Genomic DNA, 72,089 nt, shown 5'->3' with positions numbered 1-72,089 from the left:
CCCCTAGCATTTTTGAGTTTTTCAGGTCATATGACCAATTTTGTCTTGGTTACAGAACATTATGTATGAACTTTATGGACAGCTTATATATATTTTGATTTTCGGGTCTTATTCTGGTTGATTTGGATGATTCATATGTACACTTTTTATGATGTGTCTTTTTATAAATGTTGCAAATGTCTATCTAACACATAGTTTGCCAATGAGTCAGTTAATGTGTTTAGATTTCTTGAAATATGTTGATATTGAATTGAATCAAATCGTCTTTCCAAGACCTTTACTCTTAGGAACATGCGATAAATAGCTGGGTTACGGACAGAATATATACCATTGAGTTGTAGTATTACGAGCTGTGAGTCTAGCCTGACAATTAGTCGGCGTATGCCTCGTGTAATGGCATCAGAGAGTAGTTCTATCAACGCGCTATACTCAGCGATGTTATTCGTTGATTGCCCAATACATACACCTCTGAAACTTACTAACTCGCCACTCGGATCAAAAATGGCCCATGCTACGGAGGATAGGTTCCGCGAACTACGACTCGCTCCGTCGGCATACCCAACACATGTCTCCATAAGGTTTGACATCTGCAACGAATGAAAAAGGGGAATCACTCAACCAGAACAAGAACTTTGGCGAAAACAAAATACAACAAAAGCATGCAGGTTACTATTTAAGCATAGTAACGCTTGAGGTACATCCCGTTCCGTGGCTGTGCCAGTGGAATTCCGTCGTAATCTATTAACTCGTAGGCTCCTTTTGCTAACACTTTTTTAACAATATAGGGGCCCATCCATAAGGAATTGAATTTACCTGCTCCTAATTTATCGGATTCTTGGTCATAAAGCAAGACCAAATCACCTTCTGAGAAGACACGGGGTTTGACATTTTTGTCGAACTGAGCCTTGACTCGTTTCTTATGGGCTTCGTTAGCCAGAGTGGCATCACGACGGGTTTCATCCAATTGGATTAATTCCAAGAAACGAGCCTCTTCTTCCGAAGTTCCGGGGAGGAGATCAATTGCGAGTTTAAGCGACGAAATTTCGCACTGGATCGGTAAGACTGCTTCTAGACCGTACACCAATTGGAAAGGTGTGAAACCGGTCGCGTTTCTTACCGAGGTTCGGTAGGCCCACAAGGCTGCATACAGGATTAGGTGCCATCTTCTCTTATGAACTCCGATCATCCTCTGCAACATACGCTTCAGGACCTTGTTGATTGCTTCAACTTGTCCGTTGGCTTGTGGATAATATGGAGTAGAGCTGTCGTGAGATAGCCCTAGTTTGGCAGCTAATTCGACCATCATGTGATTGCGGAAGTGCGATCTATGATCTGTAACTATAGCCTGGGGTACACCGAACCTGGCGACTACATGATTGAAAAAGAAAAGGGCAGCTATTTCACCAGTATTGTCCAATGTAGGCATCGCCTCGGCCCATTTGGTAAAATAGTCAACTGCGACTATAATATACCCATGCCCCCCGGTCGAGGTGGGGTTACATTGCATGAAATCGACGCCCCATTTGGCGAAAGGCCCAACCACAACTATTGGTTGCATTGGTGCGGGTGGTCTTCTGGTTTTGCTATCAAAGATTTGGCAGGAATGACAACTTCGGACTGCGATTATGCAATCTTTGAACATTGTTGGCCAGAAATATCCTGCTCTTAATATCTTTTGGGCTGTAGCGAAACTTGATTGATGCCCCCCACACGCGCCTCAATGACACTCATTCAGGGCTTTTTTGGCTTCTTCATGGGTGAGACACCTCCTCAGAACGGTATCGATACCACGTCGGTAAAGAGTATCACCGACGATCATGTAGTCTTTTGCTTGGTATCGTATACGTTTCTGTTCGGAGTGAGAGGTGTCTGGCCGAAACTTTTGGGTTTGGAGATAGATAATTATATCTCCATACCATTCATTGCTTGCAGATATCAGAAATAAAGTCTCGTCCACTATTGACTCTTTGGAAGTTTCGTCGTTGGACGATGATGGGAGATCGCATAATAATTCTGCGAATACCAGAGCTTTCTTTGACTTGGATTTAACAAATTCCAGATCAAACTCTTGAAGGATCGCTATCCATTTGGAATATTTTCCCCCCAGCAACTGTCGCGACAGTATATAAGTCATGGGGTTGCAATCTGACAGAATGGTAGTTTTCCTAAAGAGGATATAATGTCGAAATCTCTGTACTGCTTGAACAGCAGCGAGCGCTAGCTTTTCAACGTAAGAATATTTACTTTCTGTGTCATTTAAGTTTTTACTTAAATAATAGACAGGATGTTCAACTCCATCGACTTCTTGTACTAAAACCATCGCAATGGTTGTATCTGCCGCAGCTAGATACAGGTTAAAATCCCTAAGATAATCTGGGGCGTACATTAATGATGCTTTTACTAGAGACTCTTTCAAAGCGTCAAAGGAAGCTTGCGCAACCTGGTCCCAATCGAAGGGTACATCCTTTTTCAAAAGACGTGTATAACCTTTAGCAAGTTCTGCGTAATTTGGAATGAACCTCCTCAGAAATTTTGCTTTCCCTTGGAGTTTCTGAATCTGAAGCAAATTCGAAGGTGGAGGCAAATTAATGATTGCCTGAACCTTACAGGGGTCGAGACGAATCCCATCTTTAGAGACTACAAAGCCAAGTAAACGACCAGAACTGACGCAAAACACACATTTGTGAGGGTTGAGTCTTATCTTGTAGTGTCGGCAACGTAGAAATATCGCTCTTAAATGCTGCGGATGATCAGTCCGCTTTCGCGAATGAGCCGGAAGATCGTCGAGATATGGTTGAACAATGCTCTTGATGTCATGGAAGGCGTAATTCATAGCCCTATGAAAAGTTGCCCCTACGTTCTTCAAGCCAAAGGGTAATTTTCGATAAGCGAACGTGCCCCACGGACATATAAAAGCAGTCTTTGACTGGTCCTGTGGGCGGATATTTATTTGATTATACCCGGAAAATCCATCCATAAAGGAAAAGATTTCACATCCGGCGCATTCATCAATTATCTGGTCGATGAAGGGTGTAGGGTAGTTGTCCTTCGGACAAGCTTGGTTTACATCCCTATAATCGACGCACACCCTTATCGTCCCTTGTTTTTTCATAACAGGGACAATATTCGATACCCAATCAGTTAGAGGAACCGGGTAGATGAATCCAGCATGGAGAAGTTTCTCAACTTTTGCTTTAATGGCAGCGGCTTTCTTAGGGTGCACCTGTCGAAGCCGTTGTCTTACTGGTTTGACATCAGGATACATTTTAATTTCATGTTCAACGATACTCGAGTCGATGCCTGGCATTTCATCATATGACCAAGCAAAGACATCTCTAAATTCGCGAAAGAGAGCGTTATATATTTTCAGTTCTGAAGGGGAACAACCTTTGCCAACATGAATATTCTCTACAACATCAGGTTTTGTCGAGATATTTATGGCTATAGTCTCTTCGATATTTGATAAGTTTCGCTCGGAATCCACCGTGTTTACAGTATTTGTTAGGAATTCAAAGACTGAAGGGTGGTAAAGATCTTTCTGAGTATCTTCTTCGTATTCTGGAAGAAGGGAACGATGGTGGTGATCATTCCATGGTGCCCCCTCAATCATCATTGATTGTAGGATTCCTTCGTCAGTCCCATGTACTCTCGACCAAGGATCTAATGGGGTACCATATTCTCTAGATCTATCTACCCAAACGCTCGACGAGCGTTGATTTGGGTTCGCCTCCCATGCATGAAAAATTGATTGCTACAATATTTCAATGGGGCTTGGTGGCAAAACCATTGCATGATCCATAGCGACTGTGCCTTCCGTGACTTTCAAGGTGGATACCATATTGCATGTTGCTACAAATGGTACATATCCTATAAAAATAGGAGGTGGTAGCGCGAAAGTTCCCATCATAGTCGGGTCTTTCAACAGACCTACTCCAATGTCTTGGATCGAGCGGTCGCTGCCATGGATCATGGGAACGCTTCCTGTAACTTGTGAACCATTAGGGAGGAAGTTTTGTTGATCGACGACCGTAATCCCTCCTTCAAAGGGGAATGCGATCTTCCTAAAATAAGTCGACACAACAGCTTGCATGGCATAAATCCATGGCCTTCCCAGTAGGATGTTATAATCAAGATTTCCATCGATGACTTCAACATCTATTTCTACTGTTTTTCCCCCTAGTTCAACCTTCAGGTTACTAAGGATACTGTAAGGGGTATATATCCTTCCGTCGAATGCTTTTAATGTTGTCGATGATCGCGACAAGGTTGGAGATCCTAAAGTTTTCCAGCAACTCATTGACATAATACATGTCGATGCTCCCTCATCAATAATCGTTCTGTGAACTGTTTTGTTGAGGGCTTTGACTTGGACAAGGAAAGCTAGTTGAGCTGGTAATTGAGGATCATACCCTTTGTGATCAAAAGATACCAGATTGGAATCTTTAGGATCCACCCCACCAATTGCCGATAACAACGCATGCCTTTGGGATGGGCAATGTTGTAGTACCTCAAGAGTCGACATAGCAGATGGCGATTGCGCCAAATCTTCTACTATGTTATAATGCTGTGCCGCTCTGGCACGAGGGTTAAATGTCGACTTGTGTACTACTCCCTTTGGCGGTTTTATTGTTAATTCATGTGTGATGGGGGGTACAACTTCTGCCGAAGTTGTTGTCGAACTACTAGGTTGATCTTTACCTTTATCGTCCGACACCTGTGGATTCCCATAATCTTTGCTCCTTGTCGAAATCAACGCATCATTTTGCTGTTTCGAAATCGACAACATAAGTACTTGAGACGGGGAAGCGTTTCCACTATCAACCAGATTTTGACCTGGGTTAGGAAATCGATCACTTGACACAGTTGAGGTATGAGGACTTTTAAAAAACCTCTTTAGCTCAGCTTTGAATGGGCAATCTTTAGTGTTGTGATCTTTGTCATCGCATATTTGACATGGAAACCGTTTCCTATTCCCAGGAGGGTTTGAAGAATTTTTCTTGGGAGATGACCCACTTTGTTTATTCTTCTTCCCTTTGTTTTGATTCTTCTTGCTTCCTGGTTGATTGGTTTCTTTGCCCTTATCTGTCGATACGGCATTTACTTCCGAAGCAAGAACTTCTTCATGCGCATTTTGATTCGAATCCTTACGGGCCTTCTTTTGATGGGTCTTTTTCGGATTCGTGTTTGCCGTTCCAATCACGCCATCACCGGCATGAGAGTCACTGTTTGATTTAGGAGGAGGAGGGATTGAAAAATCTGGTCTAGGGGCGTCTGGTATTTTGTCATAGAGCGTGCCGGACTGAGTATATACTAAATCCAAGTATTGTGCACGAGCGATAACTTGCTCTTCTGTTACGACTCCTCCCTTTGCCACATCTTCCGTTATGGCCGGAAGTAACGACTTTATAAACCACTCAGCTAAAAGCTGATCAGGAACGTATGTTTTAACCATTCTTCGTCGACGTCGCCACTCATGTATATGATCTGATATATGAGTTGCGGTTGTCTGTTTGAAGTTAGTCAATATCTCTGTTCCTGTTTCATACCTTATTGGTAATTGAAAGTGGGTCAAGAATGTCGTGGCAAGGGAGCCAAAATTGTCGAACGAAGCTCTAGGCAATTCTATATACCATTTTGCCGCTGGACCTGTCAATGTCCTCTGAAAGAGGCGAAGCCTTATCGAATCGTCATTCAAAGTGTTCGACGAACACCATAGATGAAACGTCATCACATGATTCGATGGGTCTTCACCTGGATTTCCATTGAATTTAGGAATGTCGGATGGAAGTTTGTGTGGAATCACTGGCCACCAAGGGGCGTAAGCAATTGGATCATTCGTTAACCGATGTAAATCAGGCAACTCTAAAGTCGCCAAGAATGGTAATTGCTGGTTCAAGTTAGGCGAAGCGTAACCAGGATACGATGGAATCGCCTGAACAGTTGGTCTTTGCATACCAGCATAATGGAGCTGATGTTGGTATGATGAATACGGTTGATGGACTTGACCACTATAAAGTGGTTGATTTTGACCGTTTTGAATATATGGTTGTCCAGTATTTGCAAATATTTGCTGTTCAGAACCTTGGTACACTTGTTGGAATTGCGGTTGTTGGTATTGCATTATCCATGGTTGCGACACCATGGGTTGTTGTGCTACACTAACCATTGGACCAAGATGTGGGGTAGTTGTACCCAACTGTACTTGTGTTGCCCCACCAGTAGGCGATTGCGGTTGGGTCGCAAGGTCAAGGGGCTGTTGCATGAGAACCTGAGAAATCTGAGGTTGACATACAACAGGCATTGTTTGAACTTGCGACACGGTCACAATAGCCGGTGTAGTTGGGATGTTTGTCACAGGTACACACTGTCGCATAGAATATACAACTCTCGGTGGCTGGGATAGCACAGGTACCCAACTACTCGTTGCAATTCCGCCATAACTTGAATAAGGTTGAGAACTCCCGTATGGGTACCCTCCCGGAGGGGGTAATGAAAAAGCATACTGCCCCCCATACGGTAGCAACCCAGAACTCAAGGCAATTGATTGTCTTGGAGGACTGGATGACCTAATTAGATTCCCAAAAGGGTCAATTTGATGAGTTTCACCATGAGAGTTACCAGACATTACTCAGAACAAACAGGAACAGACCATACTGTCGAGACAGTCTCTTGGTGGACTCCTAGCGACTGAGAGCTAGTTGGGACAGATGGTATGCCGGCGAACATTGTTGGATTTGCAGCAGGTAATTCTGCCGTCACCGTGTCATTCAACACAGTCCCAGATGTCGACAGTTGTTGAGTCATTTTTAGTCTATCCAATTGATCACCTAGTGATTCTACAGGAACTTCCACTGGTGATGGACAAACTTCTGTTGTAGCAGGAAATAGAGTGACCCCTACTCCAAATTGAATTGGAGTGGATACTTGCGGTACTTCTATAATTTCCTCTATCGCAATCAGACCAGGTGGAAGAGGAAGACCGTCAGGTCCGTAAAAGATTTCCGGTGCCGAAGAAGGGGTTGTATCGACCGCGACGGATGTTTGAGGAACAAAACTCTCTGGACCGGTTACAGATGGAACTGGTTCAGTCATACAAGTATTTGCCCCCAGACTAGGATTAGTATTACTGTCCCTCTGTGGCGATTGAACTTCTTCTATAGAGGCAGGGGTTCCGGAAATGTTTGGAGTGACCAAAATCTCAGATGTTGTTGGAACACTTGTTCTAACTTTTAAAGGAGATTTTGAACTGGTTCGACGAGCTCGCTTTGTCCGGATTGTTTTCGATTCCGGAGTCAAAGACGGTTGACTCGCAAGCCTCCGAGAACGACGGATATTCAATTGACTTTCTTCCACGATTGTGGATTACTTGATCAACTAAAATATAAAGGGGAAAATTTGTGTTTCCGATTTGAATGAGTTTTATTAGACGCTTTTAAACATAACTTTGCTTTTTCATGTTTTAAGAGTCGAGAAAAAGCTAAAGATGACTCTAGTCGCCTTCGATGTATTAACGAGCCCGAAGTGACAAATGCTCGGTTGGACCTTTTCAGTTATAGAGTTTGAAAAGGGCCAAAAGAAACTGCTTTGGAGATCTAGGCAGAGGGTGTGCCAAACCTTTCGCGAAACCACAGAATACGTTTTACGGTACGGGTGGTCGATCTTCGTGAATGCTGTGTTCACTGCATCGCGATCAGTAGGGCGGCCGACACGGCTTCCTATGGATAAAGGATAATTGCCTATAGGGGTCTCCCATTATATACACGATGGTACGTGGGAGCACAAGTCCGTATTAGTGCCACCGACTCTCAGGAGGAATCACCCACCTTCGTAGAGATCGACAGTCACTATGTTTAACGACGCCGGAACACGTCTCTACCTAGACCTCTAGATGTTTGCATTATGTTTCAAATGCGTTGTTAGGTTCATTCAGTATATTTTAAGTTGATCTTTTTAAAGTTTGCCTTTCAAGGTTCACCACGAGATGTATATGACAAATTCCTAAATGCAGCCTAAGATGAGAAGCAAGCTTTTTCAAATCTTTTTAACTGATGAAAATCTTAACTACTGAGAGAGAAGGAAGGCAAATTCTTTTCACACAGTTCATACAGCAAAAACTAATGCACTTTCTCCTAAATCATCATGCTAACTTTTTCAAATGCAAAATGCACAATGCATGTATTTTCTTTTCCCTTTCTTAATGTGGATGGATTACAAAAAGAAAGTGGTTATATAACTTTGATTTCGATTTAAAGCGAAAGTAAACAAGTTTGTCCAAAATCAAAAGACACCTTAAGATTCACTTGTTTAATCACTGAAATACATGAAATCAAACCATACTAACGAAAGTAAAATTACCAACCAGCTATGGACAACAAACAAGCTAACTCTTTAGACCAGCAAAATGCCTAACACAGGTTCAGATCTAAGAGGCCAAAAGCATGACTAGTTTACTTTTCGTTATGGGAAATTGTAAATGAGTAAGAAATACAAAGAACAAGTACAATTTTGTTATATAACAGAGGCAGAATGAAGGCAAGTAATATTGGTTTCAAAAAAGGCACAAGACTGACACCTAGCAGCAAAACTAAGTGAAAACAGGCAAGAGAAAGGAGGAAACCCCAAATGCACTAGGCAAATTTGGGCCAAAGCAGGCTCTGCACAGCCAAACTAGCTCTCAGCGCAGGTAGCCCCTTCGGGACCTGCGTTGCAAAGCAGGTAGCCTGTGTACTACCTGCTTTGGAAAACGAGAGTTGCGTTTTCACAGTTTCCGGGTCATAATTTTCTCAAAAATGCACGGTTTTTGCTCAAATCAGAGACATTCAGTCAAGCACACTCAAAGGGATGATCAAGAAGGTGCAAAGCTATCACTAAGAGCTTACAAGGATCTTTGTAGATCAGCTCTTCAAATCATGAACTTGCTCAGAAATGAGCCAGAGTAGCTGCCCTCTACTTCGCTTTTGATATAGTCAAAAGCTTTTCGATTTGGTACTCTTTGGTTCAGGAAATGAATAGCAAAAATACTACAAACACAATCAAATGGATACGATCCCCAGCGGAGTCGCCAGTTTGTTGTAGGGAAAAGTATCCAACTCGGATGACCCTATCCCACTCTAAGGGTGACAGTTCCTTAGCAACAACTGTAAAACAAACTACTAAAGGTTTACTTCTTTATGAAAGCAAAAGAGAATGGAGAAATGCACTAACCGTTGCCTTGCGCTTAATGTCGAATCCAAACTCTTCTTTTTGGCCGCTTGCTCCTAGCTCCTTGATCTTTTGCTTGCCCAGCTACAATGAGATCCTGCAAAACAACAAAGAAGGAAACTACAAGAGGCATGCAATCATAACTGGTTCATGGATTAGTGTAAACCAAACATGCAATCATCACAATATATTATTGAAACAAGAGCACATAGAAGAACCTCAACAACTTTTATTAATGTAGAAGAAAAGGTTCTGAGAGTATTACAACCATTGAAGGCTCCAACCCAACAACACCTCCCAGCAGAAAGAATTGCTCTTCTTCACCTCTCTCAAACAATCACCCAATAACTCAATAGTGAAACCAACAACATATCATTACTTTGCACAAAATTCCAGCCTCCTGAGCTCATAGGAGAGAGCTCAATATATAAATGAATTGAGAAAGGATGAGTCAGCTTGCAACTGATGTGTAGCTGCCTTGTGTCCTCTCTCTCTTCAGTTAATCTTTAGTTGATCTTCAGTTCTTGAGTCCACTTGGAGAACCTTGCTTCCACTTGGAGAAACAGAGCCTTTGACTCATCACAAGGTGAAATACCTGAACCAAGTGTCATTTTGGAAGATTCCAAAGCAATGACTCATTGTGCCACTTGTCCCATCTCGCTCAGCGCAGGTGGCCTTTGTTCCACTTGCTTTGCAACGCAGGTACACCATGGAGCAACTGAGTTTCAGTGCAGAAACCTAGTGGAGCACCTGCTTTGATTTCAGGATTGCTTGTTTTTGAGTGTTTTCAGGTGGAGAACTGATCTGAGAGCTGTTGGTTTGCTGACCTTGTTCCTCTAGGGGTAGGAACATCATGTTTAGGGAACTTTGGATCCCTTGGATTATTGACAATTCATGCTTGTTGCTGTAAGGCACAAAATTGTCTATAACACATACCCGTCGGCATCTTTGTTTTTCCGCCCAATGGTAGGTATAGATCTTTCTGATACAGATAATCTTCCATCTGCATCTTCCACAGCGAGAAGTTTTGGCCGTTAAATTTCTCAACCCTAAACTTACCATCTTCCGCCATTGCTCCCACTCGAACCAGGAACCCTTCTTTCCTGCGAGTTTATCAGCCAAATAGACCTTCGGCTCCGATACCAGTTGTTAGAAAATTATATATTACGGAGCAATGGAACACATAAAATATTGTAGAAATATAAACACAGAAAACGCACAAAACAAGAAAGACACAGATATACGTGGTTCACCCAGTTTGGGCTACGTCCACCTCGAACAGCCAGTCCTTCCTTTCTATTATCCAGCAAAATGAAGAGATACAACCTACAGCAAAACCGTTGTAATATCCTCTGTTTTCTCTCACAGTCTCACCTCTATGTTTCTCGCTCACCGAATACACACCTATCTCACAGCCTCAAATACAATGCCCTCATATAAAGAGAGGGGTTGCCCTCTAGGGAAAAAAACGCTAAACTAAACATAAGTTCTACTGTCAGATCATCCGCCTAATGAACGGCCCCCGAAACCCCCCGCCAGGGGGGGCTCCCAAAAGTCGCTGCTGCCCCCCCCTGGACCCCCCACGGCAGCGATTATTTTACGGGCGGCGTTGCCGCCCCATTTTCAACTGGGGTCCAATATGCCGGTACTATAGAAGATAATCAGGCTCCACACCCAACATTTCATAAGTCTCAAAATAGTCCTGCATTTTCTTGGTATGTTGTAGGGCAGTGTAAGAACCAGTAGCATCAAAATATGCAATTTTCGTTTGATAATCCTGAGGCATAGCCCCTGGATTTGCAGGTAACTGTAGGGGTGGATATCTATTAGCCATATTTGTAGGGATAAATGGAACAACGGGAAGAAATGGAACGACTGGAACAGTAGTAACAACAGTGGTAATGGGAGTAGTATGTGCAGTGAATGGGGGGGCGGAAAAGATGCTTTGAGAGGTGGATCATGAACTAGGGGAAGTGGGGGTTGAATGAAATAAAACTTTGACGGGGGTTGGAACACAGCTTGGCTGAACTGTTTCAGGACTATTTTCAGCAAAATCTTGTCTTCGCTCTAGCTTCTTGAGGTTCCTTGGGATTATATTGGGATTTTAAAAAGCGGCTAGGGGATTTGGGTCTGGATTGGACCTTGTATAACGTGAATTCTTCTTGGGAGCTAGCTTCTAAATTATTTTTTGGAATTTTCTGAATAATTCCCCACTGGAGTCGCCAGTATGTTATCACTCAGGTTGTCCCTTGGCTCCTTAAGGGATACGGCCGAGGTAACCACAAACCAATCTTTGGACTGGGGGTCCCAGCCTACCTGCAGTCAGAGAGGGCTCTCTCTTTAAAATTTAGCTTTGTTTTGGGTTGATTTTAGGCTAGTTATGATGTACATGGGTTTTGTTTTGATTTTGGTGGGAAGGAGGATGTTTCAGACAGAGTTGGGATGCATAGTGGGATAAGTTTAGACCATTGGGCATGGAGTCATGGAGTAGGGCTGCTGGTGCATTTTCTTGGTCACAAGAGGAATTACAGAGCATAATAGTTTAAACAAGGAACAATATCAAAGCTAGAATAAGGATGAAATGGATGTCAGGAAATGAAAGATATCTAAGCAGCTCTCATTATGCTAACAGAGGGAAGGCGAGTGAACATTATATAGGAGCAATCAATGATTCCTAAATAATAGTCATATATGAAAGAACTAGTGTAAATATGATCAAAGAAGTATTCATATTTAGGACTAATTCAGAGGAAAACATGGAGAAATAATAGGAATTGAGAACATAGTACAAATAAGCAATATCTGAACTATTCTTTCTTCCCACAATTTAGATCATGACATACAGATGATATAACATACATAGAAACTGAAAACAAGGGAGAAAGACTTATTGTTCCATGAAGAAAGTGTTAGAATTCTGTAATCTACTCTTCAGCCATAAAATCCACAACAACATTCCAGACACAAGGTATTCCAGCAATCTCTGTTCATTAAATCTCTCGAAATACACAGGGCAAGTCCAGAAAGAAGATTATCAACCAACCAACCCCTTAAACATTGAATCAGGGTGGTTTATATAGGGAAAATATCCCAAAATATCTATTACAGTAGATCTTGAACAGATCTGCGGGAAATGAGTGCCTTTTAATCTAAGTTATCCTGAAATAAATCCATAATGATCTATCTAAGTGCTGCGCTGGGCAGCTGCCTCAAAAAATGAGTAAATATGGTCCTTTGGAGCTCTTTGCTGGCTATCCCTGCAATAACTATGTCTTGGGCCTTGCAACAACGCCCTCATATGTCTTAAATGCTTTAATCACTGATTTGAGAGCCTTGAATGGCTTCACTGCTTTCTTTGACTTTGTTTGGAGGCCATTCAATGTTCAACTGCTTTGGAAATAAAGATTTCCACTAAAAAGACTTAACTGATACTCTTTGTCACATCCTGATACACTTTGACACTGAAACTGGGCCTTTTCCTTACTCTGATATTCTTTAAACTGTCTAATTTCCCCTTTCTGCTCTTTTAATGAAAAAATAACTGCCGCAAAGACTTCCGTGGCCTTTGGGATGCTATCGACGCTGGCCGATCAAAAATAGTATTAAACTCTGAAGAAATGCCGCAAAAAGGAGGAATTGCATGCTGCTGACCGTGCTGAGGCCGAGACTAGCTTTCTGGAGCTAAACAGGGCTTTGGAGCGATCCAAAATGGCTTGAAATGCATGAATTCCCTTTAACTGGAGCCAGGCGTGGGCGCTGGAAGAAATCCTGTGTAAAATGGCCATTTTCTTTAAAACAGGCAAAAGACCCATTTACACGAAAAAATCGCAAAAATCCGGGGCGGAAGTGACACTGTTCATCAGATTAAATCACAGCGGTTGGATCCGGCGCAGGTCGACCCAACGGCTGGCGCTAACTCGGCGGTTGGCGGATCGACGGTCCCAACATGTAAAACCTCCGATGAACAAAATAGTGCGCGGACCCGAAATCTTTTAAGGCCCTCTTTATTTTATTTCGGCTTCGGCGTATCAGAGCCTTCCCTCTTCGCTGTACAAGGGGCCTTTACGGACCCAAAATATATATATGCCGTGCTTTGTAGCTTTTCGGCTTTGTTGGTCGGAGCCATATATATGGGAACGATGCGATAGAACATGAACCGTTGGATGAGCGGGCCGAAATGGCAGCTATGATTTCATTGGCATTTCAGCAATTGGCAAGACTGCAGGTATATACATATGTGCGATCGTTGAAATGGGCGATCGCCGAAACGATCTGGACCATTGATCCGGGTGGAACGATGGACGGCTATGATTTGGTCGATGTTCCGCTATCAGGGAATTTGCGATAGGGCCTGCGCTATATGAAAATGCGGGGATTTGCGATAAACTTAAGTTTTATGAAAAACTTAAGATTGAACGATAAAACATGATATATGCGTTTAAACGGGAAATTGTGATGTGGAGGGCTCCCGATAACGATATCGCTTCGGATGCGATAGTGATATCTCATCGGCGGAGGGGTCAGGGCTTATATACATGGCACAAAACTTTGTGATACGCCGATGCGAAGTCGCGATCGGCAATAAACCATTGCGGGAACACATATATGGGCCAACATTGATCGTTGTCCCCTCCCGACTGTGATATCGCATCGGAGGGGGTAAAAAGGGAGCTTTTTTATTCAGAGCAGGGTTTTAACATAAAAGGGATGCTTTGTGAAAACAGAGGAGTTTCCTTTAGAGTTTGGCATGAATTATAAGGCATCGGAGGGGGTCCGATAGCCCAAAAGGAGGAATTTTCATGCATTTGAGGGATTTTCATGGTTTTTTGCATGATTTTTTGGATTTTTATGCCTTGGAAGGAGTCCAAATACACTCAAGAGGAATTTTATGTGGTTTGAGAAGGGTTTTAAGGCCAAACAAGGGGTTTATGGCTTGAGAAGATAAAAACAAAGCAACAAGGATGGTTTTTATATATTTGAAGGGGAATCTATGCTTTGGGAAGGAGTCCCAAAGCATTTGGGAAGTTTTATGGAGTGATGAGGGGTTTTATGCATCGGAAGGAGTCGAAAATGCATGAGAAGATGGTTTAAGGAGGAAAAGGAGGGTTCTTGCTAAGTTTCAGTTAAACTTAGCAATTCCCAAGCACACTTATGGTTATTTTTCAACCAGGGGGAGGGGATAAGTATATAGGGGAGCTATTTAACATAGTTTTAGAAGGGGAAGGGGAGATAGATAGGGATTTACGTAATAGAGTTAGTAGTTAATATGAATTGTGATGAGTAAAGTGCTAAGTATGGAGATCTTAGGCTATTAAGGGGGAAAATGACTCATAGAGGAAGTATGGACATTCCTTGAGTAAAGCAGATCTTTACCAAGGCAACTGATATGAAAATGATGAGACTAAGAGATATCAAGCAGATCTTGACCTCTTTAGGGGAAGTTAGTGAGTGATTTGGGGAAGAGGAATAAGGGGGAGTTAGACATGCCTCGCTTGAGCTCCTTCAAATGGATAACTGCCTCAAACTTGTGATATTAATAGATATGACACTTGAAAATATGAAATGGATCACAAGCCATGATTCTGCAACCACAAAACCACTTACCCGACCTACTTGCCTAGCATTTTCTCTTCTTTTTGGTTTGGGTGCACTTGAACTAGCATACCCAACTTTTCATTCTTTTCTTCTTGCTGTCCTCCTATCTAAATCTACACTTATTGTATCCAGGGGCTCAGATTAAGCTGTTGAGTACCCAAGATTCTCTACCAGGGAAAATTTTAAGAACCCCCCCTAAATTTATAAATATAATAAATGGGAGAATCTCCATGGTATATAGGAAAAATGGAAGGCGATTTTATCAATAATATAATATGTATATATAATTTTTTGGCGAATCTCTCACCAGGCATGGCGAATATTTTACTCAATTATAAAATCTTGTAAGATCTTGGCGAGTCTTTCACTAAATAATAAAACTTTGTAAAGTCCTAGTGAATCTTAGCATAGGCTACATGCTGGTTTAATTCCCCCATTTAAATAGGCTACATTCCAGGTGAATACCATGGGTTAATACCATGTGCCATTTTGGTGAATACCATGGGTCAATACCATGTGCCATTTTTATTTTTGTTAATTCTAATATTAGGGTTAATAATGGTTTTTTTCATGGTATTAATAACAATCTAGTCCATGGTATTTATCCCATAGTATTTTGGCCATAGGTATCACCTAAATATAACCCATTTTTTGACTGTTCGTAAATATAAGGTGACTTATGGAGTAAATATAAAAAAATGTTTTATTTGTTTACCATACCTCTCGTTTATTTATATTTTTATTAATTTACCATACCTCTTTTACAAATATGGAATTTGGCCCATAGGATTCACTTAAATAAAACCTCTTTCTTGAGCCTTCATAAATAGAACGAGGGTTATGGACTAAATATAAAAAGAGGTTTTATTTATTTACGATACGTCTAGTTTATTTATATTTATATTTATTTACCATACCTCAACTTTACTTATATTTTTATTTATTTACACCCTTACATGTATATAAGGTGATTTATGGAGTAAATATAAAAAATGTTTCATTTATTTACCATACCTCTCATTTATTTATATTTTTATTAATTTACCATACCTCTTTTATAAATATGGTATTTGGCCCATAGGATTCACTTAAATAAAACCTATTCTTGAAAATGGGCGAATAGAAGGTTGTAAGTCCTAATTTCAAGGGCTAAATTTACCTTTTTCACCCTCTCCCTTAAAATAAGGTGGGCTATTTGAGGTGATTTTTAAAAATGTACTATGATACAAAATATTCGCCCACTAAAAATTTAAAACCCCTTAATTTCTCTAAAGGGCGAACATTCGCCCCTAAAATTATCCTTGCTCTCTACCTATCTACAAATCTTCCAAGATTAAACATTTTGGACAGATATTCATCTCTATATTCTAAAACAAGAAATTGAAACCTAGGGAGGCCAAGATTAAGCTGTTTGGCCTTCCCTTAACAGAAAACTCATCAAAATGGATTAACTCATCAAAATTTGGAATACAGAAGTGGCGTTTAGACTAGCACACTCTCATGGCCTCTTCTTTGGCCTCTTAAGGAAATATGGAACATTGCAACATGCAAAGTATGACATATTTGGCATGTAAAAATGTTGATCATGAAAGATGAAAACCTGTTGCAACAGGAGGCTAACAGGTCCCACCCCATAAGTGCATATAGGTGCGGTTATGAGGTGCATCAAGGTTTTAGGACTGGGATGACATTTTTCAGCGTCCCGACCCCAGAGGTGCAAGCGGAGCAGGAGCAGTGAGTCATCAGGGTGATGCAACACAAAATGACGTGGCACTGCAACCGCATGAAGCAAGAAAAATTTAGGGCACGCAGGGGTGTGTCCCACTGATCCATGTGTCCCATAAGTCCCATCTTGGAGGTGCGAAATGGAGTAGTTGAGGAGTGGATTGGGATAGTGTGATTGGGGTGATGTGGCAAGCTAGTACAAGGAGGAGACTAGAGAGATGGACGCCACTTTTTCGTCATGCGAGTGTAGGTGTTTTAGAAACTTAAAACCACTTTATCTAACACCCATGTAGTGGTTTCAAAAATGGTACTAGAAGGTGTTCGAGTCAACCTAGTCATTGATTGGGTGATGGGAAGGTTTGGAAATCTTCCCTTTCCGACACCTCTACCCTTATTAAATTGTGGATATGTTTACCCAACAAAATTCCTTGATCAGGAGCATAGGTGATGTGGACTACTAGATTAGTGGTGGAGTTAATGGCCTCAAGGGGATATGATGATGACGGGTACTGCCAGGGCTAGAAAACGTGGAAGATTATTATTGGTCCTGAGGATTAGTGGATGGTGGGATCTATCATATGTGGGTGTGTGGCATATATGAATATTATGTTCGCCATATCCATATATATATATATATATATATATATATATATATATATATATATATATATATAGATATATATATATATATATATATATATATATATATATATATATATATATATATATATATATATATATATATATATATATATATATATATATATCTGTGTGTGTGTGTGTGTGTGAAACGAAAATTATCGACCTACATATTGTACATAGATATACATGTGCATACATGTATACATAAAGGTATATATATACATATATTCACCAAGGTTAGGAGGCTTTGGTTATATGACCCTGGAATAAGGGTGGTAACCTTCATTGGGTAGCTCAAACCCTAAAATTGAGAATTGATAATGAAAATGGATGAAGGACAAAAAATTTTATTAATCCCATTCTTCTCATAGTACAAGAGGAATTGGATCAATAATAAAAACCCTCCCACTGGGGTAGGTGGGGTGGTTTTCTATAGAGTCTATCAAAGCATCTAGGTTCAACACTTAGACAACATGGGCTCTATAATGAGCAAGTAACAAAATTTCCTTGAGTAAGGGGGTTCCATAATGATTTTTAGAAAATTAATAAAACAAAGGTTTAGGTGTTAAAAGCTAGTTGTAAATGATTTATAGCATGCATGATTGAAGGGTTACCTTATGACCTAAGTATGTAGCATGGTATTGATGAATGGATCCCTAGATCTAGGGTGGAGCCCAACTTTGAGTGTAATATCTGAATGTGAGTTTGAGGGTACCCTACTCACAAGTGTTAGTTGGATTGTATATTAACTTTAATGATGTTTAGCATGTTATTTGATAAATTATTGGACAATGCATGTGTTTTCTTGGTGGCATCTTGAAGGTCTGGATAGCCAGTGGTTATGACCTTAGATATGGTTTTTTCTTTAAATTTTTTCAAAAATTCCTATATGGAAGTGAGTACTTGTATAATACCATCACATTTGGCTGGGCGATGCAATCTTGTATACTTGGGACAATTATTTCCATGATGTTTAATGGATTTGGGGAAGGATCCTTGTGTGATGCATATTTTATATAACCTTAGTTCAATGAATGACGGGAATATGTATTATATATGTTCATTGGGATGTGGAATTCCCATGGAAAGTATGTTGTAGGATGCTAAGAACCTCAGTTGAGGTTGATTGTTTCCTATATGTTGATGTTACAAAGTTCCTCATAATGCTTGCTCTCCTTGGTTAAGGCCTTCCTTGTTTATGATAGGGGAGGGGAAAAGCTCAGTGAGTGTATGTGTACAGGAATGTATTGATTGGAAAGGGAAGTCCCATTTCTAGATTGTTACATGGGAAAGAGCCTCAGTAGAGGTTGACATTTTCTTTATGGTGATTGAGGTATTGTTCCAGTATAGTGGAGAAGCACTTGAAAAACATAGCTAATATAATGATGACATGGTTGAAGATGTCAGTGATATTGTTGTTTATGAATTTCAATTTTATGGGATGCATTTCTATCATTGGCCTTGCATGAATATGTTGGATATACATGCTACTTTGATTGCTCATGAAAAAGGTTGACTTCGCGACTAGAGGTGATAGTCTCAGTAAAGAGATTGAACAAAGTTAATGAAGTTCAGTGTTATTCTTAAATTTTGAAGGTTCATTTTAACAAGTAATAATAGGGGTCTAAGTAAAGAGGCTAATAATAATCAATGCTGATAATTTTAGGTAAAAGTGTGATAATTTCGTCTAGTAAAGACATAATTATGCATGCATCGATGTCAATTCCTTAAGATTGCAAACACCTTGATTACTAACCTTAGTATACAGACCACATTTAAAATTATGTTTTGGATCTCAATACAAAGACTAAATGAATTGAATATTCTTGACTTTGACATGGCATCTATTTTCCAATTACTTCTAAGCTTGATGAAGAAACTAGAATCTTCATGTGCATGTGGAAATTTTGGTTTTTGAAGAATTATGTTGAGATGTTTATGTCCTCAATTTTTAGAAATGTGACTAATATATAAAGTGAGACATGTGTATAGTTGCATGGCAGCATGCTTGGCACAACAGGGCAAGGCAACTTGTATAATTGTTTATATTTATTAACACACTAACAACTGAGTGTATGTGGTAGCACATAGTAATATTCCATGGCAGTGAAAAGAAACATGTATCATGGTATGGCGCAATAGGAAATGGACCAAGTCCATCAATAGAAAGAAGGAGGGAAATCCCTCAAAAGGATGGGAACATTCAGGGATTTGGAGGCTAAGCTCAAGGGATTGGGAGATGAGTTAAATAGTTGTAGGGGAAAACTTAGAAAGCTCACTAGAAAATAACAAGAACCGACTGAGTGGAATGTTTATCTACAAAATTAGTTATGAGAGTGGACATACCAAGTTGAATCCTCTGAAAGGAAAAACAATGTCATTAGGAGGAGGCCTTGTGAGGCTAAAAAGGAGAATATGATAATCTTCTATTGATGTTGTGGAGAAGAGAATTGGAAAATGGATTGTCCCCACAAGAAGAAGAAGAAGAAGAAAGACAATATCCCCTATGGGCCATAGGAACACGAAACAACAATGCAAGACGCCGAGAAAGAGGAGGGAGCATTCCTTTAAGCTCCTTGACACACACACACACACATATGCATGTGTTGAAAATATCCCTTATGAAATATTTGGGAATGTAAGGCTTCAAGGTCATTCTAAGCCCCGTGAAAAAGTCTTGAACTGATTTTGGTGCATGAAAATGCATATGTACATGCATACCTATGTGCATTGTATGATGGATGGAAGTTCCATGAATGATGAACTTAAGGGGATAAAATTTAAATTTTGATTGTTTTCTGCTAATGCCTATAAGTGATGGTTTTAATTTATCATTTTTATGACTCACACCATTTTAATCCCAGATTTGTACATGACCATGTTGTTTAGTGTGCATGGTTTCCTCTATGATTGCAATCGTGAATTTTATTCTTTTGTGGTGTTACCTATTATTTTTCCTTTTCCTTTTCCTATTGATATTATGACAAACCTTTGATTTACATGCTTGGTACCTAGGGCCCGAGAAAAATTGATTATTTTGGGTGTGGAGCTTGATTATCTTGTTTATTTATAGGTATCATCGCATTGGACCCCAGTTCGTAATGTGGCGGCAACGTCGCCTGTAATATTTTCGCTACGAGGGGGGTCCAGGGGGGGCTACTAGATGTAAAATTGCCTTGTAAAATGTTGTAATTTCGTAGTCAATCCGGGTCATTCATTAGGCAAATATTTGACAGTAGAAGTTATGTTTAATTTAGGGTTTTTTACACTAGAAGGCAACCCCTCGCTATATATGAGGGAATTGTATTGCATCTATGTACATCTTTATTCTGAGTGAGAAAGAGAGAGAATATTGTGTGAGAGAAAAGATGTAATTATAGAGGGTATGTTGTAGGTTATATCTCTTCAATTTTCTGGATAATATAAAAGGAAGGACTAGTTGTTTCCCGTGGACGTAGCCCAAATTGGGTAAACCACGTATATCTGTGTCTCTCTTGTTTTATGTGTTTTTTGTGTTTGTATTTTTGCAATATATTTTATGTGTTCCTTTTCTCTGTAATATATAATTTTCTAACAACCAGTATCAGAGCCGAAGGTCTATTTGGCTTATAAACTTGCAGGAGAAAATGGTTCTTGGTCCGAGTGGGAGAAATGGTGGAAGATGGTAGGTTTAGGGTCGAAAAATTTAACAGCCAAAACTACCAGCTGTGGAAGATGTAGATGGAAGATTATTTGTACCAGAAAGATATGTACCAACCATTGAGCGGAAAGGCAAAGAAGCTGATGAGTATGATAGACACAAAATGGGATATTCTTAATAGAAAGGCACTTGGAGTAATACGGCTGTGCCTAGCAGCATTGGTAGCATTTAATATTTCAAATGAAACGACAACAGAGGATTTAATGTTGGCATTGGCCAAACTATATGAAAAACCCTTGAACTCAAATAAGGTATTTCTTATGAAGCATTTATTTAATATGAAGATGTCAGAATGTGGATATGTTGCTGATCATTTAAATGAATTTAATACAATTACCAGTTAGTTAAGTTCTGCAGGGGTAACTTTTGATGATGAAGTTAGAGCTCTGTTATTTCTGTGCTCATTGCTAGAAAGTTGGAATGGTTTAGTTATGGCCATTAGTAACTCTGTCTTTGGATCTAGTACTTTAAAGATTGATGATGTTGTCGGTGCAATCCTTAGTGAGTAAATGCGATGGAAAAGCTCTGGTGAGACATCAGATAATGCTTTGACTGCAGAGACTAGGGGAAGAAAAGTGGAAAGACTAAAGAGATGAGGATATCACAGTAAGTTAAGGAAAGGCATATCCAAGTCCATATCGGGGATAGTGTGTTGGAAATGCAGGAATAAAGGAGACCTGAAGAAAGACTGCAAGTCTCGAAAGGGAAAAGAAGGAGACGCGCAACAAGAAAACAATCATGAATAAAATGTGACAGGTGATGTGTTGCAATATTCTTTGATTCTCTCATTAGAAAATATTATTGATGCCTAGGTGGTAGATTCAGGGGCCCCTTTCCATGCCACACCTAATAGGAAACATTTTCATGATTATGTTCAAGGAGATTTTGGACAGGTTTGATTGGGTGATGATAAACCCTATAAAATAATTCGAATGGGTACAGTTTTCATAAAACAACAAAATGGAAATCAATGGCTATTGAAGGAGGTAAGGCATGTTCCAGATCTAAAGAAAAATCGAATTTCAACAGGGCAGTTGGGAGGTGAAGGCCCTGTAACTACTTTTAGATAAAACTTGGAAGGTCACTAAAGGATCCCTGGTAATAGAAAAAGGAGAAAAGGTTGGTACATTGTATGTATGCAATGGTATTTCTAATTCTATTAATGATTTAACCTCTATACGAGAAGATACAACATTGTGACATCATAGGCTTGGGCACATGAGTGAGAAGGGGATGCAGATTCTTCACTCAAGAAATTTGTTGCCAGGTTTGAAGCATGTTGATTTAAAATTATGTGAGAATTGTGTTTATGGAAAACAGAAGAGAGTCAGATTCCTCAGAGTTGGGAAAGAAAAGAAGAGAGAAAAATTAGAGCTTGTTCATACAAATGTATGGGGATCTGCTCAGGTATCATCTCTCAACGGCTCTTGTTATTATGTTACTTTTATTGATGATGTAGCCAGAAAACCATGGATTTATTGTATTCGAAACAAATTTTATGTATTTGATACTTTCAAGAAATGGAAAGCTTTGGTTGAAAATGAGATAGGAAAAAGGTTGAGGTGTCTCAGATCAAACAATGGAGGTGAATATTGCAGTAAAAATTTTGATAGGTTCTATTCAGAGAATGGAATTCATATATAGAATCCAGTTCCAGGAACACCACAAGAAAATGGTGTGTCAGAAAGGATGAACAGGACAATCATGGAGCATTGGGCAGATGCCATAGATACTGTTGTTTATCTAATAAATAGAGGGCCTTCAAGTTCCTTGGATGGTGGTATTCCAAAGGAGGCATGGATAGGTAAAGAGGTAAACTACTCATTTTTAAAGGCTTTTGGTTGTGAAGCCTTTGTCCACATTAATAAAGAAAATAGAACAAAGCTTGAGGAAAAATCAAAGAAATGTACCTTTATTGGATATGGTGTTAATGATTTTGGTTAACGCTTTTATGATTATGAAAACACAAAATCATTAGGAGTAGAGATGTCATATTCAATTAAAAGGTTTTATATAAGGATCATATGCATGAAAAGAAACGGGAAAAAGAAAATAGAGAATATATAGTGCTTGATGAGATCACAAAAAAAGTGAAGGTGCCTGAAAATCATAATGATTAACAACCAAAACAACAACAAGCACCTCAAACACCCGAAAGTGGTGTTAGAAGATCTACCAGGATAAGTAGACCCTCTGAACGATACTCTCCTTCATTATATTATGTATTGTTGACTGATTCTGGTGAACCAGAATGTTATGAAGAAGCAGTGCAGGTAGAAACCAGGAAGAAGTGGGAGAAAGCCATGAAAGAAGAGATGGAATACCTAGCACATAACTATACTTGGGACTTACTTAGGTTTCCTGCAGGTAAAATAACATTGTAGAATAAATGGGTTTACAGGTTGAAGGAAGAAGATGGAGGTAGAAAAGGTATAAAGGTAGACTTGTGGTGAAGGGGTTTGCACAAAAAAAGGGTATATACTTTGATAAGATATTTTCTCCTGTTGATAAAATGACTTCAATCAGAACTATTTTAAGTCTTGCAGTAGTTGAAGATTTGCATCTTGAGCAGTTAGATGTAAAGACGACCTTTCTCCATGGTGATTTGGAGGAAGAGGTAATATGCAACAACCACAAGGATATGAGGTAAAAGGGTAGGAGAAACTAATGTACAGGTTGAAGAAGAGATTGTACAACTTAAAACATGCTCCAAGGTAGTGGTATCTAAAATTTGATAGGTTTATGTCTGAACAAGGTTATACTAGATGTCACTTTGATCATTGTGTTTATCTCAAAAGGAAAAATGATGGTAGTTATATTATATTGTTATTGTATGTAGATGACATGCTTGTTGCAGGTTCTAACATGCAGGAAATAAATGTGCTCAAAATAAAATTGGTGAACTCATTTGCAATGAAGGATTTGGGTGCTGCAAAACAAATCCTTGGTATGAGAATAACTAGAGACAGGAAGAATTGAAAATTAACATTGTCTCAGAGTGAGTACATAGAAAAGGTGTTGAAAATATTTAATATGCAAAATGAAAATCAGTTAGTATACCTTTGGCTATCCATTTCAAACTAAGTAATGAGGTGTGTCCCAAGATTCAGGAAAAGATGGCTTATATGTCTAAAGTTCCATATGCGTCAATAGTTGGAAGCTTAATGTATGCAATGGTCTGCACAAGGCCTGATATTGCACATGTAGTGGGAGTTGTAAGCAGTTACATGAACAATCTAGGAAAATAACATTGGATGGTGGTGAAGTTGATTCTTAGGTATTTGAGAGGTACCACAAATCAAGCATTATGCTTTGGTGATTCAAACATTTCTCTACAGGGATATGTTGATGCAAATATGGCGGGTGATAGAGATAACAAGAGGAGCAAAACAAGGTTAGTGTTTACTGTAGGTGGAACAACTATGAGTTGGGTTTCAAAACTGCAAAGTGTTTTTTCACTCTCAACAACGAAAGCAAAGTATGTTGCTGCTACAGAGGCTAGTAAAGAAATGATTTGGTTAGAAAGGTTTCTTGATGAATTGGGTAAGAAGCAGGTGTTGGGCACGTTATATAGTGGCAGCCAGAGTGCCATACATCTTGCAAAGAACTCTGAATTTCATTCCAAGACTAAACATATACATCTCAAGTACCATTTGATACGGTCAGTTTTGGAAGATCCACAGTTGACGCTGGAAAAGATACACACTAGCCAGAATCTTGCAGATATGTTAACAAAAGTTGTAACCAAGGAGAAGCTAAGAATCTACTCAGTTTCAATTGGTCTTCAAGTATGATGAAGAATATGAGAAATAGTTAGGTCCAAAGTGGAGTCATTTTCCAGTAAATGAAGTAGCAGTGGAGTTGCTATAATCAGTATCCAAGTGGGAGATTTTTGGGTGTGGAGCCTGATTATCTTCTTTATTCAGAGGTATCACCACATTGGACCCCAGTTCGTAATGTGGAGGAAACACTGCACATAATATATGTGTTGCAAGGGGGGTTCAGGGAGGAGTGGCTACGATCCTTGGGAGCCCCCCTGATGGGGGATAAAGGGCAGCGCCCCTGAAGCTAAAAATAGATGTACAATTTCCTTGTAAAATGTTGTAATTTCGTAGTCAATTTGGGCTGTTCATTAGGCAAAGATCTGACGGTAGAAGTTATGTTTAATTTAGGGTGTTTTCCCTAGAAGGCAACCCCTTGCTATATATGAGGGAATTATATTACTTCTATGTACATCTGTATTTTGAGTGAGAAAGAGAGAAGATATTGTGTGAGAACGAAGAGGGAATTACAACAGACTTGTTGTAGGTTGTATCTCTTCAATTTTCTGGATAATATAAAAGGAAGGAATGACTGTTTCCTATGGACGTAGCCCAAATTGGGTGAACCATGCATATGTGTCTCTCTTGTTTATTTGTTTTTTGTGTTTATATTTCTGCAATATATTTTATGTGTTCCATTTCTCAGTAATATATAATTTTCTATCAGATTAAAGGTTGTAGGGAGGCCACGAGGATTGGAAAAATAGAGCAAAAGAGAGCCACATGTAAGAGACATGAATAGTGATTAGGTGAATGAGTTCCACTCAAGGAGGAAGTTAGAGCTGGGAAAATGGGCTGGGAAGAAAGCAAATATTGAAACAGATTATAGAGTTACTCATAGACACAACAACAGACATGACTGAAAGCATAAGTGGTTGGAAGTTTCCACATAACAACATTGTGAAATGTAAAAGGAAGATTTATGAAAGATAATTCCATTAATTAATGTGTGCCTTGTTTTGTACAGTGATTTATCGAACCCTAGTTTTCCTAACATAAGTTAGTGTATGTTATACTCATGACTGAGTGGCTAATAGAACAATGGCCAAGTGACTCATTGGTGCATGGGAAATGATGGAAAAAAGCGCAGTAGCCATGAGAATGGCCTAAGGGAAGTTCTCTAACCTTAAATTGATATAGATATACATGAATTTGTGAAGATGCCCATGATCAGGTTTATATTTATATACATATGTAAATTCCATTGTGATTGACAAGTTTTGTCAATAGTCATTCTTGTGGAGGAATGATGGTTTATATTTATTTTTATGTAAATGTGGATGGCATAAACAAATTCCTGGGTGTATGAGGAATTAATTGGGTAAGAGGTGGGCCTAGTTGTTTTATGATTTTGATATCATATGCTTATAATTATACCCTTGTTATATTATTTATAGAGGTTTCTGAAAGATATAATAACAAAATGAAAGAAATATGATTTGCGACAGCAAGAGAAAGACACTAGAGGCAGTGTTGCCTGACACATATGGATGGAGAAAATGTGGTCTTTGGATTTGTCAATGTTATTATGTACATGTCATATTATGATATGTGTGTTGTGTATGTGTTGTGTTGTACATTTGTATGTATTGTGTTTTTTCATGTGTATGTGCATGTGTTGTGTGATGTTTGGGGAAAGGAAGGTATGGGACTGTATGTGCCCTTGTGTTGTGTAGTGTGTATGGAACATGCATGTATGGGACTATCTAGGGCCTTGTGTTTTGTAGTTCCATACACATGAAAGAGTTAGACTGCTCGGGCCTACACCTGTCTGGAACACACCTATTTTCCTATCAATAGAAGAATACCTAGTTTGGTTGTGCTCATACTCGTTGGGTAGCGATTTGGCTTATACATAGTTATTTTTTACTAAGCTCTTTCCTTCGGGCCAATGAACCACTTTGTAAATTTAAAAGAAAATAGAAGAGAAGGAACTAGGTGCTTGCTAGGCTAGCAACAAATATGGTGTGTGTATGTGATAAAAAATAAGAGAAGAGAAGGCATTGGGTGCTTGCTAGGCTAGCAACCAATTGGGTGTGTGTACGTAATCAAAAAGAAGAGAAGGCACTAGGTGCTTTCCAGGTTTGTAACCAATATAATGTGTGTACATGGTCAAAGAGAAGAAAAGGCAGTAGGTTCTGGTCAGGCTGGCAACCAATCTAGTCTGTGTACGTTGTCGAATAGAAGAGAAGGGATATTGGATGCTTTCCGGGATGGGAAAATAATCCAATCGGTGTAAAGAAAGTAGCAACGAGAAAAATAAGACAAGTATCAACATTTCATGTATACTGAACTTTAAAGTATGAATCTAAATTAAGTATCTTGATTCATGATGGTTTGGTTTATGAGCCAACCCAGTTTGCTATGATAGGAATTGAAGAAGAATTGCAAGTTCACCTCATGAATAAACTACTCATGAAGTATGATTTAAATTTATTGAATTTCCTCATGATAATTTTGAAGGTAGATATGTGCCTTGGATTTGAACTCCTTTCAATACGAGGAAGCCTTGCTAAGGAATGGATTACCGGAGGGACTCAGAAGTAGAGAAGGGGATGCCTAGACTTGGAAGGTGAGTGATTGCATGGACTGAGAGTAATCAAATTGCTTGATGGATTAAAAAGTAGATAAGGGAAGATCGGAATATAAAATTTGGGTTTCTTGGTCATGAGAATGGTTGATTGGGGTCATAAGCATATTAGGGGTGCCCAGAAACAATGAGATACAAATTTCTTGCTAAGGAAGTGAAGGGTTCAACCCAACGACATTGGAAAAATAAATAATCCAAGTTGTTATGGACACATTTAAAGCATTCAAAAAATATAGTGAGAACCATTGAAAGGTGGTTAAACTCTAATTTGAGGCTTATTATATTTTATTGTTGGTTGAATCAAACACATGGAACAATGTAAATTTTGTAAAGGGTTGAGTCTATAATCTCCATGAAATAACATGCCTGATTTTCAAGTCTTTTCATGATATACGTGTCATTGAACATCGAGGACAATGTTCCCCCAAGGAGGAGGGATTTGTAACACCCTAATTTCTTATGTTCTTGTATGAAATTTAAATACATTTATAAAATAAAAGGCTAAGAAAGGGACATAGATTCCATTGCTTGAGGTAGGATATTTCTTGAAGGAATTGTCGTTTTAAATACCAGTCCTGGTTCTGGATGAGTGGGATGGGTATACCATAAATTAACTGGGAAAAAAGGGATAAGGGTAGGTGTCCTTTGACCCTCATAGCAAGCAAGAACAGGACATAAAACATTAAGGAAGCATGTGTTGCACTATCCACGAGGTGTGGAACTTTTAGAACTGTTGAAGAAGAGGCAGAAGGGTAGCAGCTCTGAAAACATTTTTGGAAGTTGAAGAGAGAAATAAACTAGCTAAAGAACCATATTGAAAACTGGTTGTGAATAAGAATTACAAAAGAGAAGTGGCTTACCTTGAGGACGAAGGCAGGGTGGCCTAGTGGTACTCTAGTTCAACTGTGCATTTGTTGAAGGTTTCCCTCTAAAAGCACTCCACCTCAAGCTTTGGAGTTTGGCTCGGGGGTGACTGCTACAAGTAATATTGGTTGTAGCATATCTACGGTTGGGTGGAGAGTTAAAGTCCCACTCTCAGTTGGAACATTCCTGCAATGCTTAAGATAAGTGCTCTTATGTTTGTTATTCACAATAAAACACATTTTCATTCTTGTTTTAGATGATGTTATTGTTGTAGGAGGCATGTATATATTATTATTATTATTTGCAAGAATGACAAATGTGTTGTGTTAATGCTTGAAGGTGTTGGAATAACATGTAATGAATATTGACTGTTAGAACAATATTTGGCATGAGTATTTTACTTTTGTAACATGATCACTATAGGGTCCCATGCTTGCATGAGTGGTTCTTATGTTGCAACATGGTGAAATTGGGGATTCCTCATCTTTTCTCCTTGTTGGCCAGTTATCTTGCTTGTTTTATGTGTAGGTTTTTCTCAGTTGTTTTCCATAATGACGACCCTTAGTTTCGGTTAGTGTCTTCACTCTTTCCAAATCATAGAGACGAGAGAGTCCTTATTCTAGACTTATTTACCTTGAAAATTACAGTATGAGCACTCTTGTGTTGTTTAAATGACAATGAATCTATGTTGCAGTTTGGATTGAAATGGTGCATATAATATAATGAGCATGAACATTGTTCTTGTTATCCAAATGAATGATTAATATATTGTGCAAAGTTAAGGGAAATGAATTTGAATATAAGATCGTGATCCAACCCATAAAAATAAACAACATAAGAACTCTTTTCATTACATGGATAATGTCTACATTGGAGACAACCAATTGTGACAAGGTTTGTGTGCATATGATGGCTACACGTCCATATTACAATTTCGAGGGCCTCGTGTTCATGCTGAGGATTAATTCCTCTCTTAAGTCTAATAACACGTGATTTTTCATCAAGGGATTCTTTAGCCTTGCAGTTTTAGCAACATGGGTTCCCTTCCTAGCAGCAATGGTGCTTAACCTCCTCATGTTGAACATCACCATCTGTGCCATACCTTGGTGGTGAGATGGTCTAGAAAGCGCATGCTTTAATGTCTATTGATATCCATTTTGTTTCAGGGATTGATACCTCTTCTAGAGGAGTAAACCTATAAGCACTCCTTAGGGCCAAATGTCCCACAGGTATTCTACAAGTGCCATACTATTGCTAGACGAGGCATTTGAAGCCTTAGGGTGCACCTTGGTGTGCCAATGTTCGAGTAGTACAAACCTCCTCATAGCCTTCTCGTAATTTTATGATTCCCATGTGTTTTATGGATAATTTCCTTTTGTAGACAAAAGAAAACTCCCTAGATCTAGTTGCTTGATCTAGAAACAAAAAAGACAAAAAGATTTATGTTTCCTTAAAGAGACTAAAATATAGAAGAAAGGCTTACCTAGAATCCAATTCAAGCTCTCCTCTTCTCCTTGTTTGTAAGCTCTAGATTTAACTCTAAATGCTATAAGTGGAATCTACAAAACGACAAAAACAAGCAAGAGAGCTACCACATACAAATAACATATACTAACATCTTTAAATAATGAATCAATAAGGAATTGTGTTACATATGCATAAATGAGACATACATATTGGAAAATAAAGCATTTTTTGTATTAATGAATGTAGGAGAGGATTACAACCCTTTCCAAATCTTTACCTTGTAGACGTCTCCCCAACTATCTTGCCCTTACTTAGCCACAAAGAAAGCCTTCAATCACAACCAAAATGCATGGATGAATAATGGATCATTAAGCACAAAGAAATAACATGAGTGCATAACGAAGGGTCTCCAAAAGCCAACCCAGACTCTATGGGAGGAAATAAATGGGTAAAAGGGGTAGTTTGGGTTTTACCAATTTAGGACTTATATCCACATATGAAGGGGGATAATCTCTAGGGATAAGAGATAAGACCTCAAGGATAGGAATTCAATATCTCAATCAATAGTAAACAGATAAAACCACTTTGGAAGCTTCTAGAAAGAGAATATTAGAAATTATTTTTTATTTTTACCAAAATTCAAGAGCCATCAATTATGTATTGAAGGAAACATGCAATGGTCAGTGTAGTTTGTTAGTTCTACAACATGCAACAATGCAAGTTTCTAGAAGGGAAAATGTGATGGGTTCAAAAACTATGGTTTTGAGCTAATTAACCCAGAAAATTCAAAATTTTGGAATATAATGCTCAAGGCTTTGCAAAGGGATGATTTCAAGGTGTCAAGGATGTTGATTGATTCAGTTTTCAGGACATTTGAGTAAATGTGACAAAATGACATGTAATAGAATGACCCATAAAGTGTAAATTCAGAGGTGGCGGCTGAGCAACAAAGTTCTTTACCATGTGACAAGTTCGAATCAGGAATATATTAGTTGAGGTCATCATCTGTTACAATACATATTATCATCATGATATCATTATTGAGGGAGGCATACCCATACTCAGTATATAAGATTTATACATGTACAATGAACAGATTCTCATCTACTAATGATATATTGTGGACCCATACTTGGATGAATTTTTGAATGATCATAGCTGTCATACTTTGTAATCTTGTAAATTGCAGTCTAGGTCGATGAAACTAAATCCGACGTATTTTACATCGTCACTCAATAGTATGAGTCTATCCATGTGAATACATGTGTTGGAGCCGAACATGGTAGACACCATCTGATTATTGTCCAATGATGTAATTCATTAACAAACATGAGAGGAACCGTAAAAAATGATAATGGCCATCAAGGTACTACAATACGATCTGTGAAGTGTGAATGAATGAGTTTGAGTCAAACACTACACAAAATCTCTCTGTCGAAGGCCAATGATGAGAACTTGTTGGTGCAAGCGAGGAAACTTGCCATTAAGTTATGAAAGCTCCAAGGCACTTAAGGGAGTTTCTAAGTCAACTTCCTGGATAATAAGCTAATTTCAACAATAAGAAAACCATTGTAGAAGGGCCTTAATATATCCGCCATCAACGACACAAAATGGGTATCAGGATTTGAGAAACAATGTTGATGATCAAAAGTTGGGTCATGAGCAACAAGCATGAAAGCAGGCTTGATGTGTTGTAGCATATATCAACTGATAGACTTCTCTTGAACATATCGAAGACACTTTATGGAGTTGGGAACATTGAGTAAAAACCGATTATCAAGATTCTTAATAAGGTATGATTACTAGAGAGGCAAGTAAATTTCCCAACCCAAACAATCATAGAGATGAAGTGAAAGAGTTTCATTTTCAACAATGACTCGCTGCCATTAATAGGTTTGGTGCCCAGTTTTCCCAAATTCCTAGCGATTTCTATCCAATACCTCTTTATTTTTGACAAGATTGAGGAGGATAACATGTGCTTCTTCTATAAGTTTATCCTTCAGATGAATCCTTTTGAGTATTTTTAATGAACCATGAGAAGGAGTGGTTTGGTTTCATCATGCTTGAGAAGTCCAACATTGTGTTAAATTATGAAATTGCGGTAAAATTACATTTTGGACATCTTATTTTATGGATATTGTGATTTCATTGAATTTATATTTTCGAGAGGACAAAAATCGACCTAAATATCATCAAATTTGGACAAGGGAAAGTGTACTTATGAAGAAAAGCCCACATATGCACATTTGGACAAGGTCGTCCCTAAAGAAAATTGGTCACCCATGGAAGCCTATAAATAAAAGTGACCTCAATATAATTTGTAAACCACCAACCATATTCTTCTTCTCTTTTTCATTTATTGGCTCGCACAAGTCTAAGGCAGGGACGATAATAAAATTTCACAAAAGTCTGAAATTACAGGATATGAGGCTTGCATCTGTTTTTGGGTTACAGTCGCAGGCACATCACAAGAAAAATTCGACCATAGTTGCTGGCTTGTAGGAATCAAAGGAGTGACTGAAATGCTTCCATCGCTTGCACAACTCCTCCTGCATGCAACCAAGAAGTTTGACTCAGATTTGACCAAAGACTGAAGTTGACTGTAGTTGACTGCAAATGGGAAAAGTTTTCTCTCATATAGTATGATGTTGGAAACATATTTTTGAATATTATTGGGTTGTTTTGCTGATGATATTGTATTGGTCTCATTGTACTCTCTGTTGAACATTTTATGATAATCTAATAGAAGAAAAATTTCAAATGGTGTTTCCCCTTTGTGGGGTTTTTCCTTGGTCTTTGACCAAACTTGATGTCTCTTGTTGATGTGTTGATTGTCTCCTTTGTCATTGCATTTATTTTTCAAATTACTGTTGATGAATGTAAATACTAATTGTAATTTGAAATATTTTTAATTGAAGTATTGGTTTGGGCTAAATTAATTTACATAACACAGAACAATATGAAAATTTAACATTGTATCAGAGCCAAGGTGAAGGACAAGCCCAAAAGGAGACAATAATTGAAATAATCGTCTTTGGAAAGTTGAAAGAGATGATCTAGCCAAGTCAAGATGATTTCCTTCTTCAAATAAAATGAGAATTTGGGTGACTCATCCAATTTTTCTACATGGAAACTCAGATTGGAGATCATAGTTGATAACAACGATGTTTTGTAATACATTCAAGGAAAAGTACTTGAGCCTCTAGAGAATGCTTTTGTTGCTGTCAAGAAAAAGCACTAGAAGGTTGAGTTAAAAGAGAAGCAAATTATAGCTGATAGTTTACAAGATAATTTACTTGCATATGTTGGAAAAATGAGAAGGTCTAAGGACATGTATGATAAGGTAGCTAACATGTATGAAGTTAACAATTTGAATGAAATCATCTCATTTAAATATCAACTCAATGACACAAATATGAACAAAGGAGAGTCCATGAAATCCTACATAATGAGGATATCTCATCTTAGAGATCAATTACAAAGAGTTGGGGAATTTGTACCTGACAGGGAATTGGTAATTATGAATTTGAGAGGTATCCATCCTACTTGGGAAACCTTTATTACTACTCTAAGAAAGAAGTATTTCCTCCCATCATTTTATTAAATTGTTGTAAGTCTCACTCAAGAAGAATCAAGGATGATATCAAGAGGAAGGATTCAAATGCATGAAGAAGGAGAGGCAATTGCATTCATCACTCATGACAAGAAGAATAAGAAAGTGAAATGAGGTCCATCAAATTCAAGAAATCCTCCTCCTCAAAATCCAAATGGAAGAAATGAATTTTGGCACATCGATTGCTACAATTGTCATAAGAAAGGCCACTATGGTTGAGATTTCCACCAAAATAACAATGGACTATGATACAATACTAGAAGTAACACCAATAGGTTCAATGATCGAAGAAGAAGAAATTAACGAAGGAATAATCACAATAGAAGAGATGAAAGAAGAAGAAGATATTCTCTAAGTGATCATGAAGAAGATTGTCATTCACAAAAGAAGTCAAGATTCTCTAGGTATGAATGTAATGTTGCAAATCAATCTGAATATATTCTTATTTCTACCCTTACTAGTCCATCTCCTCCATCTTCGTGGGATAGTTGGTTGGTTCATAGTGGGGCCACTCATCACTTCTTTGGTTATAAGTAAGTTCTCTCTAATTTGGTAGAGAAAGAATCAAATTTGAAAATTATCCTTGGAGACAACTCCACTCATCATGTTAAAGGTTTTGAGTCCATCAAATTTCATTTGAATTTAGGGGAACCTAATTTTCGCCATGATGTGATGTATGTGTTGGGAGTGAATAAGAATTTAGTATCAATATCTGCTTTGGAAGACAAAGGGATGAGGGTTTCATTCATCAAGGGAAAATTTCTTACTTTGCTTATTGGATCACCTATGAGAGATGCATTCACACTGGGATCAAGATATGAAGGACTCTATAGGGTTACTGGAAGACCACTTCTAGAATTGGTTCATGATACTAATCATCTAAGCGAACTATGGCACCGAAGATTGGCCCATCTACATTATGATGTCTTTCGAAAATGGAGAAATTGTTCTTAAGGATTCCCAAGGTTGAGGCTCATCATGATGGAGTATGTACACTTTTTGCCAGTGGAAAAAAGACAAGGGGACCATTCTTCTCTAGAGAGAACAAGAAAAATGACATCCTCCATATCGTTCATTTTGATATATGTTGTCTGCTGCCCATGCATTTTATTGGTGGAAATCTCTACTATATCACCTTCATTGATGAATTCTCAAGAAATACATGGATATATTATTTGAGGCATAAGGATGAAGCCTTTGAAATGTTCAAGTATTTCAAAGCTTTGATCAAAAATCAAACAGGGAAGAAAATAAAAATATTCAAGTCCGACAATGGTGGATAGTACACATCAAAGGATTTCTTTGATTTTTGCAAAAAGGAAGGTATCAAGAAAGAGAAAATTATGCCCTATACTCTCGCACAAAATGGAGTAGCTGAAAGAAAGAACAGTTCCACTATAGAAGTTGCTTATGCCATGTTTCATGATCAAAAGTTGTTGAAGTTCCTTTAGGGAGAATCAACAAATGCGGCTATATAGGTTTAAATTAGGGTACCTCATCAAGCATTGGACAACAAGACCCATGAAGAACTATTCACAGGTGTCAATCCTGATTCTAGCCATCTCCGTATCTTTGGTTGCCTCATATAATTTCATGTGTTGAAGGACAAAAGGAACAAGTTGAAAGCCTCAGGAAGAAAAGGTACATTTGTTGGATATTGTGAAAATTACAAAGCATTTAGAATATATATTCCTGGTCAAAGGAAGATTGAAACTAGTAGGGATGTTACATTCAATTAAGATGCCACCCTTAAAAAATTAGGGGACCTTTCTCTACCTCCTCCTTCTGAGAAGAATGATGATATGGACATTTTAGATGGTCCTTCCATGCCCAAATCTAAGATAGATATTGTTGATGACCTCATGGAGCCCATGGATCCCCTAAACCCTCCTCCATGTGATCCTCCCACCAGGAAGAGGCCACTTTGACTTCATGATACTTTACAAGATGATGAGAGACATGTTCTTATTTGAAGATCATTTAGAGAAAGGAAGAATCCATGCAGGTACATGGGATATGTTGTAGCCATGAGCACCATGATTCAATCCAAACCTCCCACATTAGAAGAATCAATAAAATAAAAAGTTTCGAAAGATGTTATGGCCAAATACTATGAATCAATTATGAAGAATGACATATGGGATATTATGCCAAGACGAAAGGGATATCTCTAGTGACTTCAAAGTGGCCATTCAAGATCAAGCATAGAGTTGATGGTAGCAATGAGAAATACAAGGCAAGGTTAGTGGCTAAAGGATTCTCCTAGGAAGAGGGAGAATATTATGATGATATATTTTCACCTGTGGCTCGATATAAAATCATTCATTTGAGGATGGACCCTTCATCGGATGGATGTTAAGACTGAATTTATCCATGGCATGTTACAATAATAAGTGTATGTTGAGTAGCCATAAGGATTTGAAGTAGAGGATTGAAAGACACATGGTGCAAGTTGAAGAAGGCATTGCATGGTTTGAAGAAAGCCCTCAAAGCATGGTACACCCACATAGAAAATTATTTGATGAGGCTGGGATTCACAAGAGGCAATCGATCCCAACCTCTCCTTCATTGTTGTCCAAGGTATGCCATTGATTTTGGTTTTATATGTTGACGATCTATTCTTGACAAGGAGTGAGCCCCTGATGATTGAGTTTAAGAGGTAGCTATCCTCTAAATACGAGATGAAGGACATTGGACTCATTCACTACTTTCTAGGCCTTGAGGTGTGGGAAAGGCCTAGTGAGATTTTCCTTTCACAAGGAAAATATGCTGTGAAGCTGTTGGAAAGATTTGGAATGACAAAATGCAAGTCACTACCCACACTGATGGAAATTAACCTCAATAAGTTATGTCGAGAAGCTACAAGACCCAAATTTGCAAATCCATCCAAGTATAGACAGTTGATTGGGGTTCTGATGTTGCTAGTGAAAACCCATCTAGACATATGTGACGTAATGAAAATGTTGAGTCAATTCATGAGAGAACTTCTCCATGCACATTGGATCGCTGCCAAACACATTTTGAGATATTTTCATGGGATGATCACACTTGTTCTAAGATATTGTGCCGAAGATGATCGACTACATGGATAAACCGATGTTGACTAGACAAGAAACATTATCGATAGGAAGAGTACGTCTGGATGTTATTTTAGCCTTAGATATTCCATGATATTTTGGATGAGTAGGAGGCATAATTGTGTAGCATTGAGTACTGTCGAAGGAGAGTGTATTGCCACTAGCATCACTAGCTACGAAGCAATTTGGTTGAGGAAGCCATTTGGAGATTTATATAGCAGGTCCTAGATACTATAGTGATATATTACGACAAAAACGGTGGGATCGGTCTAGTATAGAATCTCATATTTCATGACAATTCCAAGCATATAGAGATATGATATCACTTCATTCGAGAAGTGGTGCAAAGAGGAGCCGTTAGACTCCATCACATATCGAAAACTGAGAAGATTGCAAAGATCTCACCAAGGCTTTTCTGAAAGGAAAGTTATTAGTCTTCAAAGAGAAGCTTAGACTGATATATGTGACCTCTTCTGATAAGAGGCATCACTAATTGAGGACACTAATCCAACTCTCCCCTCCTATCTGAGCTCCGACGGTGTGGAATTGAGATAGAGGGCCCTTGGGGTTGAGGGATCTCTGGACAATAGGGTATCACCACTATCTGTTACCCATAGGGTTGGAGATGTTGCTCCCCTATCTTAGTCTTTAAAATTATACCCCAGTTAGAATCATACCCAGAAGATGGGCTTGTTGGGTTTTTCCCTCCTCGTTTGGCCAACAGGTTGAGGTGGCTTGGGGGTGTCTGATCTTTACCTTTTGGTATGTCATGTATCTTTCCGAAGCTCAGATTATGATGCAAGTTTTCTACCACATGAATCTTGAGGGTAATTTTTCGAAAGATCAATAGGAAATAGGATGGGTTGAGATGTGCTCCCCTATATCACCTATTTCTTGATACAAGGTCAGATATATTTAGCTTCCCCATGAGATTCTGAGTTTAGATTTACTCCCAGATGTGGTTTTAGATTGACATATGCTCTCAGATGATGTAGAGGGTGGAAACATTAGCTCCCCAATTATTCTTCTTCTTTATATTCGATAATATTTCAGGAGATAGAGTTGAGCAGAGATATTATATGAAATGACGACAAGATATACATGACATATTGATCAATGGTCAGATATTGACAGGTCGAATTTTCGCTAGTTGAGAGAGAGTGTTAAATTATGAAACTATTGTCAAATTACACCTTGGACATATTATTTGATGTATATTATGATCTCATTTAATTCCTCTTTTTTAGAGGACCAAAATCGACCTAAATTTCATCAAATTTGGACAAGGGAAAGTGTACTTATGAAGAAAATCCCACATATGCACATTTGGACGAGGACAACCCTAAAGAAAATTGGACACTCATGGAAGTATATAAATAAAAGTGACCTCAATCTCATTTGGACACCACCAATAATATTCTTGTTCTCTTTTTCATTGATTGGATCACACAGGTTTGAGGCAGGGATGATAACTGAAGTTCAGAAAAGTATGAATTTAGAGGGTATGAGGCTCGCATTTGTTTTAGGGTGTTTGGGTTACAGTCACAACCATGTCACAGGGAAAATTTGACCATAGTTTCTAGCTTGAAAGCATAAAATGAGTGACCAAAATATTTTAGTCACTTTCACAGCTCCTCTCACATGCGACCGAGAATTTTGACTCAAATTTGACCGAAGGCCGTAGTTGACTACAGACGGGAAAATTTGTCTCTGATATATTCTAATGTTGGAAACATATTTCTGAATGTTATTGGGTTTTTTTGTTAATGATATTGTATTGGGATCATTGTACTCCCTGCTGAATATTTTATGGCAATCTAATAGAAGAGAAATTTCAAAGGGTTTTCCCCCTTGTGGGGTTTTTCCCTAGTCTTTGACCAAACCTAGTGTCTCTTGTTGATGTGTTGATCAACTCCTTTGTCATTTCATTTATTATTCAATCTTCAATTATTGTTGATGAATGGAAATACTAATTGTAATTTTAAAGTTTGCTAATGGGAATAATAATTGTAATTTTAAATATTGCTAATGGAAATACTAATTGTAATTTTAAAGATTTTTAATTGAAGTATTGATTTGGGCTAAAGTAATTGACACAACATAGAACAATATGAAAATTTAACATGCTAGATTTTAAGCTTCTGTGGAAGTTTTTTGTAGTGTCATGATCTGGATTAGAAACTGTGGATAATTCGGATCATGACACTACATTTAACATGTTGTTTAATAATTTTACAAGTCTAGAAAAGGTGTAACTCAACTCCCTTTTCATTTCTAGAGAGGTTAAAAAAGAGGCGAAAAAAAAACTCCAAAGATTCCTTTTAGTAAATTTTGTCTCTTGAGCCCAGAAAGGCATAAAAAAATACTCAAAAGAACCTTTTAGCCATGTTTGACTACATTTTTCCTTTTTCATAAATAGTCTATCCCACTTTGGAAAATGGTTAAACTTATATTGGGTAGATGTATTTTCATTTACTTTAATGAGTTCAAAAAGACAAGTGCTCGACAATCATGTTTTGGGAGTCTAAAAAGAGCTTAAAGAGGACTCCTACTAGTGGAACGAGTGGTATAAAGGGTAGAAAATTGTTCTAGTCATGATGGAGATGGTAAAAACATGTAGAGGTCAAGAGGTATGCTAATAATACCACTCATCGCAACAAGTCCTCATGAAAGGGTAGAAAACCAACTGAAAACGAGTAATTTTTCAAGAAGATGGCGAAGATGGAATGAGAAAAACAAGGCTCATCTAATATGCTAATAAAAAATGGCAATCATGAGGGATAAAGTGTGAGTGGTTTCATTTTTACAAAATATTTAAATAGAGAAAAACTATGTTCGAGATAAGTTGCATGTCATTAGCATAATGACTTAATTCTAGGCACATGTCCCCCAAACTTCATTTCATTCACCTAAGTATACTACTAATTACTAATAGGTGGATGAAATGAAGGTTCATTTACAAGATCAAGTAAAATACTTGACTTGACATTTACATGATCTAATTCAAGACATGAATTGGAGGGGAATCTGTTTCATTTTTTCACGAGCTTGACACAAGAAAAATAACTCTACTTGATATAACCTACCTTGATCATGGCCCCTAGGATGCCTTGGATTCCAAGAGATTCTTGATGATTCCCTTCAATAGGTACACTTTCAAGATCATTATTCCATCCTCCAACCCTAAAAGTATCCTTCTCTTACATTAATTCACATTTTTTGTTATATTATGTTATTAAGAGGAGTAAAAGGTGTTTTTCATAGTATGTGGCCTAATGTGGTTTAGTTGTAAGAAAATGAAGCATTTTTTAGGCTATTACTATGCAAGGGATTAATGGATACAACTAGGAGAGAATATAGGGGATTTATCCACCTCCTTAACTCCCTAAACTCGGCTTGGGATCACAATATCCTCTCTCACAAATTTGAGTTCATTGGCAGCTGAGTGACTCCTATTCCAAGTGAAGATCAAGAGGGAAAAGATCCACCATTTTTGAGATCGAGGGAACCACTCCTACTTTCAAGGGAGCACCTTCAACTTCCATTTTGTATAAATAAAATAGAAGAAGAGATCATTATGGCTTGAATTTTTTGTTCATCTAGGTGTAGCTATTGAGTTTCAAGCTTGACATTGTTACTTTAAACTTTTATGAGATGTATTAGACCTGCACTTTTTGATAATTAGAAGTTGGATTTTAAGCCACATCTGAGTTAGTATCAGAGGGATGAGACCCTTGGGTTTTGGCCCAACCTAGAGGCTTTGGTCCCTCTTCTTGTACTTATGTTTATTCTTGATTCCAAGCAATTCATAGTTTCTTGTATTTCAGTATAGATTAATCTATAAAATCTTGTGGTTGCAACCTCTACATAACCTCTCTTGTGGGAGAATGAGTGGAAGGATTCACAATCATAGTCCAAAAATATTGAGTTTATGATTTCTTGGATATATATTAGTGTTAGTTGTCTTGTTTTACATTTGTTTTTTGTAGCTTAGAAGTCAGTTTAGTTATTAGGTCAGTGTTATTGCATAAATTAGATGTTATTTAAATTCAACTTATCTTCTCCATCATAAGTTATTTAATTTTGTTAAATATAAATGGATGCATGAATGTGATTGATTCTAGGGCTGGTTGATTTGCAGGGAAGGGCACCTTTACCACTTCCATCTCAAGCTCCTTCAACTTCTATTTCCACTTCCAAATTCTCTCCCAAAACCCACTTTTATAAGTCATTTTTCCTAGTATACCAAGAGCACGCATTTGAGTCCAAGACATATCTCTGAGAGGTCCTGAGATTGGCTAGGGGCTCAGGCGAACCTCCCTCCATTTTCTTCAATTTCCATCCACCTCTCCATACCCTCAAGACAACATTTTCACCTTAAAAAACCACTCAGATGCCCTCCTGCAACATTACAGGCCTTCTTGTAACATTACAGGCCTCCTATAGCAATCGCATGTAGCAAACCTGTAAAATAAGTTTCCTTCATCAGTTTTGATGTTTGTAACTTTGACTTAATATAGAGGAATGATGACCCCCAACTATGATTTTATGATCAGGAGAAGCTCTTAGGCCACTCTAACCATTGCTTTCCTTCACTGCAAAAATAGAGTAGAGTTATTTTTTTATCACAAGTATCATGCAAGTGGGATAATTATTTACAAGCAAGCATGAACTAGGTTGATGGTACATGCAATTCTGATTGATAGTTTGATGAATTATGCAAGACAAAATAGTTTATTTTTTGCAAGTAGAGTTTGTAGTTTGATAGATTTTGCAAGATAAAATAGATTTCTTTCTATAAGTATATTAGACTTTGTTCTTTCACGAGTTGATTAATTCGCATTTACGATTTGAGTCAATGACATTTCTACTTTCGTGTCTAGAATTAATTTCCAATTGTACCTTTATCAAAAATATTTCATTCTAATTCAGTAGGAAGAATGGTGTCTGAGCACTTTTTATCTAATGTCATAATTGAGGGTGCCATGAGTCGAATCCTATCTGTTGTGCATATAACATTGTCACCTTGAAATTTCTATGAACCCTGGGTTGATAATTTGAGTTGAGGAGACCTTAGGAGTTGCAACATTCTTGGTGCAATATCATGGCTCTCTAATTCTGATAAGGTGGGAGAACAATGCTCTGGAAGGATGACATATCCAGGAATCCAATGGAAAGATCAAGGTCCAATTCTCCCAGTAAATGATTCACCATATCATCTACTGGATCTAGGTCAGAAGAAGTTTAGAAAATAGTGAAATGATTTTCTTCAATAATAGGTATGGGCACGAGACAGGTTGCTACATTATTAAAATGGGGGAGATACCACTTCATATTATGAAATTTTAGGGAAGTCATATGGTTGGTAGTCAAATCAGGGCCAACGAATGAAATTTGGTCAACAGTCACATTTCTTGCATCATGTGGGAAACACATCACTCGAAATAGTGTGGACACGACATCGTTCATAGAATAAACTTAGTCTCACCCAAGGATTAAATTGAAATACAAGGGGCCTAGGACTAACATAACATCAATACAGGCATCCTTTTCTTCTTAAGTTATAGGCAACTAAGGAAGGATTCCTAAAGGTTGACTGGTTATTCTATTGAAAGCCAACAAATTATGAGTAACAAATACAAGCTGAGGGGAGCCAATAGCTTTCCAAGTAGTCAAAGATATATTATTGACAAAAGCACCCTCATTAATAACAATGTGATATATCTCCTTATCAAAATACTTCACCCTGATTTGGAATGGCTTATAAGAAAGGAGATGAGGTTCTGTCAATTAATTCCAAACAAAGAAAGTTACCTAATTAATTGGAGGAGGTTCCTTAAGAATGGGACAAATGTCACCTTCCTCTATGGGATATGAAGAAACACGTTTTTTTTTGCAAAAATGCAAGAAAAAACACTAAAAAATTGTTAAGAAATAGAAATAAACCTTTGAGTAGTGACGAAAGGAAATCACACTCAATTTCACACAAGTTGTTGGTTTTATAGACACCATCACTAGTTCAGAGACTCAAGGAAAGACCACTACAACAGAACATACCTCACAACAAGGCATAGAAATACAACTTTTTTCATCCTATAGGATCATCGTAGGTTAAGTAAGGACACTAGTGCGAACCATCACACTTACAGAGAGAGACAATTGCATTGCGTCACTCTTTCTCGGAACAACAAATACGTTGGGGTTTATTTTGCTCAAAATATGAGAAACAAACCCTACCAAGCTCAAAATTATGTTTTCCTAAGACTGATTACTATTTGGACAAGTCAAATTGAGTCATCTTCAAAGGTTCTAAGAAACTAGGCAAAGGAAAGCACTAAACGAGGATCTCGATCCCCAGTGGGTTCATCAAGTTGTTTGACGGATAATTTTCTTCTATTGACAGAAGCGAACTCCATAGATCTAGTGGTTTTATCTAGAAATAGTAGAGGCAAAAATGATTTTGTTTTCCTTAGAGATATTAGAATATAGAAGAAAGGATTACCTAGAATCCAACACAACCTCTCCTCTTCTCCTTACTTGTAAGCTCTAGCTTTTACTCCAAATTCTATAAGTGGAACCTGCAAAATGACTACAACAAGAAAGAGAACTACAACATACAAATAACATATATTAACATCTCTAAATAATGAGTCAAGAAGGTTTTGTTATAAATATGCATAAATGAGACATACATATAGGAAAACAAAGAACTTTTTGTATTAATGAATGTAGGAGAGGATTACAACCCTTTATAGATCTTGACCTTGTAGATTTCTCCTCAACTATCTTTTCCTTCCTTAGCCACAAAGCAAGCCTTCAATCATAACCAAACTGCATGGATGAATAATGGATCCTTAAGCACAAAGAATCATCATGAGGGCATAATCAAGTGTCTCCAAAAGCCAACCCATACTCTATGGGAGGCAATGAATTTATAGGGTAAAAGGTGTATTATTGGTTTTACCAATCTAGGACTTAGATCCACATATGAGGGAGGATAAGCTATAGGGATGAGAGATAATACCTCAAGGATAAAAATTCGAGATCTCAATCAATAGAAAATAGTTAATACCACTTTGGAAGCTTCTCGAAAGAGAAGATTCAAAATTATTTTTTATTTTTACTAAAATTCAAGAGCCATCACCTGCAGTGAAGGCAACATGCAATGTTCAGCATAATTACTCAGTTATGCAACATGCAATAGTGCAAGTTTCTATAAGGGAAAGTGTGATGGGTCCATAAACTAGGGTTTTGAGTTGATTAACCCAAAAAAATTGGACTTTTTTGAGAGATAATGCTCAAGGCTTTGTAAAGGGATGATTGCAACGTGCCAAGGATGTTGATTGATTCAATTTTCAGGCCTTTTGAGTAAATGTAACAAAATGACCTGTAACATCGTGGACTTGAGAAGTTTCACTATAGCATATCTCAGGAGGGATAACAACAATGATTTCTTAGTGAGTCATAGTGTCCATGCCAAAACACTAGCATAAATCCAGACAGGTGAAGTACCACTACATCCGAGCCATAAACGAATCCATTCGCAAATGGAATTGTGCGTAGACACGAAGAAACCCATTGTGAAAACCATCAGGTTCATGATTGAGTGTGTTTCTCATGCTTTGATAAGACCCTTCATATCAGGCCATAATGAAGTTCTATTGAGAAAAAAATTGAAAAAAAGTTAGGTGGGAGCTTTAACTCATGGTTTGATCAGGTAAACATTACCCAATGGTTTGGGGGAACCCTAGCCATGGAAGCCATGGATTGGTTTCCTAGATTACTTGTGTTTGTAATTGGTCTAGAGGAGGGTTGACGTGGCCCAAGGGCCATGTTCTGGGAATTTTAATTTAGCATCACAAAGAACATGTGGGATGACGTAAGTGAGGGTGTGTTGACAGACATGTAATATTGACGGTTCTACTATTGGTTGAGAGATGAGCCACCTGACAAGCCATCCCGGTGAATCGAGCACAAGTCATTCACGAGAGAAAATGAGAAGGGAAGCATGGATGAATATGTACCAAGCCAACTGGTCTCACAACTCGGAGGCAAAGAGAATTCTTGTTAGCCATGATGAAGCCCACATGACAACTCATCCTTAAGGCCATACCCCAAAAGTTTATTTTTGCAATGGAAAAGGATGGCAGGGATGATATGGGGCCTCGATAGATTTTCCTCCACATAATCCTGAATGCATTGGGATTGGCGCAGGGGGGGACATGGGAAAACTCAACTCATAGGGCTCTCCCTAAAGGTTGATTTGAAAGAGAAACAAGGAAGGGTTAGGATGACTTGATACAAGATATTGTGGCAGTACTACGTTGTGTACCAATCAGAAGCATGAGTTGAGCAAAGGTATGGCCCATCGACTACGTGTCCCGGAGGTCCCACCCCAGAAGTGCATAGAGGTGCAGTTAAGATGAATTTACTAGTGTTGGGACTAGGATGACATGTCCCTATGGTCCCCACCCCAGAGGTGCAAGAGGAGTGGGAGTAGTAAGTCACCGGGGTGATGCGGGATAGGATGCCATGGCATTGCAACCCCATGAACAAGGAAAGATGTAGGGCATGCGGGGTGTGGCGCACCAATCCACATGTCCCGAAAGTCCCATCCTGGTGGCACAAATAAGAGTAGTTGTGGCGTGTGCCGAGATGATGAGATTGAGCTGACGTGGTCGTCCGATACAGGGAGGAAACCAAAGAGATAGACCCCACTTTATAGTTTTATTCCTATAGGTGGTTTAGAAACCCGATATCACTTTCTCTGATACCTCTGTAGTGTTTTTAGAAAAGGCATTGGAGGGTGTTAGGTTCAATCCCAATTGTTGATTCGATGATAGGAGGGTTTAGAAAACCACCCTTTTTGACATCCCTTCCCTTGTTAACCTGTGAGTCTATTGACCCGATGGAATTTCTTGATCAGAGCATGGGTGACGTGGAATGGTGTATCAACTATGGAGTTAATGGCCTTAGGGGGATATGATGACGGTGGGGACCACTAGGGCAAAACAACGTGGTAGATTATTATTAGTCCCGAGGATTAATGGATGGTGGGATTTTCCAAATGTGGATGTGTGGCATATACAAATATTATGTTCTTCATCCAATATATCTATGTATGTATGTATGTATGTGTGTAATGGAAAGGCTCGACCTACATATTGTAAATAAATACATATACATGTGTATATGTGTATACTTGAAGGTACACAAACACAAATACACACACACACACACACACACACACATATGCGTCAATATTAGGTGGCTCTAGTTATAAGACTTTGGAATACCAGTGGTAACCCTCATTGGGTAGTTAAACCCTAGAATTGAGAATTGATAATGAAAATGGATGAAGGAAAAAAAAATATGTTAATCCCATTCTTCTAACAATACAAGAGGAATTGGATCAGTAGTAACAACCCTCCCACTATGATAGGTGAGGTGGTTTGTTACACTTTCCCTTTAAAATGGTATTCATATGTTGGTGGCTCAACTAAAATTCCCTTTTCAGGCCCTCCTATAGACCTTGATCATCATTTTAAACCAATAATTGTTATGCAACAAATCACATGTTATCAATTCATCTCTATAAGATACAAAACAACACAATGATGGCCAAATTAATGAGAACTAAATTTCAAGACATCTATACTTATGCATCCCATGAAGAGTCACATATAAATCATATAGAAACCAATGGCACCACCCAGGGGGAACAAGCCCTATATTGCTTTGCCTTCAATTACCCGACATGTAACTAGAAACAATTTCCTAGCATGCAACAAGAAATGGAGAAGATCAAATAAAGATGGAGTTCCATAAGATGAGATTGGCTAGGCATACATTAGTTTATTTCCAATCACTGAGTACAACATAGAGGGATATTTGTCATTGCATTGTAAAAACAATTCCTAGATCCCGATAAAATACATTGGAAGGCATGAATGAAAAAACTTCTAGTTCACATCTATGCTCTACACTTAAATATTCCATGACAAAAAACATAGTGGTCACCTAAGGTTCAAATACTTTCATTATAATTTGATTATGTGTTAGCATAATTGAGCATTCATGACCTTCTTTGTTAAGTAGATCCATGATCATAACACATTGACCACAATTAAGGAGTGATGAATCCATCTCAAAACACTACCTATAGACAATATCCCAAACCATGTCATTGGAATTGGAGTGCATCCACATGGGAATATATTATTTTAGGCTTTATGTAGAGGTGAGTTAACACAAATGATCACACAAGTATATTACTCAACCTTATTCTTCACACTTACAAGTGCAACAAGCATAATGTGGCTAGATTCATAATAATTTGTGTAGATATATAATCCTTTTAACCTAATGAAACAAACATTTATGGACTCATAATATCATTAATTGGCCCCACATTATAGTTGCATACATGAATAATTTTTCAATATTCAGTTAAGGATGCTAAATTTCAGGATTGCAATGAATTGTTGGCACATGGTTTTAACCTCTTTTCATTATCCAAGTTCTAGGGAATAGCATTGGAGGGGTCATAAATAGATCTCAAAAGTCCCTCCTTTATTTATAAGTAAGTGACACTCCTCCTATTTAGTTTTCATATTTGCTTACAATATTTCAGCTAGTGAAATTGACAAATGCTAAATAACATACTCCAACAAAATTTTCTAACTCATAGGAAGCTCTTTTAAATTGCAAATTTTATTTTAAAGCATAATTGTGTTTGAAGTATTAGGAAATATAAATCATTGAAAGGATAGGAAATAATGATAACTATAAGGTTCACAAGCTAACGGAATTTGCTAATAGTGGGGCTCTTGTGGACCTAGAATATATAAGGAAGACCCAAAAGAAAATAAGGGTAAACTAGACAATCTAAGGTTCTTTAATGCAACAACACACAAAAATAAACATAATGGAAAAGATAAAAGAGATGGAAAGGTAGAAAAGGCCATGGAAGGATGGTTATTAAATTTTTAAGGACTCAAATCTAATGTCATTTCATCAAGAAATATTGATTTAAATTATTTTTTGATGTCATCATGTGTGCTTCCAAAACCAAACTTCTACTCTAATTTAATTTTATGGGGTGTAGATGACTTTATCCAAATACTTATCAACCCATACTTTGGATGGGTCCCATTGTGACCTCCTCTTTTACTCTTAAGGAATGTACTTTAACTTGGAACTCACTTAATTCCATGTGATTCTCTTGCACCATTTAGTGAATACTAGACTTTAGACAACAAGTTGTTCTACTATACCCTTATCTCTATCCTCAAGAAGGTGGTCATACCATAGAGATATTTTAGCTAACACAATCTTGAAGTTTATCAAATTCAACTCATATTTTTCTTTGGTTAAGATCTTCTCTTAGTAGACACTTGATGTTTCATCTATGTCCTTGATTGCATAAATACTCTTGAAAATTAATTTACTCCTATTGGTTAATACATTACAAAATAGTAACCAATTGTTGCAAAACATCCAATCCTACATCTCAACCAACTCTAATATGCCTAAGTCTCATATTTGAGGGGATATTCTACTTGTGCCTTTTGTGCTAATTCATGTTTTTCAAGGCCTTTTTGAAGATGCCAACACAAATATTGCAAAAATCTTGATCATATTGTAGCTATTACTTTAAAGTATTCACGAAAGAAGTAATGTTAGTGGCGAGGATTGAATATTTAATCACTACATTCAAAAGATTTCTTAACATTTTCATCCTCTATTCAATGTTGGTAACTACCACTTCTAATGCTACCTACTATAATCCTTAGGCCTTTTTCATTTTAGAAATAACTTCCACATTTTTCTTTGACTCTCGTAATAAATATGGTTTCCCCTCTAATTATATGCACACATTTATTTCCTCGTAAATAAAGTCATATTTCCCTTAGAGGAGGTCTCAGGTCGCTTTCATTAATTTTTCAAGGCACGAGCAATCAATATTTGTCTAAATATTGCTACAAAAAAATTCTAAACTTTGTAAAAACTAAAAGGGGAATTATTCCTCCAAAACCTAGGATACCATAATGGAATTGGTTTTGAATCTACATGAACATCCCCTTTGGGAGCCAAATCTTCAAACTAGTTAGAAAACAAAACCCACAAATTTGATCTCATATGCCTATTATCATTTTCATTTAAAAACAACTATTGATTGAGACATCAATGTCCAAGAGAATTTATGTATGCTTAAAAATTTATCCCTTGTGACATCCAACAAGACCTTCCACAAGCTAAATGTTCTTTACCAAATATTTTACCAAGTATCCCAATACTAAAAAGATTCCTTATTTGAGTCAAATTTACGATCACTTCCTATTTGAAGCACCCTACATTTTTATATCAATTCCATGAAATATACCTTTCAAAACAATGGTTGTATTATCATCATAACAAAAAGAAAAGGGAAAAAAGAGAGCCATTCCTATAATGATCCACGTATACACATTTTTATTGGAATTCTTGATAAATATTCTAACTTCTATAAAAACTCTTTAGTTGCTTCATGATCGATATCTATCTTTGAAAATAAGCCAATGTTGGAAATTGGGAGAACATAAGAAAGCACCATTTTACATGGCATGTTTATTCCATGCATGCTCTGACTATTGAATCAGCATGCTATGAATATGATGATAACCATATCAACATACATTCCAACATAGAGATGGAAAAATAATAGTCATTAGAGAGATTGGTCCCCATAATAATATCCAGTTTAATGAACTTGAGATGATTAAACATTAAGAGTTCAACACCAACCATATGTGGAACCAACACTCATAATCATAAATTGTATCAGAATTCATTGATGGTAGTCGTGAATGGAAAAAAAGTACAAAAAAATAAATTCATTACCTTCATTGAAAAATATATTTAATTGACAACTAACTTTCAACACAGTGCTACAACATTCACACAGATGAGAAACAAAATAACCATTGAATATGATCATACGAGGAGTAACAAGAATCACTATCTTCTTAAGCACCTTTTGGGCATACTCCTACTCCATTCTTTGGCCCTATTAAATATGTAGCATTTAATACACATGTAACCCTTAAGAACCGTAAAGGACATGACTTTACATGGATAATCACTAACAAACTTCAAAGAAAAAGAGAAAACATATTTAGTGCATTCTCATTGATGATATAAGCTTCATAGGACCTACACCTTTTTGTAGATTGGGAACCATCTACATGGGGATTCCTTAAAAAATAATAATTAAATAATTAGTAATCAAGCAATAATTATTTTTAGAGATGTAGCTCAACTAACACTAGTAATGGAAAATCCTTTGTCTGAGCAACTACAATAAGATCATATGGACAAATGTTACCACTATCATCAATTTTGACATAATAACCTGTGATAATGAAAATGATGGTAGCCAAATTTTCTCCCCAAAGATGTTAATAAACATTTAAAATGAAACTCCAAATTGGAATCTCCTTCAATATAGGATCAATACATTATTGTTCATGCCAAAATGTAAATCTTTTGGCACAACAATACACATTTTTGAAAAAAAAACATTAATTCCTACAATCATACCATGAGCATGCTCAAATTAATAAATATACCAATCCCACCCAATATCTTTGCATCTCTTGCACATGAGAAGCACAATAGCAAGATAATCTCTAATTGTTTTTAAATCAAACATTAATACATGCAGGGAAACACGTTACGTAATCTTCCAATTTGTGGATCCATAGAAAATTGGTATATGGATATCTTCGAATGGCTAAGAAGATTGCATAACACATTGATTAGGTCCTTTAAAGTTTCCAACATATGTTATTGTCACATTTAATATTTACATTTTCCCTCAATGGGACCAAAGCCAAGCAAGGAATTTGTCAATTCCATCCATAAAATGGGTTAGCAAGAACCTATTTGCCATAAAATGGCTTGGTAATTGATTGTATAGAAATTTCAAGGATTAACATAAAAAAGTAAGAATTAGCATTGAAAATATGGAACATTAAAGTTTTATCTTCATGATGATGTCATACACCACAATTGTAACAGGATTGCTAATCACACCAACATTCTCACCTATACATTATTCAAAACAAAAAATAGTGCATAAATCTCACTTTGAAAAGATGCACATCTATATTCTTTGTTGCTTACATAAAAACATTTACATTTTTATCTCCGGTCACACTAAAAAGACAGAAAAAGAAAAATAATGCATATGTCTTCGTCCAAAAAACAAATTGATTTCTACATTCTCTTATTTTATATATATATATATATATATATATATATATTCAAAACCCTACCACTACTAATATTTTCTTACATCTTCAAAACCCTACCATTACTAGTATTTTCTTTTGCCATGAAAGAAAAATCAACACTATAAACTTTTTTGGTCATAAACCTACTTTTTATTTTCTGCCTTTTTCATCAAAAGCCGCGGCCCGTTCACAGAGAGAACGAATTTGGCATTCAGATATTCTTTATTTTTTATAACCTATTTCCCTAATTCAAGCTACCATTAACATTACCCTATAATATTATAATTTATTTTTATTAAAGTTTTACTATTTTATAAGATTTTACTCATTAAAAATTGAATATTAGTAAAATGCATACATATAATATGCTACATGGAATTTGCAAAATATATCTATATATATAAATGCATGGTTTATATTTGAAATATATATGAGTTTACATTGTTTATATTGAAATTTATCTAGTAATATATGGAAGCACAAACGTTTTTACAACATTTTCGCAACATATAAGAAAAATGACTTAATCCATAATGATTAAATATAAGAAAAATGACTTAATCCATAATGATTTTTTAATGCAATTTAAATTGGGATTTTTTTTTTAATATCTCCAAAAAAAAAATGATATATATATTTGATTTAAAAAGCAATATAATAATAATATTGAAAGGAAAAGATCTCAGATTGAAAAGAAAATTATAATACAAAACCAATTTTATTAATAAATTAAATTATAAAAATATTACAATATGCATTTTAATACAATTTTTAACGCAAAATCATTTAAGTACAAAACAAAATCATTTAAGTGATGATAAATTATGAAAATACTACCATAAGCATTTTAATACAAAATAACTGAATTACAAAATAATTGAAGCAATGATAATTTCCTATTGTGTATCAAAGTATGATTATAATAATCTATTTGTTCTTTAATTATGATTAGTTAACTTTGATCAATGGAAAATGTAATTTTGAATTTTTAAAATATATAATATATATTTTTAATATAATTATTATATTATTAAGTAAAATTATTCTCGAGAGATTATATTGGTTTTTGGATCAATTCGTTTTGAATTTCTATTGAGATTCATTATCATGAAAAGAATGAAAAGTAAGATAAACAAATTATAGTAAAGATGCAACGATAAATTCAAACCACTATGAAAAAAACAAAAAACTTTATATAATGTATTAAAATAAATATTAAAATTGAAAAAAAAAAAAATTCATTATTATTAATAAATCTAAATCAAATAGATAATTTAAAAACAACCTTTAAAAAAAACTATTTACTTAATTAATTAATTTAAAAAGAAAAATATTAATTAATCAATTATATGATTATTATTATTATTTTAAAAATTGATTAGACAAAAATTGATTGTCTTATTACACTTCACAACATAATGCCATTTGTACATTTATGTAACAATCTCACCCATAAACTCTGCCATAAACTATGAGAGATAAACACTATTCATGAGAAAAGTCAACCATCACATGTAATACTCTTTGGATACTTTATCGTTTAGATTTTTATGATGTTACACTAGTTATAAAACTCAAGCCTCTAAACCCTCTACAAACCATTCACCACGTATTCTTACAATATTCATCCCCGTAACAAAAACACAAATATGCATCAATTTTTTTTTTTTCAAAAGTTTTGAACCTTGAATTACAAGCATCAACTCAACATACACTTTTTAAAACATCATTCAATCAAATTTTGTGCAAGTCTTTTTATTTTAGCCTCATTTACAAATGCAACAATAAGCATTTCCAAGTTCTTCCATTTATATAGGTGTCATTTTTTTTTGTTGCTCATCATGGGAATTACTCCCCTCCATCTCTAACATCTTTCAATTCTTTAAATGGCCTAATAGACATATTAGTAACACAACTCTATTAGTAACACAATCTGTTGTGGAGAACACATTAGACACAAAATATATATGACAAGCCTTCATCATATATTTTATGTAGCAATATATCAAATAACAGAAATATAATCACATGCACAAGACACAATTTTAAGTGCATGCAATATTCTCATAACCTACAATTTACTCATTGTCATTATTATGACTTTCAAAAGACATATACAATCTGAAGTATATCAACCTCAAAACACGTTCTTTTGTTCACCACTCCTTGGTTCTCACTTCCTGCTACAAATTGAGATCCAATATGTTTCTTCTTTATTACTCCTTTCAATTTATTTGATGATTGATATTATATCACATATTTTATATTATGATTTTTTTTTTATTATATTAAGACTTTTTATATGCAAATTTTCTAAAAACATAATTTCTACTTTAAATCACAAGAAGCTATTATGTGGCACTTGTTTTTAAAAAAAGACAAAGAACGGTGGTAATTTATCTCTGAGAAAAATTGACAACAATGCACAACAAACAATTGAAATAATATTTTATAGTAACGCCAAAGCAACCTATAGTGAAAAACAATTGAAATAATATTTTATAGTAACCCCAAAGCAACCTATAATGAAAAACACTTACTTGAAATCCACATAGAAGCTTTCTCCAACCCGGTATTCATCCATGGTATTGACACATGTGGCATGGTATTTATGTGGAATATAGCCTAATTAAAAGGGGAATATATCCATCTTAACTCTAATATGTATCTACTAAGCCCCGAGAGGGATCAAATCTCCTGAGGTGCAAATCTCTTTTAGAGTGAAAAAGAAAAAATTGACCCCTCTCTGCTCCGCAATTAAGATGGATCTAGACTAGTTTAGATAGTTCTAAGGAAGAGAAATATAAAAATATCCATAATTTTTTATGAAGATATTTTTTAACTCATTTGAAAATTTGTCATCAAATGAGTGATATGTGAGATTTCAATTTTTCCAAAAATTCATAGAAAAATTCAAAAAATATTTAAGAAGCAAAAAATTACTTAAACATCTTTTTAATAGTGTTGACCTAATGACTAAGCAACAGTCTAGACGTCCCGCATTAACCATAGATGAAGTGAAGACTCCCTGGGGCTGCTTACTCCTTGAGCCTAATCAATACTGACCAAGTATGTCATTTGGGGGAATCAAACCAATTTGAATGGCTAAGCAAGATTCGAGACGTCTTTTATTGACCACGAACTAAGTGAAAACATCCTAGGGCCGCCTACTCCTTAAGCCTAATCAATGCATACTAATAATGTCAATTGGAGGAATGAAATGTGGGTGGTGAGTTAACATCCCACCTCAACCAGTAGATCTACCTTTGACAAAATTACTCACACTTATTAATAATAATATAATTTTAAAATCAATGACCTACTCCCATAATGATTTGATTACCCACCCTAAATTGATAACTTGAATAGTTCTGATTAAGGTTACAATACATGCTCATAACTAAAATATGTACTTGTCTAAGACACTTCCAACTTACCAGGAAAATTATGGAAATTCCTGCAGGATTTTGATAAAATATGGCATAAATTTTTGTAAATCTAAGTTACAGCTATCATTCCAAGATTTTGGATTCCCCAAGGGTGTTTGATCTATTTCCACCATCAAAAACACCAATCAAATATTCCTACTACCAGATTATTTTGGAAGAAAAAATAGCCACATCATTTTTTTAACCGTCAAAATAAATTTGCCACTTCGCACAGCCCCCTGAAACAACAATTATAACACCTTTTATAAAATGATGATGATAGATCCCTTTGAGATTTGAAACATCCATAATCTCTCCCGTAAATATTCTGAGATCTAGCTCAATATCACCTTTTATTATACTATACTATATATCCAACCCCAACTAGGGACATATGTCGGTAGAATTTGTTAGCCTCCTGCTGCAACAGGTTAATCATCTTTCATGATAGACATTCTTACATGCCAATATGTCGAACTATGCATGCTGCAATGCTCCATATTTGCTGCAAATGACCAGAGAAGTATCCATGAAGTTGTACTAGTTTTAATCACACTGCTTTGTTCCAGTTTGATTTGCAGTTAGGTAGAGAAACAAGGGTTCTCAACAGCTTAATCTGAGCCCCTGACTGAAATAAGGGTAGAAGTAGATAGGAGCACAGCAAGAAGAAAGAATGAAAAGTTGGGTATGCTAGTTCAAGTGCACCCAAACCAAAAAAAAGAGAAAATTCTAGGTGAGTAGGTCGGGTAGGTAGCTTTGTGGTTGCTGAAACATGGATTGTGATCCATCTCACATTGTCAAGTGTTATATCTATCATATCACAAGTTGAAGGCAGTTGTTCAATTGGAGGACTTCAAGCGAGGCATGTCTAACTCCCCTTCTTCCTCTTTCCCCAAATCACTCACTAACTTCCCCCAAATAGGTCAAGATCTGCTTGATACCTCTTAGATTCATCATTCTTCATATCATTTTCCTTGGTGGAGATCTGCTTCACTCAAGGAATGCTTACACTTCTTCTATCAGTCATTTTTCCCCATTGATAACCTGAGACATCATACTTAGCGCTTGTTCTCATCTTTGTCATGTTAACTACTAACTTTATTATGTAGCTCCCTATCTATTTCCCCTTCCCCTACTAAAACTATGTATATAACTCCCCTATATACTTATCCCTCCCCCTGGTTGAAAAATAACCATATGCATCCTTGGGGATTGCTAAGTTTATCTGAAACTCAGCAAGAACTCTCATTGCCCCCTCAAACCATCTTCTCATGCAGTTTGGACACTTTCCAATGCATAGAACCCTTCATCCCCCCTAACTATCTCCCAACTGCATAAGGACTCATTCCTTTGCATAATTCCCCTTCACATGTTTAAAAATCACCCCTTTGACCTTGGTTTGCCTTTATAAGGCATGAAACCCTCTTTGGCCACTAAACCCCTCTCAAAACCACATCACTTTCCTCCTAAGTGCCTTTGGACTCCTTCCAAGGCATAAGAATATGCAAACCATGCAAAAACCTTCAAAAAATGATAAAATCCTCCCTTTTTTGGCTATCAGACCCCTTCTGATGCCTTAGAATCCAAGCAAAAGCATAAAGGTTACCCCCTCCGAATTCAAAAGACTTGCATTTTTGAATAACTAATGGCTCCGATGAGAAAAGGATCTATTTGAGCCCCTCCGATGCGATATCGCTATCGGGAGGGGGCAGTGGCATATATAAGTGAAATGGCTAAGTCTCAAGGCATGGGGCATAATGCCGATGGGCCGGAACCGATTCAAATAAAGAAAGGGCCTATAACATTATCGTGTCTGCGCAGTTCGGTGATTCTATATGTGCTGCCCCCCCCCCCCCCGGTTCGCCCTGATGCGATTTAGCGATAGCCGTTGGATCGGCCCACGCCGGATCCAACGACCAGGATTTAAAGGCTGCTACAGTGCCCGCCAAAAGCCAATTTTTCATTAAAGTTTCATTTTTTTGGGCATATCTGTGTTATTCGGAAATGGACCGTTTTCAAAGGTTTTGTGTGCGGCGCCCATGCCCGCCTAGGTATAAAGAAATCATTGTTTTCTCAGGCCATTCCTGGGTCGCTCCAGGCCCAAATTGCCCCAAATAGCAGTTTTTTACCTCGGCAGGCCTTCAATGACCCTTTACTCATCCAGTTCGTGATTTTAAGTGTTTCCAAAGCATATTGAGTCGGCCAAGGGCCGACAACCACCCAAAAGCGGCAGAAGGCCAAGCAGCGGCCATAAATGGGTGATTGGACAGTTCAAAGGCATTCAGAGGTCAAGAAGGGACCATGTACATACCAAAGAGTATCAGAAAAGCGGCAGAGATTATCAGTATTGCGGCTCAAAGCAGATGAATTCAAAATGGCCCCATTAGTTATAGCAAAGCATCATTGAGCTATAATGGATCACCAACTCACAGATTTTGGCCATTTAAGGCAACAGGACCACTTGAAGGTAGATTAAAGGATTTTCAATGCAGATTTATGACAAGTGCAATGGTCCCAGTCACATTTTGGAGCAGCGTTGCTTCCTTAATTGTGCAGTTATCACACAGAGAACAGCGCGTGGCTCAAGGCACTCTTTCAGTCCATTTTTGAAGCTGCAGGACCCTGTGCAGCCCTAAAGAGCCATTTTGATGAGGCTGCTCCCTCATGCATAGCTGTTTTAAATTATTTTATGCATTCATTTCCAGCAGAACTTAGCATTAGAGGCAGTTATTGCACAGATCTTTTTTGATCTATTTTGATAGATATTTTGTAGATATTTCTTCTATATATACCACCCTCTACACTGTTTTAAGGGTTGGTTGGTTGTATGACTCCTCTAGAGACTCGCTCTGTATCTGATATGTTTTCTTTAATCAAAGACTGCTAAAGGCTTGGAGGATGGACTGTTTGATGTGTTGTTAATGGTTGAAGAGTGGATGGTGGAATTCATGTGCTGCTATATGGATCAATAAGTGTCTCTTACCTCTTTTATCTCAATTTCATACATGCTCAAGTCGCAAGAACAAAATATTGGCTTAGAATTTGCTTAGCTGCACTCTATGCTCAGTTTCTATGGCTCTTTATGTTTTCTCCTTGATTTAGGCATAAATATGAATTCCTTCATGGCTCATGTTTAATCTATTTCACATATGAATGACTGTTGTCTAAGAATTCTTAGCTGCTCCTAGATAGACCTCATTCATTTTCTTTCTGCTAATTTAATTGAGAGATTCTTAATTGCCTCTCTTTTCCTTAGCTCTCACTCCATCCCTTTAAGTTTAAAAGTTGTTTCATATGCAGCTATCTTGCTCCATATTCCTCTTGTCACCAAGAAAAGGCACCAGCAGTCTTACTCCATGACTCCATGCCCAATGGTTTGAAACTTACCACACTATGCATTGCCTCTCTGTTTGAAAGCATCCTCCTTCCCACCAAATTACAAACCAAAACCCCTTGAACTCAATAGCTAGCCTAATATCATCATCAACAAAGCTAAATCTGAAAGAGAGAGCCCTCTCTGACTGCAGGTGGGCTAGAACCTGCAGTCCAAAGTTGGTTAGTGGTTACCTCGGCCGTATCCTTTCCGAAGCTTAAGGACAACCTGAGTGATAACATAATGGCAACTCCACTGGGGACTTTCCTCAGATGATTTCACAAAGAAGGTAAGAAAGCTTCGCTGAGACCATAAATCAAACTTTCCAATTCCAATTGTTGTCCACTCTTTAAACTACAGATGAAGCCTGAATGCCAGCCAGGAAGCCTTTGAAACTGTTCTTTGCTTTGCATTAACAGAAGTAAATAAACGCTGCTTCAGTCAATCTTCATGCTAGTTTAAATTGTAGATAGTTGTCCCGAATTTTGACTAGTCATTTGCTATTACTGAAACATCCATATAAAAATACCAGAAATAGGATTCAGAAGCTGGCTCCTAAAAAGAACCCACGACATACAAGGTCAAACCCAGATCCAGACCCTCCAGCTGTTTTTGAGAATCCCAACCTAATCCCGAAGATCCTTAGGAAGCGAGAAAGTCAAGAAGATTTTGCTGACTTGAGTTCTGAAACAGCTCGGCCAAGTGCTGTTCCAACTCCTGTCAAGGTCTTATTTCGGTCAACCCCTGTTTCCCCTTCTTCATCATCCACACCCTCATTCACTGCTACCACTACTGTTGTTCCAGTTACCCCAGTTATCCCTATTATCCCAGTCGCTCCGGTTGTACCATTTATCCCCGTCGTTCCACTTATCCCCGTCAATATGGCTAATAGATATGCACCCCTGCAACTGCCTGCCAATGCTGGGGCTTTACCTCAAGATTACCAATCTAAAATCACACATTTTGATTCCACCGGTCCTTTCACAGCTATTCAGTATACCAAAAAGATGCAAGACTATTTCGAAATCTATGAAATCGATGATGATAGTGTAAGAATGATAATTTTTGTTCAGAGTTTAACCGGTGATGTAAGCACTTGGTTCAGATCACTTGCTGCAAATTCCATAACCACTCCTGATGAGCTATACCAATCCTTTACTACTAGATGGGAGAAGAAGAAAGGCCCCTTGCACATACTAGCTGAATATTATACAATTAAAAGAGGCCCTCAAGAGACTGTTTTAGAGTACTGTGCAAGATTCAACAATGTCTACAATGCAATACCACAGAACTTAAGACCTCCACCTGACCCTCCTTTGTATAAATTTCCGGATGCTTTGACCCTGATATGGCATATCAGTTGAAAGAAAGAGCCCTTGCAAATCTTGCAGACGCACAAGATGTTGATGTTACCGTAGAAGCCAACTTGATTGCCAAGAGAAACAAAGCAAGAATGTAAAGAAGAACCACCTTTAAAGAAGAACCCTCATCCTTTGACCAAAAGCTTGATGCTATCATCAATGGCCTGCAAAGACTGGGAGAAAGAGTAGAAAATGTCGAGAGAAAGGCATCATGGGAAGGACAACAGTCCAATCCCAGGAAAACCCAGAACACAAATGCTGGTAGACCCACCCCAGACCATGACATTAGACCCCCTTTTCAAGATAACTATGTAGAAGGGTCCACTTCTAGTGAACCCATAGAGGATACTCACATGAACCTGATGGATCTAAAGGGTGAACACCAAACTTTCCTGTCCCAAGAAGACCAAAATCAGCATGACTGTAATGAGTTTCAAACTAAATCTGGTGAGTCTTTTGATTTTAAACAGGGTTATGATACCGCCGTGTATGAGGTACACAAACAGTATAAGCTCAGAACTAGGACCATTGACATCTCTGAGCCTAGCAAGACAAAAGAAGGTAAACAGCCCAACAAGATTAAAAACAAAGCTGTTGTAACAGAACCAGCTGATATAACTGTCCCTAACCCACATCAAGTGACTGTAGAAGATATAACAGACACTCAGCCTTCTGTTGAGCAGCCTCTGCCACTTCCTTCCTCAAAATAAAATTCAAACAACATCCCAAAAAGCACTCTTGAAAATGTAAAACCGCAAGCAGAAATTTCCCATAACGCCGATCAACAAGAGCAGATTGCCGAGAATGCAAATGAAAAAGAAAAAACTGCCATTATCAACAGCAAGACTCCACTAGAAAAGCCATTTAACTTAGAGGCAGAGATTGGAAAACTCAAGATATCTGTCCCTCTTTCAGAACTCGCCAAACACGATGTATATAGACAACAAATTCAAAGATCACTTCAAATCCCGGGAAACAAAGATGATGTAAATGTTTTGGATGATTCCCCAGAACTGCTATTTGGTCCAGAAGTTAATGGAAAATCAACACATGGACCTGTTCCACCCTTTTATATCAGTCTGCATATACATGACAAAGTTTTGCACAACGCTATGTTTGACTCAGGGGCCTCGCACAATCTTATGCCCAAAGCAGTTATGGAAAAACTCAACCTTGACGTTACAAGACCTTACAAAGATCTGTACTCATTTGACTCAAGTCAAGTGAAATGTCTAGGCCTCATCAAAGACTTGTGTGTCTCCTTAGTCCAATATCCCAACAAAACCATTCTCATGGATATAGTGGTGGCTGATATCCCACCAAAATACAGTATGCTCCTATCAAGATCATGGGGAGCAAAGCTGCAAGGATCCCTTCAATTAGACCTTTCCTACGCTACTATTTCTGTCTTTGGGCAACCAAAGAGACTGTACAGAGAAACGCTCATGAAATATGTGGTAAGTAGTGAGAGCAAGCCTGAAAATTTTCCCATTTATTCAATCCACTCCGACATGGATTCTTTTATTTTGTTTAATGATGATAGCTGCCCTCTAACTGATAACAAGCCTTTGGCTTTAGAGCAGCAAGCACATATCAATCAAGAATCGGTTGCACATACTCAACAAATTGTCACAACAGCAAATGCAATCAGCATACAAAAAGAACTTCCCCAAACAGAATTTTCAAATCTGCCCAATCCTAAAATGACTCAAACTCTTGAGACTACCCACAAGCAAGAAATCACATGGTATTTAGAGTTTGACGGATCTGTTAACAAATTAGGGGCAGGGGCAGGTGTATGGATTCATAATTCTCATAACAATCATGCACAAGGTCATGCATATAGACTGAATTTCAGATGCACCAACAACATGGCAGAGTATGAGGCTCTCCTGTTAGGCCTTAAATTGCTAAAAGCTTTGGGGGCTGCAAAAGTGTCTATTCTAGGTGACTCCGACCTAGTAATCCAACAAATGAAAGGTAACTTTGTTACCAATGACAACAGAATGAGAGCCTATAGGACTGCTGCTACCAACATACTCAATGCATTCTCTGAATCCAAGCTTGCCAAGATTTCAAGAAATCATAACATTCATGCTCACAGCCTAGCCACTTTCGCTAGTACATGCAAGCTTCCCTTTGAGCCAAATCACCATTTCACTGCTGAAATAAAACATAGGCCTGCTGTCCCAAATAACATTAAAGACTGGCAAGTGTTCGAGGATGATGCTCAAATAAACAATTTTCTTACCTTACAGCATGAATTTGCAGGCCTAAACATTGATGAGGATACCATGGAGGACCTACAACAACAAGCATTAAACGAAAATCAGCAGGCTGTAACAGCTGTAACAGCCAGACAGATCCTAAGCCCAACAGTTTTTGGCAATGAAAACATAGAGGAATTGAAACAAATGCATTTGGAGGAAATAGCCAAAACAGAGGCCGAGATTATTGATCTAAAAGATAACTTTCTCCCTGCTGGCCTCACTCCACTAGAAGACATGTTTGATGCAAATGATGTGCCCAAAAAGCCAAAAATGCAGCCTATAAACACTGCTATAGAAGAACACAACATTGGGACAGCAGAAAAGCCCAAAATGATCAAACTGTCTAAGTCTTTGCCTCCTGATCAGAAGCCCAAGTACATTGATTTATTCAAAGAATTCCAAGATGTATTTGCTTGGAGCTATGAGGATTTAAAATCCTATGATACCTCTGTAATACAACACACAATTCCCTTGAAACCGAATCAGAAACCATTTAAACAAAAGCTAAGAAGAATAAACCCTGTCCTTCTCCCACTGATTGAGAAGGAAGTAAAAAGAATGTTTGAAGCAGGGATAATAGCACCCATCAGATTCTCTGAATGGGTTTCCAATTTGGTTCCCACAAGAAAGAAGTCAGGCGAGATCAGACTTTGTGTAGATCTCAGAAATTTAAATCAAGTCTCCCTAAAGGACCACTATCCTTTGCCCAAAATGGACCACATATTGCAGAGAGTAGTGGGATCATCTAGAATCTCTTTACTAGATGGCTTCTCAGGTTTTAACCAAATACTTGTTCACCCAGATGACCAAGACAAGACAGCCTTTACCACACCGTGGGGAACATTTAAGTATGTAAAAATGCCATTCAGACTTAAAAACGTTGGTGCTACATTTCAACGGGCAATGGACATTGCATTCGCCAAGGAAATCCATGATTTCCTAGTTGTCTACCTTGATGACTTAACCCCATTTTCCAAATCTGATGAAGAACACCTCAAGCACCTAAGGCAAATATTCATCACATGTAGGAAATATGGCATTTCCTTGAATCCCAAGAAGTCTCTCTTTGGCCTTGAAGAAGGAAAATTACTTGGACATATCATCTCAAAGGATGGTATTAGGGTTGATCCGGAAAGGATCCAAGCCATATTACAGATCCCATATCCTAGAAATATAAAAGAATTACAAGCGTTCCTTGGGAAAATCAATTTCCTAAGGAGGTTTATTCCAAACTTGGCTGAGCTAATAAGAATGCTAAACAACATGCTCAAGAAAGACGCCAAGGTAAAGTGGTCTCTAGAGGCCAAGCAAGCATTTGAGGGCATCAAATCAGCCTTAACTCAAGCTCCAGTCCTCACAAGTCCAAAATTTGATAGGGACTTTATCATATTTTCATTCGCATCTGATAATAATATAACTGTTGTCCTTTTGCAAAAGGATGATCAAGGAGCTGAAAAGCCAATTGCTTTTTTCAGCCGAGCCTTAAGAGATGCCCCCCTTAAATACCCAATCATGGACAAGCAAGCCTATGCCCTTGTTAAAGCAATCAATGAATTCCGAATTTATATTTTATATTCACATGTGATTGCTTATGTGCCAAATGCTGCTGTAAAAGACATATTAACCCAAGAGGGATTAGAAGGCAAAAGAGGCAAGTGGATTGCTAACATTCTTGAGTATGACATAGAGATAAAACCAACCAAGCTGATAAAGGGACAAGGTTTAGCCAAACTGATATCCGAAACAAACTTTCAAGCGTTAGACATCAACCAACTGGACAATGAACAGGAGCTGGCGACTCCATAGATCAGTGACACCTTTTTGCAATCCCCATGGTATGCTGATATTTGCTTTGTATTGTTAAACCTGTGTGCTCCCCCAGGATTGTCCAGGACCAAGAAGAGATTTTTAAGAATGAAGGCTTTGAGATTATGTGTCTTAGATGGTGCATTATTTTGGAAAAATCATGAAGGTATATTGCTTAATTGCTTGACCAAGAATGAAACTAGTGATGTCATGAAAGAATTCCATGCAGGGGACTGTGGAGGACATCTATATTGGAAGTCCACTGCTGATAAAATTTTAAGGGCTGGTTTCTATTGGCCCACTTTGTTTGCAGATGTAAAGAAGTTTGCCACCTCATGCCACAATTGCCAAATTTTTGAAGGCAAGAAAAAGCTGCTCCCTTTGCCTCTGAAACCCATCTCAACCGAGAAGCCTTTTCAACAATGGGGTCTTGACTTCATTGGAGAAATCCATCCCTCTTCCTCAGGCCAGCATAAGTGGATCTTAACAGCCACCGATTATTTCACTAAGTGGATTGAGGCCATCCCATGTAGGCAAGCCAATGACACCATTATTATCCAATTCCTTGAGTGCAATATCCTTTCTAGATTTGGCTGCCCTGAGAAGATCATCACTGATAATGCCGCCGCTTTCAAATCCAAAAAGATGATCAATTTTTGCCATAAATTCCATATCACTTTAGGCCATTCCACAGCCTATTACCCTCAAGGTAATGGCTTAGCCGAGTCATCTAACAAGAGCCTGATCAGTATTATCAAGAAGACCTTAGAAGAAAACAAGAAGAACTATCATAAAAAGCTCACTAATGCCCTATGGGCAGACAGACTTTCAACAAAGAGATCCATTGGGATGAGCCCTTATGAGCTAGTATATGGCATGGAGGCCAGATTTCCATCTTCTTTAGGCATTCCTGTTATCAAGCTGTTGCAGGAGGTTCAAGCTGAACCAAATGATATTCAACGAAGGATCAATCAGACCATTCATCTTCAGCAAACCAGAGAGCAGGTGTATGACAGAGCTCAAATGCTACAAGAAAGGCTAAAGAAGGCGTTTGACAAGAGGACTAAGGCTGAGGATTTCTTTATTGGCGATAAAGTGTTAAGGTGGGACTCAAGACGAGAAGACAAGGGAAAGCATGCCAAGTTTGACTTTCTGTGGAAAGGCCCATTTGTCATCAGCGCTATTCAAGGCAATAATACATATTTTCTCAAAACTCTAGATGCCTGCGCAGTTGAAGAGGGCCCTGTGAATGGCCGCATGCTGAAGCATTACCTTGATCCAGTGATCTAAGGGATACAGGGTTCTGATGTATATATTTGTATATTAATGCGTGTACATATAAGCGTTTCCTTTTATGTTTTTATAAGAAATCCGATTGCTTGGAACCAAGCAGCGAAGTTATGGAGGAAAAAAAAAAAAAAAAAAAGCTAAAGGAGCGCAACATTCGAAACCTCTGTTCTTTTGAGGTGAATTTCAAAGAGAAGCACATCAATTCTACCCTCGGTTATGAACTTACTTCAAAGGGTGCACAAGGCAGGTTATGATATATTCTAAAATACACTCAATGGTAAAGGGGCAGCGCTGTTATTTATAACAGAAAATTCAATTAAAAATGCTGCATTCATGCTTCCAGCTCTTCAGTCAGTAGTATCAAAACAGAGAAACAAATGCTTTTAGTGTTGCATCTATAGCCTGTTCAAAGACAAAATTAAGAGGAGTTTCTCCAGTTGGTTCCCTTTTTGTGTTTACTTCAAAAATGCAGTTCTCAAACAAAAGTGTATGCAATATCAAGCACACAGAAGAAATCAGGCGATGCTTTATTTTTCAAAATATTTCAGTTGAAGGAGAGTGTTGTTCAGATCTCAAAGTTCCTGTCATTTAGCAGTCAGCATAGAAGAAGTTTTCAGTTAACAGCAACTACAGAGGATCAAGGCAATCTGACCTGATGTTCTTGGCTTTTCACAAGGAAAAGCCATCCCCAAGTGGAGCCACTGTCAGCCTCCTACTGCAGCAGGTTAATCATCTTTCATGATCGACATTCTTACATGCCAAATATGTCGAACTATGCATGCTACAATGCTCCATATTTGCTGCAGATGACTAGAGAAGTATCCATGAAGCTGTGCTAGTTTTAGTCACACTGCTTTGTTCCAGTTTGATTTGCAGTTAGGTAGAGAAACAAGGGTGCTCAACAGCTTAATCTGACCCTCTGGCTGAAATAAGTGTAGAAGTAGATAGGAGCACAGCAAGAAGAAAGAATGAAAAGCTGGGTATGCTAGTTCAAGTGCACCCAAACCAAAAAGAAGAGAAAATGCTAGGTGAGTAGGTCGGGTAGGTATCTTTGTGGTTGCTGAAACATGGCTTGTGATCCATCTCACATTGTCAAGTGTTATATCTATCATATCACAAGTTGAAGGCAGTTTTTCAGTTGGAGGACTTCAAGCGAGGCATGTCTAACTCCCCTTCTTCCTCTTTCCCCAAATCACTCACTACCTTCCCCCAAAGAGGTCAAGATCTGCTTGATACCTCTTAGATTCATCATTCTTCATATCATTTGCCTTGGTGGAGATCTGCTTCACTCAAGGAATGCTTACACTTCTTGTATTAGTCATTTTTCCCCATTGATAGCCTGAGACATCATACTTAGCGCTTGTTCTCATCTTTGTCATGTTAACTACTAACTTTATTATGTAGCTCCCTATCTATTTCCCCTTCCCCTACTAAAACTATGTATATAACTCCCCTATATACTTATCCCTCCCCCTGGTTGAAAAATAACCATATGCATCCTTGGGGATTGCTAAGTTTATCTGAAACTCAGCAAGAACTCTCATTGCCCCCTCAGACCATCGTCTCATGCAGTTTGGACACTTTCCAATGCATAGAACCCTTCATCCCCCCTAACTATCTCCCAAGTGCATAAGGACTCATTCCTTTGCATAATTCCCCTTCACATGTTTAAAAATCACCCCTTTGACCTTGGTTTTCCTTTATAAGGCATGAAACCCTCTTTGGCCACTAAACCCCTCTCAAAACCATATCACTTTCCTCCTAAGTGCCTTTGGACTCCTTCCAAGGCATAAGAATATGAAAACCATGCAAAAACCATGAAAAACCTTCAAAAAATGATAAAATCCTCCCTATTTTGGCTATCGGACCCCTTCTGATGCCTTAGAATCCAAGCAAAAGCATAAAGGTTACCCCCTCCGAATTCAAAAGACTTGAATTTTTGAATAAATAATGGCTCCGATGAGAAAAGGATCTATTTGAGCCCCTCTGATGCGATATCGCTATCAGGAGGGGGCAGTGGCATATATAAGAGAAATGGCTAAGTCTCAAGGCATGGGGCATAATGCCGATGGGTCGGACCCGATTCAAATAAAGAAAGGGCCTACAACATTATCGGGTCTGCGCAGTTCGGCGATTCTATATGCGTTTCCCCCCCGGTCCGCCCCGTTGCGATTTAGCGATAGCCGTTGGATCGACCTGCGCGGATCCAACGGCCAAGATTTAAAGGCTGCTACAGTGCCCGCCAAAAGCCAATTTTTCATTAAAGTTTCATGTTTTTGGGCATATTTTCTGTGTTATTCGGAAATGGGCCGTTTTCAAAGGTATTGTGTGCGGCGCCCGTGCCCGCCTAGGTATAAAGAAATCATGGTTTTCTCAGGCCATTCTTGGGTCGCTCTAGGCCCAAATTACCCCAAATAGCAGGTTTTTACCTCGGCAGGCCTTCTATGACCCTTTACTCATCCAGTTCGTGATTTTAAGTGTTGCCAAAGCATATTGAGTGGGCCAAGGGCCGACAACCACCCAAAAGCGGCAGAAGGCCGAGCAGCGGCCATAAATGGGTGATTGGACAATTCAAAGGCATTCGGAGGTCAAGAAGGGACCAGGTGCGTACCAAAGAGTATCAGGAAAGCGGCAGAGAGTATCAGTATTGCGGCTCAAAGCAGATGAATTCAAAATGGCCCCATTAGTTATAGCAAAGCATCATTGAGCTGTAATGGCTCACCAACTCACAGATTTTGGCCATTTAAGGCAACAGGACCACTTGAAGGTAGATTAAAGGATTTTCAATGCAGATTTATGACAAGTGCAATGGTCCTAGTCACATTTTGGAGCAGCGTTGCTTCCTTAATTGTGTAGTTATCACACAGAGAACAGCGCATGGCTCAAGGCACTCTTTTAGTCCATTTTTGAAGCTGCAGGACCCTGTGCAACTCTAAAGAGCCATTTTGATGAGGCTGCTCCCTCATGCACAGCTGTTTTAAATTATTTTATGCATTCATTTCCAGCAGAACTTAGCATTAGAGGAAGTTATTGCACAGATCTTTTTGATCTATTTTGATAGATATTTTGTAGATATTTCCTCTATATATACCACCCTCTGCACTGTTTTAAGGGTTGGTTGGTTGTATGACTCCTCTAGAGACTCGCTCTGTATCTGATATGTTTTCTTTAATCAAAGACTGCTAAAAGCTTGGAGGATGGACTGTTTGATGTGTTGTTAATGGTTGAAGAGTGGATGATGGAATTCATGTGCTGCTATATGGATCAATAAGTGTCTCTCACCTCTGTTATCTCAATTTCATACATGCTCAAGTCACAGAACAAAAGATTGGCTTAGAATTTGCTTAGCTGCACTCTATGCTCAGTTTCTGTGGCTCTTTATGTTTTCTCCTTGATTTAGGCATAAATATGAATTCCTTTATGGCTCATGTTTAATCTATTTCACATATGAATGACTGTTGTCTAAGAATTCTTAGCTGCTCCTAGATAGACCTCATTCATTTTCTTTCTGCTAATTTAATTGAGAGATTCTTAATTGCCTCTCTTTTCCTTAGCTCTCACTCCATCCCTTTAAGTTTAAAAGTTGTTTCATATGCAGCTATCTTGCTCCATATTCCTCTTGTCACCAAGAAAACGCACCAGCAGTCTTACTCCATGACTCCATGCCCAATGGTTTGAAACTTACCACACTATGCATTGCCTCTCTGTTTGAAAGCATCCTCCTTCCCACCAAATTACAAACCAAAACCCCTTGAACTCAATAGCTAGCCTAATATCATCATCAACAAAGCTAAATCTGAAAGAGAGAGCCCTCTCTGACTGCAGGTGGGCTAGAACCTGCAGTCCAAAGTTGGTTAGTGGTTACCTCGGCCGTATCCTTTCCGAAGCTTAAGGACAACCTGAGTGATAACATAATTATTACTCAAGTAAAGAAAAAGTTGGAGTCATCCCTGTAAAGAAAAAGTTAGGGCTTATGATTTGGCGGAAGAGTGATCCAGATATATCTGAGTGTCAAATATGGTCCTGATGCGATGTGGGTGCTTCAGGAGCTCATTATTAAGAAGAGGGGAAAACGAAAAATTCAGTTCCAATTCCAGTGGTCTATTTGGTTAAGGATTTTTGAAATGTGGGTGGGCATTGAAGATGACATTGATGTCATTTCTGCATTTGCATGGAAATCGAAATATGGCTTGGCTTTCCAAAGTAGTTGCCTTTGTTTGGATAGGCGTAGTGGGGAAGAATCTCATGGTCGACACTCTCCGGGAATGTTTCGACCATTTCATTGGGTTGGCAGTGTGGCAGAAATTCCTCGGTGCCTCACGTTGTTGATGCTACTAAAGTTTTTGCGCGGAGTAGGCTTTATCTTACAGACCAAAAAGGCCAATTCGCTGATTCCCACATTATTAAGCTTTACTAGTGATTGAGGGCATGTCTTTATGCCAAGATCAATGTGGTATTCTGCTGCCTGATGCATCGTATATGTTCCCCATGCCTGATGCATCTCATATGGGACCAAATGCTTCACCCATTAGACCTTGCAACCACATAGAATTAAGGGTTGTGAGGGGTGATATATGGGAAGTTTCGCTGGAGGTGCAAAAGTCGTAGGTGGAGGTGTAAAAAGCAGAAAAATCTCGAAAAGAAGATGCAACTTTGGCGCCTTGCGCGTATGTAGGCCAAGCAGAAACTGAGAACACCTTTAATGATCCCCAAAATACCACTTCATAGCATGCGTACTTTGTCCTCTGTATTTTGATTAGGATGAATTTACTAATTAAAAACATTCCTTTCTTGTTTCGCAAATAAGATGAAGCCAGTTCTTTTATGGATGGCATAACTCTAGTGCTAATTATAAAGGGCCAGAAAGGATTTCTAATCTCAGACAGCTATGCTTGTTGCAGAACAAAATATGCCAAGAAGAATTTGAAAAACCCTTGGGGTTTTATGAAAATCTCACTATAAGATTATATGTTGTTTGAAAAAAACAGTGAAAGAGGAAGCAATGTTAGATTTGAACCATTTTTGTATGCACATATTATTTGCGTACTGTGTAGAGAGATTTTATCATGCAAAATTGTTAGGGCTATGTAAATGTGATCAGTCGGTTAAAATCTCACTCTTATTTATCTTTTAAGCTCAGATATCATGACATCTGACTCATATTCAAGCTATACACTGTATTCATTCTTAAGCTCAGACATCATGACATCTGACTCATATTCAAGCTATACACTGTATTCATTCTTAACCTAAAACATTTTGCTGCCATGATCATTCTACAATTAATTAGGCAGCAAAATTCCTTCTTGCAATTTGATTAATTACCAATAACCAATTTGTTGACAATTACAAGCATCCAATATCCTACTTTTTCTGTGTAATCAGTACCCCTTAAAATCGATAACAAGAGCATGAAGACTAGATATCTAGTAATTAGAGTCCAGCCTCAAAATAAGAAGAATTAAGAATGCAAAGTCTACCTCAAAAGTTTTTGGTACGGAGTGTTCGCAGCTTACAATGAAAATTAGCAATAAAAAGGATGATGCTAAGGCACAAGGGACTGCACCAATAACAATATAAATTTTATCAAAGTTATATTCAATATATGTGGATAATGATTCAATGGTTTAACCAACACAAAAGGGTAACTTTGTTGATCATTTTTGCTTCATCAAAGCCACATACTCATCTATTCATGTTTTGGTCTATTTTGCAAAATCTATTAATACAATTTTTTTGTGAAATTGTAATTGGGAATACATAAATAGATTTAGTTTCCTGAAATGATGTAAACTATACAACTCAAACTTATAATTCTAACAAGTCTCTACTAAATTTAAGACAAAATTAACCCAAAAATAAAACACCATACTATTTTTTTATAAATAATCTATTATGGATAACAAAACAAACAAAAATGGTGTATTTAAATATTTTCTTTTGTGTTAAATTTGGCCATGAGCATGATTTGTAATATTAAAGTACACAGGAGGCTGGAATTTATTATTATGGTGTTGTTTATATTTAGGCTAACATTTTTTGTAATGCTAGTATATATATTAGTTTGTCAAATTAATTGTAAAAGTATATTAAAACCCACATTATTTTCCCATGGACTATTTGCTTGAGCACTGTATTTTCGCTTAAATTTGTTCAATGAATAATTTTGTGCTTGATATTGGTTGTATCTGAGTGAGTGCAAAGGCTTTGTTGCCCTTCTAGAGTGTTTATATTCTTTTTTGTTAATATTACTAAGTTTAGTGTTTAATGGTCATTTACTTTGGTGTGTATTCATTGCACTTAAATGTTTATTAGTAGGATGATTTTCCACACCTGGAAAATAAATCGGCTTTTTCAGTATGTTTCTAACATACCTCTTTGACACCCTCTTAAATTTACACCAACTATTGGCAAATACTTCCTAGCCACAGTAGTAGTAAAGGCAACATAATGGGTTCCTTTACTATTTTTATCTCATCTCTTGTTGTGTCACCTTCCAAGTGATTAATTTATTAATTATTTAATAATGTATTTTCTTTTCATATTACACATCATACCTAGCTTTCCTCAGCTTAGGTTTTTAATAGTTTAACACACAAGGGAGGGGTGTTACATACTCCCCCTGTTAAATTTTACATCATCCACGGTGTATGACTGCATCATGTCCTCGTTCATAGGTAGTTGGCTTCTAAATCCAAAAATTTCATGGCCTTTCCATCTAATGAAAATCTTCTTATATATATCAGTTAGAAGGAGTGTTCCTAGCATATATCCTTCCATAGCTACCTGTAGCATTGGTTTCAAACAAGTTTGTAAGAAATTTTAGATGTAGAAATTCAACTTTGTTTACCACAATTAATATCATAATTTGATACACAATACTACTAAAGTAGCTACGACTTATATTGCCTATTATTTATTATAATTGAAGAAATGCATGCTCTTCCCCTGCATTCTTCCAAGCATGTGTGTTCTTGTCGAACACTTGATCCCTATAGTTTCTCTTCGTACAATAAGCCAACTAGAATATTTTCCAAATCAATATGCATAAAATATCACAATAGGTTAGCTCACACATAACCATCATAATTATATGTACTCATCAACATCATACATGCATATAACTACAAATATACCACTATTACGTATCCTTTAGACACTTCTTAGATTCTTTCTTTTGTACTCACTCCAGGTCGGTTGTTGTGCTAGACAACCACTGAGTGTCTTCATGCATACCTGCACACAGTGTGTATTACACACACCACTAAACATGTTATATTTATGTAATACATGTATTCATACTGGTATCATAAATACCATCTGTACCTAGTACCATATGTACCACTGGTACATCATACCAATGTCCATAACATCCCTTGCATGACATATATACTTCATCCACATGTTTTCAAGCATGTTAGTATTATGCCAAAATTCCTTCTTTACCTTTAAGTAAGTGGAAAAAATTGTGCTTAGTTTATAAATAATTTCATGGACCTGTTCCATTTCTGCAACCAATGAAAGTTTTATGTCATATTATTCAAGTGCTTTTATTTCGCAAATCATTTTTATGTTTCATGTGGTTGCAACACAATATCATCATAATAGTATCATAAAAGTAATTATGCATACTATAATTTCATCATAACTTTTAGTTTTGTGATTAAATCCCATGGACTGTTTGCTTGAGCACTGTATTTTCGCTTAAATTTGTCCAATGAATAATTTTGTGCTTGATATTGGTTGTATCTGAGTGAGTGCAAAGGATTTGTTGCCCTTCTAGAGTGTTTATATTCTTTTTTGTTAATATTACTAAGTTTAGTGTTTAATGGCCATTTACTTTGGTGTGTATTCATTGCACTTAAGTGTTTATTAGTAGGATGATTTTCCACGCCTGGAAAATAAATCGGCTTTTTCAGTATGTTTCTAACATACCTCTTTGACACCATCTTAAATTTACACCAACTACTGGCAAATACTTCCTAGCCAC

The 72,089-nt window shown here is 37.6% G+C and overlaps 1 pseudogene; it reads left to right on the top strand.

The window, feature by feature from the left end:
- Positions 1–13,378: 13,378 nt before the first annotated feature.
- Positions 13,379–68,595, top strand: LOC149236959 (uncharacterized; annotated as a pseudogene).
- Positions 68,596–72,089: the final 3,494 nt, after the last annotated feature.

Source organism: Pinus tabuliformis, chromosome 8, assembly GCF_031772625.1.
Source record: "Pinus tabuliformis cultivar Carrire ecotype Pingquan chromosome 8, CPIR1, whole genome shotgun sequence".
NCBI classification, from domain to species: domain Eukaryota; kingdom Viridiplantae; phylum Streptophyta; class Pinopsida; order Pinales; family Pinaceae; genus Pinus; species Pinus tabuliformis.
Note: the sequence above shows the minus strand (reverse complement) of the source record. Positions and strands in the feature narration are given on the sequence as shown.